This window comes from Lagopus muta, chromosome 3, assembly GCF_023343835.1.
Source record: "Lagopus muta isolate bLagMut1 chromosome 3, bLagMut1 primary, whole genome shotgun sequence".
In the NCBI taxonomy this organism is placed as follows: domain Eukaryota; kingdom Metazoa; phylum Chordata; class Aves; order Galliformes; family Phasianidae; genus Lagopus; species Lagopus muta.
Window position 1 is genome coordinate 27,879,284 of NC_064435.1, and position 70,352 is coordinate 27,949,635.

Consider the following 70,352-nt stretch of genomic DNA (forward strand, 5'->3'; position numbering starts at 1 on the left):
CTCACCCCGGTGAAGCAACAGTCATCACTGATGACTCCGCAGAGTCTTGTGATGTGAAGGCGCCGAGCCCACATTCCTCAGCAGCCAGAAATCCCACTGACTTCTGTGGAATTTCCGAATGGCCAAAGAAATGCAGCCTCACTCCTTCCTACACCTACTCACTGTGATGAAAAATACCCCATCCTCTTCGAAGGATTTGGGAGAGGACTCCTGCATGAACAACAGGGCCATAAGGAGAACTGACCTCAATATTGTTCTGGGGGCTGCTAACCTGTATGTCACAAGCTGTAAGGGGTAGTTGACTAAAACACAAAAAAACACACAAAAAAAGAACATTAAATGATTACATAGGAAAAAAAATCCATTTGTTTTTAAGAGGTACCTTGCTAAAGGTAGTACACTTTAAAAATAAATATTTATGATAAAAATAATTAAATAATAGAATATAAGCAGATGTTCTAACGCTCAATAAGATTGCTAAAGAAAAGAAAGTGTTCTGAGCAAGTGGAAGTTAGAATTTTCTTGTTTTCTAGCAGCTTCTTCTCTTCCACCGCTGTAAGTCAGAGGATATTTTCATCTTGGAGGGAAAAATTTTAAAGTACATAATAGTGAAATCCTGAGCGTATCAGGTTCAGCAATGCCGTTTCCAAAATGCAACTGATTAAATCTCCTTGGAGATATAATGCATTTCAAAAATTCCAATGTATTATCCCTGTTGAGTACTACATACTTAAGATAGAATTGGGAATATAAGTGGAAAATTAGTTCAAAAAATGTTCCTTGCAGCATGGCTTCTGCACCAGTCATTCACAAATGCTTTCCAAGTTTGTTAATTACATTCATGATTAATGCTAGCTAGCCTGCCAAATCTGAGGAAATTACTTGAAAGAACAACATTCATTAAAAGTTCAAAATAAATTCCAAACAGTCCAATATGCTGTTTAAACAATGACAAAAAAAAAAAAAAAAAAAAAAAAAAAAAAAAAACCTTTAAAAAAAAACACAAAATCTGTGGAATATAAATCCAGCAGAAGGATTACATGCCAATGGTAACGGTAGCTTCCAGACCAGTGTATGCTGAGGGAGTAATACAGCATGACTATGCAACATTTTGCAGTCACAGATCAGCTCATCTCACCAGCCAAGCTTTGCTACCCTAGCACTCTACAAATAAGCTGACCAGCTGTGCAGCATCTGACCAGAGATGCACAGCTTCCTAGAAGCCTTGGACCAGTTCTGAGGCCAGTTGTGCTTAATGTCTTCATTGATGATGTGGATGAGGGAACTGAGTGCACCCCTTAGTAAATTTGCAGATCACACTCAAGTTGAGAGGAAGTGTTGATCTGCCTGAGGGTAGGAAGGCCCTACAAGAGGGATCTGGATAGGTTTGATTAATGGGCTGAGGTTAGTTGTATGAGGTTCAACAAGACCAAGTCCAGGTCCTGCACTTTGGTCACAACAAACTCATGCAATGCTACAGGCTTGGGGCAGAGTGGCTAGACAGAGGAAAAGGATTTGGAGGTGTTAGTTTACAGCTGGCTGAACATGAGCCAGCAGTGTGTGCCCAGGTTGCCAAGAAGAGCAGTGGCATCCTAGCTTGTATCAGAAATAGTATAGGCAGCAGAAACAAGGATCATTCCTCTGTGCTTAGACTGGTGTGGCTGTACCTTGAATTGAAATTGAACTGTGTTCAATTTTGGGCCCCTCACTGCAAGAAAGACATTGAGGACCTGGAGCATGTTCAGAGAAGGGCAACAAAGCTGTCTTGAGCACAAGTCTTATGAGGATTGGCTGAGGGAGCTGGGATTATTCAGTCTGGAGTAGGCTTGGGTGATATTATCACTCTCTAGAACTCCCTGAAAGGAGCTTGTGGTAACATGGGGGTTGGCCTCTTCTCCCACATAACAGCAATAGGATAAGAGGGAATGGCCTGAAGTTGAACCAGGCTAGTTTCAGGTTGGACTGTAGGAAAATTTTCTTTTCTCAGAAAGAGTGGTCAGGCAGTGGCACAGGTTGCCCAGTGAAGCAATGGAGTCAGCGTCCCTGGAGTGTTGAAGAAGCATGGAGATGTAGCACTGAGGGACACAGTTAGTGGTATGGTGGGGATGGGTTGACAGTCAGACTAGATGATCTTTGAGGTCTATCCCAACCTTTATGATTCTGTGACAACATCCTGAGAGGTGAGGCAGACACCTGACAGCAGCCACAGCCATGGTGCCAGCAGGCTGCCCGCACTCACAGTCCACAAGGGTCCTCATATACCTTCCAAATGAAGGACTTGAAGGGGGGAAGGCAGTTCCAGAGAGCCAGGCACGTGGCAACCTTGTGATGAAAACTAAGAGGGGCTCAGAAATTCTACATGTCACATATTTATAACATGTAAAAATTATAAAGTATATGTAAAAAAAAAAAAAGCTTGTTTGTCTTTTTTGACACAAACTACGCTGTTTTCATTTTCTCCAAAATATCCCGCATGTCTCTTTTTAAGAACAGCGGCCCCGGCGGAACCACAGCCCCCAGCGGGCAGCGCGCCGACGGGGAACTACGGCTCCCGAGACGCCCCGCGGCAAGCGCTGCCGGAAGCGGCCCCGCGGTGCCTGCCGGAAGCGCAGGCCGCACCCGCTCGCGAAGCGTGCCGGTCCGTGTAGTCCTTCCCGCCGCGGAGCCGCAGGTAGCGCCCCGAGGCCCCGCCCCCAGCCCTGGGCGCAGCGCGCGCGGAGGGGCGGGGCGGGGCCGGTCTAGGGGGAGGGGCAGCCCCAGCTGCGGGGCCGCGGAGGGAAGCGGGCGCGGCGGCGAGCAGGTGAGCGGGGTCGGGAACGGCCGGCAGCGAGAGTTCGGGGCGGCCGTGCACAGCCGGGTCCCTCGGCCGTTCCGCGGAGCCGCGCAGGGCACGGCCGCCCCCGCGCACCTGAGCCGAGGCGGCTGCGCGCGCCCCGCCGGCGGGGGGCGCCGTGGGCGGTTGCGGCGCCTCGCGGCCGTGCGGCGCTACCGCTGCGCCGTGGGTTTGACGAACCGCGGCGCCGACTGGGCCCGCTTTCTGAAGGGTTAACGCGTGGCCTGGGGCCGCTTTCCCTCCGCAGCGAGTCCTCAATTACGTAAAGCCGCCCGGCAGAACTCCGGGGCGGGTCGCCCGCGAGCCGAACGGGGCGCGACCGAAGTCACTGCCTAGGGAACGCGTGGGTGCTGCGGTCCGTTCCCGAGCGCTTACGTCTCGAAGGTGGGCAGCCTGAGCGCTTCGCGTGCTGGGTTGGCGGACGAGGGCTGCCTGCGGTTGGCTTGCATGCAGCGGGGGGCTCCTCAGCGGTGCTGGGGAACTCCGGGGCTGTGATAACCGCGTGTGTATGGCAGGTGCTGCGCGTGGGGCTTTCAGCTTGTCAACAGCGTGCGGGCAGCTGAATAAAAGCGGGCACAAAATCGCTGTTGTTGTAGAAACAATTATGGGAACCTAATCCAGCGTTGTTTCTTCAGTGTTTCCATTGATTCTTAAGTAAGTGTTCCATTATAGCGTTTACACCCAAAGCACCGGAGGTCACATTGACTCTGTTGCCCAAGCAGAGGTGTTCTGAATGCGGCCAGCTCACAGGTAGTATTGCATAGCTGAAAGTCTTCTAAATCCAATTACAAGTGTTAAATAAGGATCATTCTGTTTATAATCTGTTATCCTTGAATCGAATGGCTTACATGTTTCTCCCTGAGCCTAAAAACCATTAGCATAAAAGGGTTTGGAATTGCTGTTGCTTCAAATTGGATGCAAACCCTTTGCAAAGTGTTTTTATTACAGCCTGTTTCCTATGTCTGCAAAAAGGGAGGTGCCTGTTGCAAATAGCCGGTAAGTTGGTGTCCTGCTGTCTTGCAGCATGTGACACTGTCATTCCTGGGACTCTGTCTTATCCTGTTTCAGGTTTAGCAATTCAGTCCAGCAAAAGTTGTCTTTATTTATTTGTTTCCTTCTTAAACTTAGAGTTGGGAATCAAACTGTGGGAACCAAGCATGGCTTCTGAGCAGGGAACAAATTTCTTATTCAGAAGTAAAGTGTTTGTACAAGAAAGAATTGCTGTGGTTGGTTTCAGGTGTCACTACTGATCTGTTTGTTCTGGAAGTTGGTGTGGTGCAATGTTTTTGCTGGTTTAATACAGTGACATGAGACCAGGCTGCTGTGATGCTTGAAAGTAGCAGTCTGCATCTAAATCTTCCCTTCATCCCCTCACCAATGTGAGGAAGGAGCACTTCTGGCTTGTGCAAAAGCATTTTATCAGATTGCTTTCTGTTCCTTTTATTACATGAATTGACAATGAACTTCTGGACACACAGAAAGACTGAAGTTCTAAGGTTGTGACCCTCATTTCAGCACTGTACTTTTTCTCTCAAAGATTTAGCCTTTCTGAAGAGCAAATTAAGGTGCTTTTTAATCCTGGTGAAACTCATAGCAAATAAAAATTTTATGTGTCTGGAGACCGATAACTCTGTAGTTTAAGGTGAATTTACATATACCTATGTATTAATCAGTATGGTAAGTTCTAATATCTTTGGTATGTTTCTTTCTCTGTTTTCTTGAAAAAATACATCAGTTTGAATGGCGTGGCATGCCCTTAGCTCACTTAACTTGATGCTACCATTGCTCAAAGAATACAGTTCTGTTACTCTTCAGAGATCAAGGAATATGAATGAGACACTGCTGGTATCACTTCTTTTACATATCTGTAGGTGTGTTTGCTATGTTAACTTTACTGTGTTAGCTTAAATGTCTTTTAGAAGCAAATACTGTGATCAACACCGTTTAATGTGCATTGACTTACAGTTTGGAATGGTCTTTAAGTGCACATGAGAAACTTAAAAAATGCATCCTGGGTGCAGACTCTAAATGTTCAGTCAGTGCTACCAAATTATAGCTACTCTGAGATAAAAGTTGCTGAAGCATATATAGTGTGGATGTTGGATTCTTTGCACCAGGTGCTTTGCACTACAGCTCCATTCATGTTAAGCCTCTCAGTAACAAATGTGCATTTAAGGGTAGTAGTAAGTTCCAAATTTCCAAAAAGCTCTTGGCTGGCATCCTGCTTTTAACAAGGGAGTCATTCTGGAAAAGGCACTGTTCACATGCATTGTAACTTGTGAAAATGTCTTTTAAAAAAGACAAAATGCTGAAAAGTGCAGGCTTTTTCCTTCACAAAATTCCAAAAACTCTTGACTGAATTTTATAGGTTCTCTGAAGCGTGGACTTGTTTTCCTTCTAGTTTAGATTCACAAAGTTATGCAGCAGAAGACTGTATAACTTTAGTATCATTATTTAGATATCATTGTTTAGTATCATTTAGTATCATTATTATTTTGATTTGTTGCAAACCTTCAACTCACCTGGCTGCTTCTGTTTGTAGAGATTTAACCCCACAACTCCTAGAAACATAACTGGATAGGAGATGCTTTCAGTCCTCATGCTGGTAACATGTACTGCAGCCAGGTATTACTTTGTTCAATATTTTATATGACCTAATAGCTCCAGAGAATGTAATCTACCTGAGAAGGTTTTGTGTTTTGATATTTATACATCACTTAAAAATCATTGTTGAGGCAGAAGTGAGATTTGTTTACTGAGATACACGTGGGCAGACCAGATTTGTGTCTTAGTTTAGCTGCAGGAGAACAACTTGTCTCCAAGACAGGTGTGAGTTGCTTCATCAGCTGTCTGGTATGAGGAGTGAAGTCACACGAAGCACAGAGCTGTGCTGCTGTAGAAGCTGCTGGATTGTTCAAATGAAGTACCTGGTCAGCAAAGCAAATCAGCAGAGTTTTATGACATTGACGTTTCTGCTCCTTCAGTTGCTGCTCAGTGTCCAGCTGCATCCGAGGGTGGGGCAGGGAGATGTCTGTGTGTTGCTCCCAGTTTGAAAATGCTCCCTTTCATCACGTTCCCTCAGCTTTCAGATACACAAAAGTTTTCAATGAGCATTTTTTTCAGTCTGTCTTGTTGATACCGATTCAGTTTGTATTCATTTATTTCTGATGTTCTCTAATACTTATGTAAAACAAGAATGAAAACATCACATCACCTAGCAATTAAAAAAACTCATTTGTTGTTTGCTTCAGTAGATGACTGATTGCATCTATGATGTGAACCAGGCTGACAGCTTCCCATTTCACAGCAGCCTGCAGCTTTGTGATTGGTGTGCTCCTGGGTGAAGTGGGTGGTGACTCAGCTGTTAAGCCAAAGAGATAGCATCTCATTTGCATCTTGCAAGGAAACTTTTTTTGGTATGAGATGATGATGCTTCTTTTGGCAGTTTGAGACTGCCGAAAAGGCTTATATAGAAATACTTAGGTGTATGTACACTATATATTAATTCTACTTTAAAATGTTTTTCTTGTGGACCAGTATAAAATCTTTGATTTAACTTCTTTGCTTGAACTCTTTTCTTCCATTTTAGTTTCCTGAAATAGAAAACTAATGTTACAACACTTTTTTTGAGGTATATGCTTGTAAAACTTAACTGCTGTAATTGAAGCTACAGAAAATGTACTTTGTTAATTGTTAAAAATGCCTGCGAGATTACATGCAACAGTTGCTTTAAAAATAAATACATCATATGTCAATGAATATACATAGAATGTGCAAATGTTTTTTTCAATGAAGTTTAGTGTGTTTTACTCTGATTCATGTCATGAATATTACATGCTTGCGTGGTTTGTGGGCGTCTTACAGAAGCAATTCTGTTTGTACTGAAAGTTTCTGACATCATAAAGATTTCTCTTTCGTAGTTGTACTTTCACTTTCTGCAATTTTAATAGCTGTGAAAGGCAGAAAACCCCTGAGTATCAGTCTCTTAAACAGATAAAGCAGTGTTTTATATAAAGCCTTTTGAGAACCTTTATCCATCAGTGCTGCTCCATCCCAGTACTGATACAGATTTTTTCAAAGCAGTATCTCACTGTTGCTTCCACTTAAAAAATAAGCTAAAATGATATCTCCTATCCTTTGCTGCAGATACTGTTCTTGAAAAGAAGAGACATCATGGACTATAGACTGAATGAACCTTAAACACTTGGACTGGAAACAAGGTGGTTTTTTTTCCATGAAGGATGGCAACACCATATGTTCCTGTTCCTATTCCTGTTGGAAGTTCATCATCCAGCTTTACAAACAGAAACCAAAGACGTTCTTCTTTTGGAAGCATCTCAACAAGTTCCAGTTCTTCAAAAGGACAGCCAGAGGATTCTACAGTTGGTAGTTTTAAAAATATGAGCATGCCTGACCAGACTGGTTCTACGTCATCTGCTTGTAGCAGTCCACTTGTTAGGACTAAGTTTACAGGTCTGGATACATCAATAGAGTACTGTACGCAGCCCATAGAAGAAATAGAGCAGAATACAGATTCCAGGAGCTGGGAAGATCGGCCATCCACACCTACTATCCTGGGTTATGAAGTGATGGAGGAAAGGGCAAAATTCACTGTAAGTTTTCGGAATCATATAGTTAGTTCTGTAATGATAAGATTTTGACTGTAGTTTGCGTTCTCTTTCACTAGTTAATCTGGCAGGGATGTTGGAGCACTATACCAAATACTAGTCTTGCTTCAAAGTGCCTCACCCTGACAGGAAAATATTGATCCCATTATACAGGTGGAAAAACGCACATCAGTACAGGTTAGGGGCTGACCTGTTGGAGATGAGTTCTGAGGAGAAGGACCTGGTTGTCCTGGTGGACAGCAGGTTGGCCATGAGTCAGCTGTGTGTCCTGGTGGCCAGGAAAGCCAATGGTATCCTGGGGTGCATTATAAAAGAGCTCTGCTCTGGTGAGGCCACACAGACTACTGTCCAGTTCTAGGCTCCCCGGTTCAAAAAACATGACCTTGTAGAGGAGTCCTACAGAGGGCCACAAAGATGATCAAGGGCCTGGAGCATCTCCTGTGTGAGGAAAGGCTGAGTAACTTGGGTCTGTTCAGCATGGGGAAAAGACAGCTGAGAGGGAATCTGATAAATGTTCATAAATAGCTATAGGAAGGTGGGAAGCAAATGGATGAGTCCTAGGCTCTTCTCAGTGGTGGATAGCAGTGGCCTAAAACTTGAACGTAGAAAGTTCCATAGAAACATGTGGAAGAACTTTACAGTAAGGGTAACAGAGCGCTGGAGCTGGTTGCCCAGAGAGAATATTTCCTGTGAAAATATTCAAGAACTATCTGGTTGCTTATCTGTGCAACCTACTGTAAGTTACATGCTTTAGCTAGGGGTTGGACTCGGTGATCTCTTAAGGTCTCTTCCAATTCCTGTGATTGTGATCTTCTTTAACTCTGTACTTGGAGTAGAAGCAGTTCATTCTACTCCAGTTATCAAGAATGTCTGCTGGAAAAGTCAGGAATCCTTGCAAAGTTGTAATTTCTTGTGAACTTGTGGATGTTCTGGGTAGTTAAATATATAAAAACTTAGTCTTGTGTTTGAAATGAATAACTTCATTTCATGATCTTCTTTGCATTCAAGCACAAATACATAGTTTCCGGCTTCTTGTTTTGCTAGGTTGTTAGTTTCTAACTAGCGGAGATTTTTTCTGTGCTGAAAACATCAGAGGGAGATATCCCATAGAATGTCTGATAACAGGACACCAGCTTGACTGATAGGATTGATTTTTCTCAAGATGTACAGTAGCTGTGTCAATTTAGGTTGTTGGGTTTTTTTTTGACAAGCCGTAAATACATTCAGGCACTTACTTTTGTGGATGCAGTTGAAACATCTCTTAGATGGTTAGACAAATCTTGGGGAACTGAAGGAAATTGTTACTTATTGTGTTGCTTCAAGAGAGCAACATTTGTCACAAAGAAGTGGAAAAAGAGAACAGCAGAGCCATTAGAAATGCGTGGAAGCTTGTAACTTTGATACCTTAAAATAGTAATAAAATCATCAAGTTATTTTGGCAAATAATTGAATAGCATGGCTTTTGTAATTATTTGAGGATGATAGCTTGGCTTGACATAAATTTTTCAGCTTCTAATCATCTAGCATAGGAGAAGAGCCAGATTTTTGCTATATATAGATTAAAAGATTTGTTTAAAACAGTGCCTTCGAAAATAAAACAATAGGTAGTATTGTTAAACTGACTATTAGACCTGAAAATATGCTGAGGCAGAGTCCAGTGTTCACACTGGATCAGGTGCACTTAAATTAAGTAGTCAAAGTTGTCACTGTTTCTAGAATCCCGAGCTACAGAACAAATGAAACATTCTTCAGGGTTAAATTCCTTGGATGTGTTTTTGCTCTTCCATAGTTCTCTAGCATTGCTGTGTTGTTATTTCTGAAAGCATGTAATTAACTTTGTTTTCAGTTGCGTGTTGAAAATAAGCTTGCTATTGTGTATTAAAACCAGTAAGTAATTAGTGCTAGAAATTTTGGTTGCTTCTGTAATGCTAAAATCAATGAAATGGAAGACAGTGGAGGAAATTTAAACCACAAGTGAGAGGAGATTGGTTTGTTAAAGTTTCTTGTTTTTATCGTGGCCTTTTTGGTTGGTTGTGTTCTCTATGGTTTTTCAATGTTGTTTTTTGTTGGGAGACTGGAGGACATCACTGCGTGTGAGCGGTTGGTCTCACATGTGCTGGCAGTCCTGAGATGTTCAAGTTACCCCCTTTTTTTAAGTCAGCTGGAAATGATCTGAGGTGCTGAATCAGCTGAAGAGTTATTGCTTAATGCTGGCATGTTTTCATTGAATATTTTGTATTTGCAGGGTATGGAATTCAGGATAGAAAGAACTGTGAAATAATTTGTAGTTTTTCTCAAAAACTTCACATGAAAGGGCAGCTGGTTTTGTGGTAGTGTTCTGTTTATTTATTAATCATGAGGCTTCAAAGAAGTGGTTTTTTTACTTTGGCAAACATTTTTCTTTCAACTCTTTTTTTAACGGGTGATCACGAGCTGACTTGTTATTTTTTTCAGTTGCCTATTATTTACTTGGAAGCCACCCAGGGCCAGACTGTTTGTTTGGTGTATTCCTTTCATTGTTGGGTTTTTTTAATGTATGAGTTTATAAGCAATATACTTGCTGAACTTTTAGTTGAACAACCTATAAATCAGAAAAGCTGTAGCAAAGCTGCTTGTTTTGCTGTGTACTAGCAGTAAGTCTTCACAATTCTATACAGTGGTTATGCTTCATCAAACTTCTATTTAATAAAAGTTTGTATCCTGCTAGGAAAGGAAAGCTGAAACATTTCGGTAAGCACAGAAAAAGGAAGAAGGAATTACATTTTAAGACTTGCTTTGAAGGCATGTCTTGCAAAATGCATTTAGAAGCCGGCAGCACTTTGGTCATGGACAAAATACTGCTTCTGCTGTAGGCGCAAATGTCCACAGGTGCTGCTGCTTGAAAGTAGAATTCCGTGTTTAAAAGTAGATAAGTACTTGCTTAGAAATTGCTTTTTTATTATTATTATTTTTTTTTACTGTAGTTGTCTGTAGCTTATGTAACTCTTTGCAGTTGAATATAATATTTTTTAAGAAGTGAAGCCTTTCTGCTGCACAGAAGTTGGGAAGTTTCGTGGTTATTACATGTTGGGACTGCAACAAGAAAAATACACTTATACAATGATTTAACAAAAGATTGTCCAGGGAAAGAAATCTTTATGATAAGAACCAACAGAATTAGAAACACAGAATTATGTAGGTTGGAAAAGACCTTCAAAATCCCATCAAAATCAACATCCAACCACCAACATGACCTACTGAGTCCTTTGACTAGGTCATGTCCCTTAGTGTCATATGCACACAACTCTTAAGTACCTGTGGGGATGGAGACTCAATCACTGTCTTGGCAGTCCATTCCAAGCCAGGACATTATTAGCCAGGGCATCCTTCTTAGGAGAAAAATAAAATATTTCATTATGTAACAGAGTAGAAAATGTTTAAGAAGTTAAATACCTGTGATTACAATTGCAAAATTATCTCTTTCCTACTTGTATTTCATCATTTTTAATTAGAGAACACTTAGCTAGGAATGCTATCCTATTACAACTGAAGTCTTTGTGTTGGGAAAAGTGAGGTTGTGACATGGGAACTTCTTTTTCTTAAATATTATTACTTAATGTTTTTCTGGTTAAAGTTCTGTTTGGTTTTATGGTGATTGACTTTTTTTTATTTGAGTATCTATCTCCCTTCTAAAAATTGATTAAAAGTTGATTAATTTTTTACTTTATTTTCTTAATCCATTTGCTTTTAAATGGAACAGTAATACTGCACTACTGTTTTGCTAAATCTAATTCTAAGGATTCATTTATTTAGTTCGACAGTGCTAGCATAATTATTTTGATGCTGTTACCTGGGGAAGTGGTCACATTCTACCTGGAAAAACAAAAGCTGATGTCTATGATAAGAAGACCAAAGCAGTGTTCTAATTTTATCCTACATTAATTTCCTTGTGAACCAAGTCACATGAGGCATTTTAAAGTAATGTAACATGCCGTAACTGATTATTACAGTCATCTTAAAGGCAGATTGGCCTCCAAGATTACTAACTACAACTATAATCCAGCAATAGTTAAAGCAGATGACTTTTGATAGGTGAGACTTGTTTTCTCCTGGAGTAGGATTGCGTATGCAATTTCAGAAACCCATTCTTACAGACAGAAGGTGGTTAAAAGTATTTGACAATTATGAAAACTCATTCCTTAAGTTCTGAATTTTATTTATGCTGTTCATAATGAACTATTTTTTTTTTTTTAATCCAGTAGTTCTACCTTTTTCATTAAGAAATGAAAGATAATCTCAGCCTTCCAGCCAGTAACTCACTTTTCAGTTCTGCATGTTTGTTTAATACTCCTGTTTTTCCACCCAGGTATACAAAATACTGGTAAAAAGAAGTCCAGAGGAAAGTTGGGTGGTTTTCAGACGGTACACTGACTTCTCCAGGCTCAATGACAAGGTGAGAAGTGTACACTGGGAAATACTCAGCTAACTTGCCTCAGTCTTACTCCTCATTTCATTCTCTTTGTGTCACTTTTTTCTTTGCTTCTTCAGAGCACATAATACATACTGTCTTAATGGAAAACAGTAGCATGCAAATATTACGTATACCAATTAGCTACATCTAGTGTGAAGATGATATTTTTTCATCTTAGGCTCTTAGACTACTTCGTGTTTTACTCCTAATCAATCTGATGAAGGAACTTAACTCTCAATAGTTGTGTCCTCTGTGTGGGAATGGAACTAGATACTCGCATACCTTTGCGGGAACAGTCCAGTAAATTATTTATTCTTCTTTTGTGCAACAATATCTACACAGACTGATAAAACTGAAGCTTTTTAAATACTGGAAGTCCCAATTATGCTGATCAATCTTCTGTTTCTAGCATATCAAAGGTTAACTGTAAAACAGTTACATCAGATATCTAAAGCTGAGGACAGGTCCTTGATAAATAGGAGTTCTGGGACATCAACAGTGTTTTTATAGTATTCAAAACCAAAATACATTTGCCTAAAAAGCACAAGATTTTTGAATTGGTAAATAATGTTTAGCAATTCCAGTTAGCCTTATTTCTTTACAGCACAAAATCAAAGAAAAATGACTAATTACTCTCATCTTTATTTTACTGTCAACTCCCAAGAATGAAATTTCATTGCAGGTTTAACACGTTTACTTCTGTTACGTTCTTTCATGTTAACACTTGTAACTATTATTTTGTTTGGCTCATACTGATGAATTTCTAGTTTACCATTTCTCTTACCTGGACCCACATGCACAATTACATTTGAAATTCTAAATATGGATTTGAACTTACATACTCTGCGTTCTTGGTTTTACTTATTTGAACATTCCAGGTTACTTTTAGAACATGAGTGGAAGCTGAAACTACCACATAGTGTTGAATGCAAATTAGTCCAGGCCTGGGGCCCCCAGTACAGAAAGGATGTGGAGCTCCTGGAGCAGGTCCAGAGAAGGGCTGCTAAGATGGTCAGAGGGCTGGAGCATCTCTCCTGTGAGGAAAGGTTGAGGGAACTGGGCTTGTTTAGCTTGGAGAAGAGAAGGCTCCAGGGAAACCTCATTGTGGCCTTCCAGTACTTGAAGGGAGCATATGAACAGGATGGGGAACAGGAGGGCTGCTTATGAAGGTGGACTGTGGTAGCACAAAGGGGAATGGTTTTAAACTAGGACGAGGAGGTTTAGGTTAGGTATTAAGAAGTTGTTTTTCACACAGAGGGTGGTAACACACTGGAACAGGCTGCCCAAGGAGGTTGTGGATGCCCCATCCCTGAAGGCATTTAAGGCCAGGCTGGATGTGGCTCTGGGCAGCCTGGTCTGGTGGTTGGTGACCTCCACATAGCAGGGGGTTGGAACTGGGTGATCATTGTGGTCCTTTTCAACCCAGGCCATTCTGTGATTCTCTATGACTTTTTCTGAAGAAACCTCTGTGTTTTAATTAATTCTGTATCATAAATTAAATGATTATTGGCAAATGCTTGAATCCCTTTAAGATGGTGGTGGTGTTCTGGAGGTTTCAAATTGAAGTCAAGTCACATCACAGTGTGTATTTTAGTGAGCTGTGTCACATATAGGCCAAGAACTGCCTTGTCTTTTAGCATGCCTATGAGATGGAAAAAGAAATTAAATCACCACGGATACTCATTTTAGGAGGATATTTAGATTTTACAAGTCAAGTCTTTGATCTTTGCAGTCAAATCTTTAAAAAGTGACTTCCTGCGTAATTTTGGGGTAGGATGATTTTTGTTTAAATGGAACTTCCTGATTTTTTCCTCTGTGTCACTGACTGAAATTTCTAAGTATACAAGTAGACAACTTTTGTTACTACTCTCTTCATTCTTTACAAGTTTCAGAACTATTGTATATACTAGATCTAGTATGTGAAAGCTACAATTTCTTAGGAACTGAAGAATAAATGGGGTGTCATTGTTTCAGAAGACATTTGCAATTGCTTGTTGATTGCGCTCTGAAGGCAAGTAGAAATGAAATTGCATTCATTTATACTTTCAGGATTTTCTATACTCTCTCTCCTGCAAATCAATGGGTAACATTAGGAATACATTATCTTATAAATCCTTTTTGCTAACATCTTTTTTGAGATTGATAGCAAATTTTTAATTCCCTGCAACCATATTAGAAGCATGGCATTAAATGTCAGCTGAATTTTGAGTAATTAGTCACTGTGAGTCATGGTTTGAACTGTTAACTGAGGGAAATGACTGTTCAGGAAGGCAAGGTAAAGAAAAGAGGGCGGTTCATCTTGTATGTGTCAGGCATGTGCTTATTCATGACTCCAAACTAAACTGAGGGGTGAATTTCAGTAGTGCCTAGAAATGGAGAAGAGGTAAGAATAGAGACGCACGTAGATAACGTTAAAGGCTGAATGAATGCAACGCAGCTGACTGAAAGAAGCAGCTAGTGAACTTTGAGAAGGCATTCTTTGCCCTGATCTCTCAGAGAAAAGGAAAGTAAAATAGTATTCTAGAAAATGTTTTGGCCATATCTTCTGCTAGTTTCTGAAATACTTTCAGTACACAGCAGCTAGTAAAACAGAGTGGAAGGTCAAAACCATGAAGTGTCCTTTTATGAGTGAAACAGATAAGTTTTAAAACTGCTGAGGTGCAGGATGAACTGTTGCAGGGTCCCATGAATGAGAGAGATAAACTTCTGTAAGTCATTAGAGTCAGCAAGAAGTAAAGAAAGGAGGCAGAAGAATACGTGACTTGAATCCGTGACTTGAGTGTAAACTATGTAAAGCAAGTAGTAAATGATACATCAAAGACAGAAATACTCTCTTGCTTTAGTATTAATGGGGGGGGGGGGGGGGGGAATCAATCTGTGTTGTATTTAATAGAATTTGAGAGATTAGGAGCAAATACTAAAATTTGGCTAGATGGGTATGTTTTTGTCTCTTAAGGATACCTAGTGGGTTAGAAAAGTATGGGGAAAGTACTCTCCCGTGCCAAAATTTAGTGGGGAAAAATTGCATCATTTATTACTCTGCCTGCAGAGCTGCTGAGCTAAGAATAGGCCAAGTTAACTAATTTTCCCTGAGATACTGCCTCATGTGATACATGAGCTATCACATGATGATGTGGGGGAAAGACATCTAAAAAAAATCGCTGAATATAAGCAAGCAATCGCATTCAGCAGAACTTGTCTGACCCATGGGTTTCCTGGTGCAGCCAAGTAGTGTTGAAGAAAGAATGCCTCAGGACAGTGCCTTTGGAAGTAGGTCTGCTGACAGGTGCTAGCTTTCCCATACTGTGTTCATTCACAGAAGGCGTAATTTGTGCATAGAAATAAAACTTCTTCCTTAGAAATAAATGATGTGATCTACATAACCAGACAAATGAAGTCAGTAAGCAGAAATCCACCTGCTTGAAAAATTTTCCCAGAAGTGAACGTTTATCTGCAACTGGGATAAGACAGGAAGTCCTTTTGTTATTGTTTTTGAGTTATGTTCAGTATTTTGTTAGGTAAGTGAGGTTATAGAGCTTAAAAGGTATGTATATGTGCAGTACTAATGGTAACTTGGTCAGAGATAAAGGAAGTTTAGATTACCAAAGGTAAACTTAAAGCTATAAATTCTGATAAAATTCGGTAAGCGGAGAGGTAAGCTTCAAGATTTAAATGCACAAATAAGAAATCAGTAGTTATCATGGGCTTCAAATTGAAAATGCAATATTTGTGATCAAGTCAAACCAAAAACATCCTTCTGGTGCTATGAGATGGTACTTACATGTGCAAATGTAACAAACGTGATTATTCCTTCAAACAGTAGAGAGAGGTTGAAGCTGGAATACAGTATGTCTTTCTAACTGAGCTACCTTGTAGCTTTTTCCAAGAGTTCCTGCAAATTAACTAAAAAATATAAAGCTTATTATCAGAAAGTTAAAAATTGTTTCCATGGAATGAATCAAGAGGCTCACTGAAGAATTATCTGGCAGCTACCGAAACATGAAGCGCTAAACTGTTTTCAAGGCAGATTCTGGAATTCCTATCACCAATACATCTGTATGAATGTATTTGATATATATACCTGCATATCTCTGGCAGAAGTGTTCTTGATCTTGTCTTTAAAAGATTAAATCCTTTCTTGCAATTGAAGGGAAGATATTTCTGTAAGAACCTGTTTGCTTTTTCTCTTGATGATGAATCCGATTTGTGTTTTTGTGCCTTAGGCATCTCTTCTAAGCAAAGACATCCTGAAATTGCTTTCAGTTAAAGCTGTAATGTTTCTGATCTGAATGTGTATCAGAAAAATGGATAAACTAGTGCCCTTGGGCAGGTCAATCATTATATAATTTTCAGCATCCGTTCATTTGTGCGTTTCATTTTTCAATTCACATTCTTTGTCTTTCTGACATTGAATGTACGTCATCAATATTTAAGCAAGCCAAAAATTTTGCGTGACGGTAATAAGATGTGAACCACATCCATGTATATTAAAATTCAGTATTTTTTATTAGATGTATCCCGTGTTTGCATCATCATTCTTCTAGCCTTGAAAAAGGATGAGTTGCAGTCATAGGTCTGTAGTGAGCTTTATATATTTATGTAGTAGTTACTATCCCTGTGTAGTTTAGAAGCACCGCTGAAATGCTTACTCGTCTGTTGCTTCTTTCTTGTACAGTTCTTGTGCATTCACCATTTCAAATACATCAAATAACAAAGCAATGTTTTTAATCCTATTCCTGTGTGGTAAATTTAAGAGGTCATTTGATTGCCAAAAGCAATGCAGCATGTGATAGAAATGTGTCCTCAACTTACACTACTTATAATTTGATTTTACTTACTGTTGTAAGATGTACCTAGTGCTTGAACATTTCAGAAGACAAAAAGAACCTGTAATTCTGAGCGAAGTCAATGCTGTCATCAGATTTGATATTTCATCAAGATGTTTTTTTCTTGGTTTTCTTCACTTGTCTTTCACTTCCATTTCAGCTAAAAGATATGTTTCCAGGCTTTCGGTTGGCCCTTCCACCAAAGCGGTGGTTCAAGGATAATTATAATCCTGATTTCTTGGAAGATAGACAGCTGGGACTACAGGCATTCCTCCAGAACCTCGTAGCTCACAAAGATATTGCAAACTGGTATGTGATTAGAATTTGCCTGTGGGTTTAGGGTTTTTTGCATTCAAATTTCTTGTGAATTCTAGCAGTATATCTTTGAGCAGCGAAGTAAAGGATTTTGTTGACTTTTTTTTTTTATTTGGCCATCATGTGAATTATTTGGTGCCCTATTAATCGCATTTTAACCATAAGCAGAAGAGGGGAATTGCACATGATTAACTAAGAACTAGATGTAGTAATATTTAAAATTAAAGATTCAGTAAAAGACCAAACTGAACTCCACCTACAGATTTTAATGTGTTGAAGAAAATACCGTATAAACCACAGAGTGGGAGAAAGAAGCTTAACCTGCTAAACAAAAGTATCATTAGGCTTTATAAGTGATATAGTTCATCTCTGCCTTAACCATGTAAGGAAGCTTGAAAGGGGAACTCAGCTGTAGAGTTCAATTTTATCATGGATCTCTTGTGCAGCACTGCCTTTTCTGTCCTTTTTCATAGTGGTGTGTGCTGGTGCATTGCTGCCTCTATTGAGAAAGATGTCAGCTGGCTAAGTGCCTTAGGAGGAAAGAAATAACAGCTATCTGTGTTACACGATGTAAAAGATTTCTTTGAAGTGTAGCTCTAAGGGCAGCATTTTCTTTTTGATAAATGAAGAAACACATAGAGGGGAAAGCGAGGTCAAAGCCCGCTGTCGGAGCGTAGCTAAGCTGTAAATGAGTATTCCATCAGATTGATATTTCATTAAAACAAGCAAAACATTTTCAGTGATCTTAAATTGTGTCCATTTCTGGCTTTAAGTTTCTTGACTTCCTTATATTAAATGAATCTACAGCTGTTTTCTAAACAATATAAAAAGACAGTGATCTGCCAGCAGCAGCAGGGAGAACAAAAAATGGATATGGCCTTTATCTAAGTAGGTTGTAAATTAAATGTTTTTGCAAACTTATTCTTCTGGATACTTCCTTTCTCACACACAAATATTACTGCGTGTTCTTTTATTTTACTATTACACTTCAAAATGAAATCACTAGTGAAAAGTAGAAACGAAATATTTTTAAGGGTCTGAACTGAATTATGTGATCAAGGATGAAGACGCTTGAGAGAAATAATGAGCAGAAGTGTTTCCATATAATGAATTCCTCTGCATTAGCCATATGTGAGTTCATTCAGCACAACTTTCATCTTTATGAAAAGAACAATTCAACCATTAAAAAATGGATTTGAACATCATGTTGAAAAAGAATCACTTCAGCCAGGCAGATTAAACTATTTGGACAGGGGGAAAAAAAAAATCTCTTCCTTGTAAAATTACTTTATATGGCTGAACAACTTCATTTGGTTTGCAGTTATTTTTCTAAACATTTAACAAATTTAATGAGTTGTTGCCATCTATCACTTCTTGAGCTAGTTGAAGTGATAACATTGGTTTAGGTAGACAGATACTTGTGTTATTTATATGGAAGAGGCAGTTATAATAGCACAAATTCAGGCTGTGCACATCATGGAATTATATAATATAGTGGAAAGGGCTCAGAAAAGGAAAATTTTACAACCTCTATCACACAGATTAGGTGGAGAAAGGAATGGATCGTTATCATAGGAGGAATTTTTCAGATTGGAATAAAGGCTGATGAGGTGAAAGTAAGTATGGAGACAGGAATTCTTAAATGAGAGGAAGAGTCAGGAAATTAGTTTGGATTTTTCTTTTTTTTTTTTTTTCTTTTTTGCACTCATTGCAACAGGAGATCATTTAAGGATTTGTAAGTAGTGAGTGCAGGCACAGAATTGCTGATAAACTGCTTGGTTATTAATCTGGGTGTAATATCATAAGGATATATGCTGAAGATTTGAAGGAAAAAGAGGTGATTCAAATGGAGCACTGCCTTTTTGTTTCAGAACTTGTGTACTTGTGCAGCTTCTTCAGTTTTGGTTTAGGTGATTTTCCTCAGTAACACATACAAGGGAGACATTCAAAATAATGTTAATGAACAGTTACTTCAGAGTAATGTAGGGATGCATGTTTGCATCCTTAAAGAAATACCACCCTTATATCTTTAAGTATATTTTGGACATTAAGTAATGCACTGTTTTATTTGGTTAAGCATTGCAGTGAGAGAATTTCTTTGTCTGGATGACCCTCCAGGTCCTTTTGACAGTCTAGAAGAGAGCAGGGTAAGTACTATATTATATTTTTTTAAAAAGGCAGCAAGCAGTAAAATATTGTAAAATCTGCTGGGGTGTTCCAAATGAAACATTTTCATTTCCATTCTTTCTCAAAAATTTGCCAATGAATGTATTTCTAAAACCTGAGTCTGTTGATCATTGATAGATGCTAATGCTGTGTGCTGCGCTCTGTTTGGGTTCCATGTACATTTCAGTGGCATGCTTAGCTGTATCAAGTGTGTCTAGAACTTATATATACTTTTTTTTCACTTGATAATGTAAAAATACAAAATCATAGAATCACTAAGGTTGGAAAAGACCTCCAGGACTATCTTATCTAACCATTTACCTGCCACCAGTGTTGCCCATGAAATTCCTTAGTGCAACACTTAAACATTTCTTGAACACCTCCAGGGATGGTGACTCCAGCACCTCCCTGGGCAACCCGTTCCAGCACCTGACCACTCTTTTGGAGTTTTTCCTGATATCCAACCTGTTCTGGAATTACATGTACATTATTGCAGAAATTAGTGTTAATGTGAGAGGACTGAGAGGGGATCTGATAAATGTTTTTAAATAGGGAGATGGGAGGCAAATGGATGAGGCCAGGCTCTTCTCAGTGGTGTGTAGCAATAGGACAAGGAGCAGTGACCTAAAATTTGAATGTAGGAAGTTCCATACAAGCATGCAGAAGAACTTCTTTACAGTAAGGTGACGGAGCACTGGAACTGGTTGGCCAGAGAGGTTGTGGAGTGTTCTTCTATGGAGATATTCAAGACCCACCTGTACACCTATCTGTATGACCAATTGCAGGGTACCTGCTGTTGCAGGGGGATTGGACTCAGTCTCTTGAGGTCCCTTCTAACCCTTGCAACTCTGTGATACAGTGTTTAAGTGTCAGGGATATTCTTCTACCATAGGAATTTTGGCAAACTATTAAAATAGGTGTGTTGTTGTGTTTTCGTTTGTGAAACATTTTAGTAAATTTATCAGATATATCTGTCATAAAATCCTGGTCTCTGTAGCATTAGCACATCTTATTACAGAATGGATGAAGTTGGAAGGAACGTCTTGAGATCATGTAGTCTGAGCAGGGCACCTCTCCCATTAGAACCTGACTAGGTCTTTTCAGGGGTATAGTACCACAATTCTAATAGCTATCCAGTAATTAACTGTACTGTATGCATTAATCACAAAACTTTAGGCAAAATATTTACTACAGCAATTTTTTTTTCTCATAACTTTGGAAGGAGTTTCCGCAAGTCCTTTCCCAGCTGTTATTTGTTTCACGGTCTAGAGAAGAAGAGATCTGTCTTTCAGCTGGCTTAGCCCTGTTGTCTTTGGAGAGGTTACAGAGCATACCCACCTGGTATTAAATCTGTACCAAGCTCCAGGTGTTCAGCTCTTGACAGAACGAGATACCTCACGCAGTTCCCCAATAGGTTTGTCTCAGTTTTAGCTCACCTTTCTGCTGTTATGGTATCCTTTGACATACACTGATGTTCACTTTATTCAGTTGTGAACAGTGATTTATTTTTTCCAGGGAGCTTACAAATAGATTGCAGCTAGAAATCAGTTTTTAAAAGCTGAGCTTTCTTTTTCATTCTCATGGAACAATGAAAGTGTTCACAACACCTATAGAATATTTTGAGTTTTTCTGGGATTAAGGAAATTTGCTTGTAAAGATAGATAGAATCAATATAACAAAATTCTTAAGGAAATAATTGCTGGCTTTCAGTTAGACTACAGCAGCCCTCAGCGGTTTTACAAAATACACTGTGACTTATTCAGTTGGCTCGATGGAAACAGGAGTACTGCTCAACTGTAATGATTGCCAGGGTTTTAGGTAAAATGCTGCATGAAGGATGAATGGTGAGTAACGTGTTTGCAGCTCTAGCAGATGTGAACAAAGCTGTGACTCAAGTGATGATTGGTCTTAAATATCTGTCATCCAAGAAAATCTGCTGTCTGTCAATAAAACAAATCAAAACTCATTGTAAAAAATCATTAGAAATGTTATCGTAATTGGATGGAATAACAATGCATGTGTTTGAATTGTGTAATTATTATGTGATTGGATAATTAAGAAGATCCTGTTCTTTAATGTTTGTAGCCTAATGTTTTAAAATTTTAGTAATGCAGTCTTAGCAGCGTTCTTAACTGAGCTCATATAAAATGTTTATACTCAATGAATCCCGTGAATTAGTGGTTAGTTGCATATAATGTAATCCAAGATAGCCTCCTAAGTCGGTCTTCTTATTTGGCAAGAATGTGTAAATTATTAGAAGAGAATTGCACATTACTGTTGGTAGGCTTGCTTTTACCAGTAATTGACCAACAGGCTCTGTGCCAGCACTTGGGTCGCTTCCTGCATTCAGTGATTATTGCACTAGATGTTAGCTCTTTGTGTTAAGTCTTGGGATTGCTCACTGTCAAATTTCTCAGGGTGTACCTTGTACACATATTCTCCTTGGCACAAGAAGTAACACAGCCTGTATTGTCAGAGGGTGTTTACTGCTCTTGGCATTTCCTTAGACTTCTTCAAAATTGTTTCTATTGGTCTTAGGATTTTCACAATTACTGTACTGGTAACAGCTATTTGGGATCTAACTATAACTGTCTGACTTGATCTTGGATATGGAAGAACCTGCACTTCTTGTGAATGTTCCTGCTCTCTTTGATACTTAGATCTAGGCAACCGAGTTCAAAGTCCTGTGAAAGCAGAGTTTATATGAAAGGCAAAGGGAATCAGGGATTTCACCTCGTGTTTCATGTAACCTCTTTCTAAACACTTCTATTTTGTGTCATGTAGGACACAGTGAAGCATGTATGTTGCAGTTCAATACAGCAAATTCACTGTTCAAAGCCAAGTGACATGTTTAATAGTAAACCAAAAACTAATTTTTTTTTTATATGTAGCTCTTTATGGTAATCAGTACAAAGAAAAGCAGATACAATTCTGTTACAGTTTGAGATTTCTAAAAGAAGAATCAATAAAGGCATTCCACTGAAGTTAAATTGATGTTCTTAAATCTCTTTTAGGCTTTCTGTGAAACTCTGGAGGAAACAAATTACCGTCTCCAAAAAGAACTGCTTGAAAAACAAAGGGAGGTGGAATCACTGAAGAAATTACTAAGTGAAAAACAACTTCATATAGATGCTATTGAAAGAAGAATTAGGTACGTAGAAATCATAGGATTGTTAGGTGTTTCTTCACATGAAAGCATTCTTGCTAGGTGGTTTGGAAGAACTGGCTTTAAATGTCTTCCTGAAAACAATTTTCCCACAACTGTACACAAGGCAGTATTCTCAGTAATATTTCTCTGGCTAAAGGCTGTTATTTCGTACAAATAACAGAGAGCATTGACCCGTATTGTCCTTTTGAAGTCGCTGGGTTTATGGTTCTTAATCCTTGAAATCTGGTAAAGATAAGGTAAGGTTCTCTTCTGCATTTGAAATGCTGGATACGTGAAATGCTGTAGTGGAGATGAGAGCAGTGGAAGAATTGCTTTGAGTTACAAAATTCCTCCTGTACTCAAAGCTTTAACAGAGCATCACAATCAAGCGATCGTGTCTACATTAATTTCTGACTTTGTTCTGAACTGCCTGGAATGTTGCTGCAGGTGGCTTTTCAGTGCCACTGAAGTTTGTCCCTTTAAATCTAAAGAAAAAAATTTGGTTGTGTTTCACAGTAAGCCTTTATGGTACTTGTCTGCTGAATTTTGCAACGGGAGAGAAGTATATTCATATAATATTCAGCATCCTGCTAGGCTTACTGAGTGTGTCTTTGTGGGGCTTCCTTTGGAAATAATACATCCCCACAGACCCGTAAGAAGTTACTTTAATACTGCTTGGTTTTGTTGATTCTAGTATATCCAAGCTGACTAACAAAATACATTTTTTAATATGTATTTTGTGGACTAGATTTAGAAAACTATTTGAGTGGACTTGCTGTGGTTTGTTGAGAATTCTGACCCAAATACTATATTCAGTTTGTAATACTACTCCTGGAGGCAATGAGCTATGTTTGAAAGATGTCTTTCCTGTTTTTCAAGAAAATTATGACTTACTACTGCCATAAGCACTGAAGTAACTATTGAAAATTAAATAGCTTGTATTTGGCTGAAACAGCATGGGAAGAAATTCTGTAAGACTAAAAATAAAACCAGAAGGCACAAGTAACGATTCTTCAGTGCTTTCCCTAAATATAGATTATGTTTTTATTTCATTTTTAATACAGACATACCCTGTCTGTTTTCAAGATCCTGTGTAAGGCTTTTGAAAGTCAGCCAAGTAGTAGCTGAAATCTTAATTGAAGGTAACTCCTGTGATTTTTGGTTGTGGAGTTACCAAGTAATGCGGTAACTTTAAGAAATACTGTTTGCCTGATGGGAATGTTGTGTGATGTTACTGATGTCTTGTGAAGTGGAATTTTGATTTAATAGACCAACAACAGTTAGGCATTTTCTATCCTTACCCTCTCAAAGTCAGGTACCTAAAACATTTGTGAAGTAGGAGGTGAACAATTGGATAAAATATTAGACTTGTAGATCGTTACTTACCATCCTGGATTTGGCTCAAGGTAGGCCAATAATTCATTAGATTCTATGAGCAATACTGAGGTGCTACTTAAAATTAATGTTAACACTATAGAAATAACAGTAATTAAAGGAACTTTAAAATGACATGAATATAGTAGAATTCTCTTCAGCCCAAAATCATTCACAAGCCTTTCTGATTCAAGTGACAGATTTCAACCCTAAATTTATGTATGTTTTCTGCACACAGAAATACTTTGGAAACAAATGTAGTTTCTTTAGGCAATTCCATATAACCACAGTTTGACTTTTAACCAGGCTAATTGGATCACCATCTTGCCTTGCTGTAAGGGGAAAAAATGACTACCTGTCTCTTTAATGGAGAATGTATTGCTCTGATCAACTTGCATCTAGCAATTTACAGTGATCCTCTGCCATTAAACAAGATGGATGTGGCCTGGATCATCTCCTTCTAATTTCATATCTAAAGTCACAATTGCTTCTCCAGGACTTAGATTATTTTATACAGCTACAAAATGATGATGCAACAAGAGGATTGAAATTAGTTTAACCTGTTTGAATAGCTATCCAGTGCCAAGTCCTGCATCTCTGTACTATGAAAGAATATGGAGCATGTTATGAGTCAGATTTATGTGTTCCCAGGAACCAGTAAGTTTAAAATGAAACAAACTGTTTTTCCCTGATTAATATTTATTATAAACAGGTTGATGATGCTTCATTCTTACTTGTAGGGATTTATCTTCAGGAAAAATGATTCGTCAGATGTCAGGAGAAGAAAGTGAGTGCAGTGGTGAGGTGGAGTCTTCTGCAGTTGAAGCAGACCAGGGTACCCTGGGTGAGGACAGCTGGTAAATACTATTATTTTACTTAAAATATGTTTTAAAATATATTTTTAATTTTCTTGAAGTATGTTTTCAAATGTTTGGTCTGACATCAACTCTGCACAGCTGAGAAATTCAGGGCCTTATTGCACCTCTATGTAGCTTTCCCATGTTTCATAAAGGCCCTCAGGATAGCTCATTTTAGATGTCTAACTTATCATTTACTCAACAAGCTTTGTAAGTGCTTGGTGGTTTGTGGGCATAACGTGACTACAGAGAATCATATTAGTTTCCATTTGACAAAGCTTATTGATCTGTTGTTGCAGCTCAGATAAACAGAACCATCACGCGGCGTGCTGGAGTGGCTCTTTGCCTGAAAATTCTGTACCAGAAATTGAAGTTGCTGAAGTAGCATATACTGCTGATGAAGAAGAATAGATCAGCAGCAGCTGCTGTTGTCTAGGAGAATTTCCTGTTTGGGACACGTTTTGTGGGTAGGGGCATACAGAAGTTGTAAGGAATTTACAGCCAAGAGCAAGAATGCACATATCGAATGTTTACATAAATCCTTACAAATTGTTAACATAAGAAATATATCCAGTGCTGCTTTCATTTCAGTTTTTATTTAGCCTTTATATATTTAATATATTTAAAGTCTAATAAGGGCTAAGATCAGCTAAAACTTAGATAGTACACATCGACAATTTGGCTGACTTTCCTAGCAGTGACAACAACTTTAAGTCACCAAAGGCATTCAGCTTCTTAAACGTGACACGGTTTACTGTGCCACATCGGAATGGTGCCACTGTCGTGACACATTTGATGTGTTCTTCAGTTTGGTATTTGTGTCTTCATGTTCTTATAGCCATAAATTGATGAACAACCAAATAAAAATGGACTCATCTTACGTTTAATAAGAGTGTAGCATATGTTGTTTTTAAATTCTGAAGTTGGAGAATATTTGTCTGGAAATTTTAATGCAATGCAATAGGAAAATGTACAGTACCAGGAGAAAAATACTTACGAAACACCATTGTAATGTAACATTTTTTAGGTAATGTTAAAGAAATGGTCATTTTTGCTGAAGGAACTAAGATGAGACCCCCGAAACACTGTGTATTTTCATTCCCAGATGGCATATTACGATACTTTTAGTTGGATAATGCTGCTTTTAAAACCTGGGATACTTTTGCTACGTTACCCATGTAACAATAAAATCAGCAACTTTGCCTTTTACTTGGAACACTACCTCTTATCATCTTGCTAATGCATTCATGTTTGCTTAAAAATATTTCAGATTATATGGAGATAACTGAAAGACTGTAAAGAAGCCATATTTTTTTCTGCACAATTCATAACTAGATTGAATCTAGTTGCAATGTATTTTTGTTTCAATGTATTGTACATGTGGGAATATTGCTACGTATGTTCTATAGCCTATTTTTCAAAACCTATTGAGACAGGAGATGCACTTTATAACTAAGACTCCATTGTGCCAAGTTCAGTTGGCTAATTGGTTGAGAAAGGAGTCACAGGGAGAGGATTATGTAGTGCCTTTTTGTATTTTACTTGTTCATTACTGCAGAATTTTGTTACAGTGCTCTGGGTCAGCTTTGTGGAATATTTGATACAGCTTGTTTCTTTTCTTCACTTATTTACTGAAAGTGCCTTGTTTTATTCTGCTTTTCCAATAGAAAGAATGCTGTTTTGTTTTAATTTCTTTTTTTCCCCTATACCACCCACATCGTTGTTTAACGTCGTTAACATGCAGTGTCTTTGTGCTGGAGTTTTCAAAGGGAGCTTTGTACTTCAGGCTGTGCATACAATGACCTTTATGCAGAACTGTATAAACCTTCCTGGTGGAATAAAACTATGGTCAAAACACCTGTCTTCTCTTTTCTGATGTAGAAAAAGTGTATAGTATCTTGTCTAGCAAAAGGATAAAAATGCTTCTAGAAAGAGACAAATTACTTACTACAGGTTTTCAGCTGTTGGTCTGACCTCTGCATAAAAACAAATGAGAATGTTGGAACAACACACCAGAAGACTTACAGAATCATAGAATCTTAGAATCTGTACAGTTGGAAGGGACCTTTAAAGGTCATGTAGTCCAACTCCCCTGCAATGAATAGGGACACCCAGCTAGATCAGGTTGCCCAGGGCCTTATCCAGCCTCACTTTGAAAGTCTCCAGGGATGAGGCATCAACCACACCTCTGAGCAACCTGTTCCAGTGCCTCAGCACCCTCACTGTAAAAGATTTTTTCCTTATATCTAATCCAAAATCTACCCTCTTTGAGCTTGAAGCCATTTCCCCTTGTTCTATCTGCTGAAGAGTCTGTTCCCTTCTTTCCTGTAGCTCCCCTTTAGATACTGAAGGGCCACTATCAGGTCACCTCAGCCTTTTTTTTCTCTAGGCTGAACAGCCCCAGCTCTCTGAGCCTGTTCTCAGAGGAGAGGTGTTCCATCTCTCAGATCAGTTTTGTGGCCCTTCTCTGGATGCTCCCCACCAGGTCCATGCCTCTCCTGTACTGAGAACTCCACATCTGGATGCAGTACTGCAGGTGAGGCCTCACCAGTGCAACTTAGGGCACTCCTTTTGAACATTAAAATGCAACAGGAGCTGATCTTTTCAGCAGTCCGCCTGAATCCTGGGAGACGCTCATTGTGTGTTTGAGAAGTTGATTGAACTGTGTATATTCAGTGTTAGCTTCTAACTATGAATATTTCAGAAGTCCTGAAAAGACTCTTGACGCATACGCACTAGGAAGTTCTGAAGTACTGCAAGTGGATCTGCACAGCTTGTCACTCTGAATAAAGCAGTATAAACATCTTAGAGTTTAGTCAGGAGAGGGCAAAGCACTGTGAATTTTGTTGCTTTCTCTTTGAAGCTTACAAGCTACTTTGCTGCCCCAAGACTTTTACTGTGAGCAGATGTTCCTGTCTAGTTTAAAAATCAAGCTGCTTCTAATCCCAGGTGAAGCTTTATTTTTATCTTCCATAGTTAAATTCTTCTGAAAGTAATTGTCTTGAAAGTTCAGCCAGTAATGTACAGTTTGTCTTTGTAGTTTGTTTGTTGTAGACTTGCTATATTGTACCCAGTTGAATCTTACTGGGATTTCATTTTCTTATATTGCTGCCTAAATGTAATAATCCTGTGGAATTTTTGTTCCTCTGAGGCCCTTACACGCTTCTCACGCTACTCCTGCTTTTGATTTCTATGCTTCTAAATTAGTTCATGTGCTGACTGTTGAATCAAGAATGAGTCCCTGTAAAACTCCCACTCCATACCTTTCCCACTGTTCCTATCAGCTACTGGTAATAATGGTCCCATTGAACCAGCTTAAGGAAGGAAGCACATCACAAACTCATAAAGCTGCACCGGACAGTTGTGGGAGGGAGCAGCCTACACAGCCTGTATTTCAGTACGCTGCTGTTCTCGTCTTCCTGTGTTAAGCATCTCTTTATTGCTTTGGGGTTTCATAGTTGCAGAGGGAAGGGATGTGGACAGCTACTGTTGGGTGTATATGCCTGCTCCAAACGCACGTGTTCATTAAACCACAGTTTGATTTTTCTATCCATGCCTCCAATTCCTTTGCTGAAAGGAATATAGCTATGAAGCAATAGTGGTTACTTTGCCAGATACCCACATTTCTAGTAGTACAACGGATAACAAAGGGAATTTCTACAGAAGTTTTACAGGTTTTTGTTTTCCCGTTTTTGCTCAGCAAAATAATAAACGGGGAAAAATTCTGAAGACTTCAGCTCTGAAGTTGCTGCTGTTTTAGTTGTGGGTTTTGTGGTGTGTAATTTTTGATTTTTGTGGTGTGGTGGTGGCTTATGTTGTTGCTTTATGAATGTCACAATAGAAATAAATAGTCCACAGCCATGAACCACCAAGGAAAGGAAGAATGCTGTAAGAGACACTCTCTTCATTGAATAGGAGGGGGGGTATCTTTCCTCCTAGCATTCTTTTCTGCATTTCAACTGAATCTTTGCCACGTTCAGAGTGCATTCAGATTTCTAGGCAGACCCAGCATTCACATCTAGATACGTATTTTTCCTGTAAAACAAAGAATATGCCTTAAGGTGTGCCTGGCTAGCTGACCTGTGCCATCACAGCCTTTTTCCTTAGTTTGAACTTTGAGAGCAGGTAACTCAATGATCCCTGTGGTTCCCTTCCAGTGTCAGAGAAGAGATTGACCCCTGCAGCACAGAGGCGATCAGCGTGGGTTTCACCTGTGCATGGGTGCTGTGCCTCATCTGATGAGACACTGACATAATAAATGGGATTCCGGGATCACAGAATCACAGAACTGTAGGGGCTGGAAGGGACCTTTAGCTATCATCTAGATATCCTACCAAAGCAGGCTCCCTAGAACAGGTTGCAGAGGTCAGCTCCCAACACTGGCCAAGTACCATCTAAGGAAAGTTGGTAGGTTCTGGACAACACTTTGTTAAGCCTTTGGCAGCAGTATTTTCGTCTGTTTTGTGGTGTTCAGCACAGTCCTCATGGAAACCTTTACCTCTTTTATCCTTTTTAAGAGCTCCATGGAGATTGTAAGTGCTTGCTGTGTTGTGCTGACTTCTCCTGTGTCTCAAGAGTCATCAAAGTACTCTCCAAAAAAGGAATTTGTCCCCACTTTTTCTCTGAGAGAGGTATTGCATTACTTCTGCTTGGAAAATGAGGAAGAAAGCGATTATATGATTCACCTTAATTGCACAGGAAGCTACTTGGTCTTGTCTTAATGTTACTGCTGATGCCACAGACTTGTCAGCAGGTTAAAATTGGATGTTTCTCTGATCCGGTGAGTCTCCTATCTGCGTACAGGAACTGTGTCTTGGGTTATCCTCATTGGGTTTCAAATGGATCTAAATATCCCCACTAATAAGTTAGCTTGTTCTAGATTTTATGATATTATTTTCCACTAGCTTCATCTGAAACTGAAAAGACATTTCCATTAATGCAGTGGAGACAAAAAGCCTCTGCTCTCTGACCCCCGCAGATTAGTGCTGTTCATCTAGAAGAAATCACAGCTGCTGCAGCTGTTGAGTGGAAGCGCTGAGGATGGCCATGACATGCTGCTAGTTGCTCGATCGCAATTAAAGCAGGCTCGTCAAGTATTGCTCATCCTGCAAGTGCCTAATGGGAGATGGTTGTGCACTGACCTTTCAAGATTGCATCACTGCTTTGTGTGCTTGAAAATAAGTAAAAGAAACCAAAATGCAGTTTAGAAAGCAGTTGTGATATGTGGCAAATGTCCTGCTGGGTCTCACCTCAGATTTCCTGTGACTTTCCTAGTTCTTAGTTACCAGCAAATAGGGGGCATAGTTCACAGTGCAAAGGGTTCCCTCTTTTCTTCTCATTCTGCAGTATGTACAGCTCGGAATCACAGGATGGCCTGGGTTGAAAATGACCACGATGATCATCTAGTCTCAACTCCCCTGCCATGGGCAGGGTAACCAACCACCAGACCAGGCTGCCCAGAGCCACATCCAGCCTGGCCTTGAATGCCTCCAGGGATGGGGCATCCCTTGTGCTGTAGGGATAAGCAGAGGCACCAGGTAATAAATCTGCCCCATTATGGCAGTTATTCTGTATGGTCAGGTAAAGTCTTGTGTTGAGTTTATCTTTTGTGTGTTAATGTAAATTGTTAAGGTAGAAAATTTACATTATAGCTTAGAGGAATAATGCAAGGCTAGTAACATCAATATGCAACTCTTTGAGTTGAGCACAGGGATAAGCAGAAGAGAAAACTCTTCCTGAGTGGAATCTTTAAAAATAAAATCCAACCCATCCATTCAGTGAGATGGTGATGTGCCTCCGCAGGTGTTGCTGCTGCTTATGTGTGCAAGTGGGGCCCAGGCGAGGCAGCCTCTCGTGCAAACCATAATGCTGATGTGTTACGAAGGAGTATTAATCAATGAAAAACTAAAGCTCAACCGTGCTAAAGAAAGATGACGTGCGCAAATGACTTCTTCTACCTTGTGCTCTTGGCATGCTGCTGAGCCCTACTGGCACCCCCTGTGCAATACAGGGATGTTGCAGTTCTGCATTTCTCAGGAGGAGGCCTTCACAGCCTTCACTGCCCAGATGACAAGAGATAGATAGAGGCATCTTGTGACATCTCAAAAGTCAGAGTGCGAGATCTCTCAACAAAAGGACTCTGTTCTGCGCTGGTGAAGCAGATGTTGGCTCAGATTTCAGTTTACCCAGACAAATATGTGCCCCAGACAGCAGACAGCTTATCCGTCTACATAAATACATGTCTTCATTAGTTATCATTTTCTCCCACCATTTTTTTCTTCTGTTCTCTCTGTGATAGAAAGCCCTTTGTGTATCTGGCGCAGCATAAGATCCACAGTCAGGTTAATGCTATTAGAAACCTTTTCTACAATGCCTCGGCCTGCAGTGGGGGATACTCTTCCCTAGGAAGCTCATTTAGTTAAGCACATTTTTTTTCTGGCAGAGCTTCCAAGGCACTGAAAGCTGAAGTTTTAACCCCTAACACGTGAGGTGATCTCTGCCCTGCACATTCAGCTGTTCCTTTAGAAAATTTCTATCTCAGCCATAGGGGAGGCCATTAGTAACAATCCACTTAACCAGTGCATCTGTACGTGGTCTTCTCTGTGTTTTGTTTTAGTTTTTTATTTCCCTGTGTGTTTGTTATAGGGGAAACGGCTGAGCCAAATGCAGCATTTCTTGCAGCACTGTTTCTCATTGCAGCTGTTGTAGCAATGCCAGTGAGGAAGGGCAGCTGGTGAACTCTACGAGGTATTCCCGCACACCTGAGTTAGGGTACCCGAGCTGCTCCAGAGCGCAGCACAGCAGACAGCCCCGCTTTCCGAGCAGGGCTTCCCGGCTGCCCGCCGCTACGAGCGGAAGGAATGACGGCACTGAGCCCGGCCTGCAGCCCGCCGCCGCCGGGCGCTGTGCGCAGAGCTCCGCCTGCAGGCCGTAACGCTCACTGCAGGCGCATTCTGCTCAGCTTCTCCACAAAACACAGCCGCGTTGCTTCATTCGTCTTCACCGCTCTTTCCCCCCATTTTCTTTTTATACCTTCGAGGATTTATTGAATTCGAAGCTGGTGCTGAAGGACCAATATGTCAAAAAATGTTCTCAAAAATGCTCACAATCGCTAAATAGAGTACTGTGTCCTGATGGCAGCGCAAGGAGCACAGGTAAGCTTTTCCCCACCAGGAAAACAATACCCAGCACAATCGTGGCACCAAAATATTTATTTACAAGACATGTATATATTAACTCTTCTTTTTCTTAATCAATATTTTTGTCAAGCTATCCGGGTTTAAAATGTCCACGCCTGTTAAGAAAACAACCTTAAAATAATTAACCAGAGTCACCACCTGCTTCCACAGTCCTCTGATAAAACACGTTCAAGGTAACAGAGAGTGTATTTACAGTAACACGGTGCCAGTACTCACTCTTGCCTGCTGATGTGCTAAACAGCATCTCACAGAGCACAGAGCCAGCTGTCCCAAGCGAAGCACAGGGCTGTGCTGGCACGGCCTGCATTCAGACATCCCAGATGCGTCCCCGAGCCTTGCAGGGCTATGAATCAGCATCCACCAGCACTTTCTGTACCTAAGGCAGAGACTTGCCAGCAGGGGGTTGAAACTAAATGATCATTGTGGTCCTTTTCAACCCAGGCCATTCTGTGATCCTATGAGTTCTGCTTTCGGATGGATGCAAACCAAAAGCAATTCCACTACAGATAATGAAGTACTGAAAAACAGAAATTTTACAAATGTTAGTAATCTTGGGTTTCATTCAAAGAACACAATTTGGAAGGTTCTGAGCACACCAGAATGCCACGTCCAGAAACGCACATTAGCTTGTGCCTAACCCAACATACCACAGTGTGCAGCCTACTGTAGGCTATTAAAGCAAATCACAGGCAAAAGCCCACAGGGTAACTGGTCAGCCTCCTGTTGCTATGGATCTATAGAAAGCAAGCCTCCCACTACTCTCCGAGTGGTTCAATCATCACCAAATTACATCGATTCGAAAAGAAGAAACAAACATCAATGTGACTCTGCTTCCACTTCCCTAGAAACTCCACAGTGTTTTACTACTTCCTTGTGAATTACAGCAAGCTCCTACCATTCAGTCTGATTAAATACAGTTTCTTTGTACAAGCCAGCATATTTAATTGTATTGTATTTTAACAGTGATGTCTCCATATATGTAGTGGGCTAACACTCAGTGGCATCTGTTCCTTACACCAAAAACAACATGTCAACTTTACAAGCAGTTCAGATCAGCAGAAAGGGTTAAAAAGGCATTTTGAATATCACACACTGATACTGCTGCCATTCAGGAACAGAATAAAAATTATCTAGAAATTGTAGAATTTCAACTTGTGAGGATGGGTATTTTCAACCAAAGTAAAGACTCGTCCCAGAAAGCCACGGTGGAAGGAAGGATGTCAGGAAGGCTAAGTCTCTTCTGGCTTTTTTAAAGGATCAGTTTTTAGCAGGGAGCTCCATAATCTTGGACATTGTTATTTTCTCCAGTCATAGGGGAGCTGCCATTTAGCTGAGCTGGAAACAGTTTAAAACACGACTCAAGTTGACCATACAGCTGTGCACAGTATAGTCTTGCTGTCACTTGCCACAGTTAAAACAAACAAACAAAATAGTGAATAGACTATTACAAGATCTACAGAAGAGTCTTCTCTTAATATCTAGAACACCACAAGGTGCCATGGTCCCATGCCCAAATGAATAGCTACTAGCTCTCGGGCTCAAACGAACTCACTGGTCCTGTGTACAAAGCTGTTTGGCTAACAGCCTGAACCACACCACCCCTAGGATGGGGCTTCCATTATTTATCTTTTTAATTGCAGTAATGCATCCGGCTGTGTGTGTGCACAGGTGAGGCATCGAGGTCTCGCAGAACAGCAGGATATAACCTAATAAAAACTGATACTAAAAACAAAACATCTCTGGCCCAGGCTGGAATAAATGTTGAGTTTGGAGGCTTTGGCAATTATTGTTTTCCGTCTGCTTGGTTTAAAACTCATTTTGTAATATGGAAATCAAATAATTCTTAGCAAGATTCACTATTTTTTAAAAGTGTATGAAATACAACCATGCTAAATTGGTAAGTTTATAACAGTATTGTAGCTCTTTACATCTGTACTCTAACATTCCATGTTGGGAAAAGACCGTGCTCTTAGGAAGCCCAGGCTGCTAGCTGCTTCATGTCATCTTCATCCTCCACTCTCTTCCTGGTTGAAACTGCACAAAGAGAAAGGTTAACAATAATCATTAACTAATAATAACAATCAGAAACAATTTAATTTGTGAACATCAGGCCTTGCATACTGCTTTTTAGTTTTAAGATCTTGGGTCACTTTACTGAGAAGAAAGGTAAACATAGGTAATGGTGATGAAGCTGATAGCCTTGGCTCTGTACAGCACTGCTTAGCAGCAGCTACAGACATCGGTGTGTTATCAACGCTGTTTTTCTCCAAACCACTGCATCATACCAGACACTGAAGAAAACAATTCCACCCCTGCTGAAACTAAGACACAGGTACAACTGATGCGTCACACCATTAGCTCACATACAACCCCACTGTTAACAATACAGGTCTCATTTACCTCCTGCTGAAAGTTTCCTACAGAAAACACATTTGACCCCAAAAAGCTCCTACAGTGAGTGAGCAAGCACTGCAACACTGTTTTCTCCCCTCCACTTAAGCAGAAGCAAATGACCTGTCCCTGGCTGGCCTGTGACTACCTTGGAAAGGTGGCTACCTTTCCAAATACTGCTGAAGGGTTCTGCATGCACACATCATGCATGTGTCCTGGCAGTGTTCAAGAGATGTCTGGATGAGGTGCTACATGACATGGTTTAGTAGGTTGTGGTAGAAATGGTGATGGGAGGATGGCTGGACTAGATCATCTTGTAGGTCCTTTCTAACCCGGTGATTCTATGTCCAGTTTCCAAATGGTATCACTACATTTTAATGGGAATTATCATCTATTGAAAGGAAAAAATTTCCTAAGCATGCTTTGCTCGAGTGGCTACTTGGTTAGCTGCTCTGCTCACAGCAGTTAGTAATGCTCAGCTCAGGTCCTACACTCACTTTCTTACTGTTTTTTTAAAGCCCAAACCTCCCATTCTGTTTTCACACCACCCGAATCATAACCTCATTCGGTGACCTTCAAACTGAACAAACAGCCTCCATTCAGTGACCTGCACACTGCATGCTCTACTGCCCAGGTTCAGCCTAGGCTCTCCCCAGCTCTGTGCTGTGTGTGCGTCAGGATTTGCATTACTGGGTGTGCACCAGCCCTGCGTGTTTGTTTTAGTGCAGCCAGTTAGTTCCTGCCTTACTGCTGGGAGCTACCATCACAGAAGAGATCCTGAGTACCACTTCTAAAGATTCAAGCTGGGAGAAGGACACAGAAGACCAACAGGTCAAACTCCTACTCTGCAGGTGCCACTGGCTTACTGTTCAGCAGGGGAAGGTCATAGTGTCTTGCTCCACCCCACTTCCTCTACCTCTAACATCATGCATGTCCAACTAGAAGCAGCATAGAACCATTAATTGCTTTGTTCTTATTTCTTTGTAAAAGTAAGCATACAGTTACAAAATAGATTAGCCAGTTTTGCAAAAGCGACTAATTTTTCCCAAAGCAGCCATTTAGAAAGATGAAGTAGCAAATCTGGGATAATGAGAATCACATGAAGACGGTGTGGGTTCAAATAAAACACTCAGTTGGCACAGCTGGATCTGGAAAAGGAGATATGAACAAGCCAGAAATGCCGAGACTACAATCTGCACTGACTTTGCCTAAATCCATTTTCTTCCTGGCTTTTCCTCCATTTAACATAAGGAGATGAGACCACGGTTCCAGCTGGAACATTTTCAATTGCTTTTCAGGGATTTAAGTGTCACTTGCCAAAACACACAAGTCTTCAGAATGAGCTGACCTAGGTACCCCATTCTGCAGAGAATGCACCACACAGCTGTGTCATGAGTGTTATTCTTGCCTCTGATTATCTATTTTCTTTTTACTAGCACCAATACACAGCAAGTCTTACAGCTCCTAGAGAACAGGGACACAGTGAAAGATACAGTTAACAGTTGTCTGTCCCAAGCTTAATTCAAAACAAACACAGCATAACTACAGAAAAACAAGAGTACTGCTTAATGTTCCAGAGAGAGAAACCAAAGGCATGACAATGTTTCTTTCAATTTGCACGCCTTGCTACCTCTTGCATTTCTAATTACAGTATCAGTGGCAAATACCAAACCACTAACCTGAAAAACTGAATTTTTGTGATGCAAATGTTTTGTATCTAGGTCAGACTCTAATTAAAAAAGATTGATTATTTCACTGCCATGAGAAAAAAAATAAATCTTCCCATTCTCTGGTGATTTCACTATATTTCAGCAGGAGATGCACCAGGAGACGTGAAAGGTCAAGTTCCCTGAATTTGCCTCTTCAGATCTATAGAGATTTTGGTCCTAAGTGCTCTCACAAATCAAACTAGAATTCCTTTTTCTAATAAACTATGCAAAAATAGGTAAGGAATTTACAATGCTTTAGAAAACGAAGCAGAGTTAAATACATATCTGTGATTTTCTCACACTCTTTGACACACAGCATGGCTTAATTATGAGAAACCTAAAATGGCAAGCAAGCAGTTTACCGGGGCGAGAAGGTAGCGATGTGGATGGAACACTTGGCAGCCTGACATCTCGCATTCTCTTGTTCATTTCTTCTTGCTCCAGTTCTTCTAATTCTGCCATCAACTCATCCTAAATTCAAGGAGAACATTAACAAATTCATTGTCCTGACAGTGATCTCAGACATGGGCACTTGTAACCACCGTAAAGCAAAGTATGACTGAAATAACAGTTTATGCTTGATAAAGAAAGATTATCAAGTAGTGTACTGCAAGTATCATTTTCATAACTGTGAATACAATAACCTTCACTGAAAGCTCAAATAAGGACGATGGAAGTTAGAAACAGGTCAAAGTATAAAACTAGAAACAAAAAAGGCCAGTGTACTATTCGTGACGAAAAGGCAAACGGAGAGAAAAAAGTCCAAATGCCTTCATCAGATTTGTTCCAAATCTACAGACTGCGCAGTTCTAACAGATTCTAATTTCAATGTGCATCTTCTCACATTTTAAAGACCAAACAGTTTCCATTGGTTATAAGACAGACTGTCATTAATTGTTGTGCTTCCATCCTTTTATGCTAGGCCCAGGATTATGTGTGATTTCAAAGCAGCACTGGGATGAGAGTTGTTCTCCTGGGTCTTGTTACTCACTCTTGAGGCACACCACACCTTTGGGCTGCAGAAGTTAATTTGGGCAGATAGTCTCATCTACAAGCATAATATTAAAAATAAAAAGGCTTCATGCTTTTTAAAAAGCTTATTCCTTGGATTCTACTCAGCTATGGTAGGACCTTGTTTTGCACTCTTCCTCATACATTCAGTGTCATGCCAGGGAGAAATAACCCTTATGTTTACGTGTCTATTTTGAGCATCACAAATTACATGTTTCAGTGGTATGCATGTGAAGAGGAAATCCAAGTGCGTGGTCAAAATGTCCTTCAAATGAAAAGAAAAAATGAAATCTCCTCCTCCAGCATAAATCCTTCAAAAACCTAGTGATTAAGCCACTGATTCTAGCACTCTTAAGCTGAAGTAGCATGCAAACCAGATTTCCCAACGACTGAACAAGTGCTGTAAATATTAGGCTCCTATGCAAAAGCAGTGCTGCTACAATGATGCCTCACGTGACTGACAGTGGCTTATTTTCCCAAAACAGGAAACACTCATTAACTCAGACCAGCATCTCAGGAAATTTTGGGTCAATCTGCACTACATCTAATGAGTCTAGACCCCTGAAAGTTAAGCACTGATGAAAACTGAGTGATCCTATACAGCTGCATGGGATGGCAGTATGTTTTCCAGTTGACTGGAGCCCAGTTTACGTCAGCCAAATCCCATTCTCTACACCAATATTAATGATTTAGATTCAAAGTGGAAAAACAGGAAATAAGATAATGGAGAGAGAAAAAAAATACAGAGAATCACTGCCATTTTCAAAAACTCATGGAAAAAAATAACTTCTGAATGAAAAAGCAAAAATAAATTAATTAAGCAAATACGATTTAGCACATGTATTTTTCTCTGCTGTCCATTTGGGTACGTAGGAATTAATTAACTGGAAGGGTGGGAGTTGCTTGATTCTTTAAGAGATTATTCAAATGATTCCGAGTGCTTGGCCATCTTAACACAAAGTAGCACAATTAGTTTGATTTTGTATTTTAACTCAGGCTGGTGTCCAGCTGTACATCCCACAGTTTGCACAAAGCACACTCAACCTCTCAGCAGTAAGGACCTCCTCACACACAACGGTCAAATCCAACCATTGGATGAAAGCTACTGCAACAAAGTTTCAGAAGTTAGAGTTTCCTGGAAGGTGCCTGGGAAGAGAGCTCCAGAGGAGAACCCTCACTGCCTGCAACAGGAATTACTTCTACATTTTTTTTCTACAATAGAAAATCCAGAAAATAATGGCAGGACCAGCATCTACGAGCACCAAAACAATACAGTATCTTAAAATGTGGCCCAGGTATGCAAAAATTGGGAGCAGTAGGCTGTTCATGGTGCAGTGACAGCAAAATGCATTTTGTTAAATGGATGCCTGTTTGGAGCACAACAAATTATACCTTCCAGTATCCATTTAGAGCAGTACAAATTACATGTTTAAGCATGCTTTAGTGACCTTCTCCTTCTATGGTGCAACTGAGAATGCTACAATTGAAAATAACAACTATGGCTCTGGGTTTGAAACTTTCTTTTTCTTAGTCCATATTTTCATTATTTCCATGTTTCTTATTTCTCCAAAGATCTAAGTAAACATAAGATGTCGTAGATAGGATAAGCTAAGAGCCACGGAACTTCATGTCCTCACCTTTTGAGAAATAAAACACTGGAACAAACCACTGTACCACAAAACAACTATGGAGTGATTTTACAGCCAAAACTCAGTTCTTAGTAGAATACTGACCTCATCAAACTCATCACCAAACGCAGCTCTGTTTGAGATAGCTTCTGAAATTTCCTGAGCAACATCTTGCTGCTCAGTGATATCTTGCATCAAGTCATCAATTTTGTTCAAGTCCCTGCAACGTAACAGAGAGCAGTTTTTAGAGACACATTATTCAAATTGTGCAGAAGGGACTCGGAAACACCTGAAGAGACCCCAGTTTACTTCTGTTTAAGCAGAAGAACTCACATGGAGTAATTTCCCTTACTTGAACCTTACTGTTTCCTGGCAAGTTTTAGTGTGTTTTACTCAGTCCAATTCCTTCCACTGTGGCATAACAACACAAGTCATTCTGCAGCAGCCTTTGCTTCCCCTCTCTCTGTTTCTCATACATCCATCAGCCAACAGCTACAATCACTGGGCAGAGCACATCTCCTTCCTGAGGTCAGCATCTTTATAGATGGATCTTTTTTGATGTTAAACATTCACCAGAACTGGAGGAAACTTAGAAGGACCGCACTTGGAAGTTTCCCTTTATTGTTAACTTCATTATTGTTTTGGTTCCTGTTTACTTTTGCCAGAACAACCTTTCTGATATAACTCTTTATTCAGGCAGGAAGACACCTCATGAAACAACATAGGCCATATAAAAGTATTACACACACAAAAAGAAAAAAATACTCTATCTTTTATTCAAGCCTAACTAGTACTTTGAACCACACAGTCCAGCTTAGAGACTTTGAGGAAGAGCATCCACTTAGTTGAAGAAATCCAGTTTTATTGTGGAAAACTTGAGGGCAGCAACAGGTCTCTGCTGCCAAGGCATGTTTACAAAAAAAAAGTGCCACCTGGGTCTCTTCAGTTAGCTGGACTTCCACTTAAACTTGCTGCTAAGAAAAGATATTTTTCTGCCAAATTTAACACAACAGCACCAACAGCATTCCTGACATTAAATGCTTCAACCAAAATGAAGTCAAAAACTGAATGACTGGATACAACAGACCATAGCAATGATATAGTTTAAAAGTTGTTACCAAGCTCCTTTTGAAAGCTAGTAGAAGTGACTTACATATTTTCATGCACTTTTTTCATAGCTTGTGCAGCATAACCCATATTCTTGAGCACTTCTGTGTTCGTGTGCGAATTTTCCAGTGCCTCTCTCTGGAACTCAATGGTTGAGAGCGTCCCATCAATTTGACTCAGCTGCTTCTCATACCTCTTTTTTCTCTTCAGTGCTTGTAAAGCAGCTGGAATGCAGAGAGGCACAGTACATTGTGTATTTTCACAGCAAAACACAAGGACAAGCAGTTCAGTAAGAGTTTGACCAGAAGAAGTCACAGTTCTCACCCTCCTACCTTACTAGCAGAGAGGCAAACTTTGACCACAGTAGATCAGCAGTCTGTTTATCACCAACATGCTGTTGCATGGACATGCTGGGAAGCCTCTTTTAGGTTAAATCCTTTTAGAACAGGCAAGAGCAGCATCCTCCTCTACTACAGAAGATCTTGAATTCCATCATGTGCATGTGGAGAAAATGGGGAAGATAGGGATGAAAGAGAAAAACATCGAAGAGAAATCAGAAAGTAGGAAATGAGAAAGAAGAGATTTCAAAACCTAAGGAAAAAACAAGGAAGACAGAGCAAGAAGATCTGGCATCACGGCCACCTCTGCATCAAAGGTTTGTCTCAGCAGCAGAAAGAGTCAAGTGTAATGGCAAGTCCAAATGACCTAACCTTAGCTCAGAGGGAGGATTCACACTTCTTGGCTTTCAGCTGTATCTTCTGTTCCTTGTAGTCAGCAAGGAACATACATTTAGCACTCAGAACTTGAAAATATATAGAAGATATAAGGCTTCTGTGGACAAGACCACACTTAAATCCAGCACCTAATTATCTCTTTAAATCAGGGAGATTACTGTTCTGTAAGCAGCGTACTTTGCCCAGAGTAAATCATTACCAGCATAAATGCACATGACAGAAGGAGAAAAGGGCTTTCACTCAGTTTCTGGGTGTGGAACACACAGTCTTGCCACAACCATTTCCTGACCGCTATTCTTTCCAAACTCTACATGTGCCAGGCAAGATAAAGCATACAAAAGAGACTGCATTGTGACTTTAAAAAAAAAGAGACAGACTATTGCTTTTTCAAAGCCAGTTAATAGCTGTGTCTTTTTTCCTGTTATATTTAATTTTTTAATCATGTTCAGAGCCAGCAAGCAACTGCAGTTCCCAGTCAGTGGAAAAAAGCAATTACTGTTGGTGTTCTGTTTAAGCGATTGCTTGTGTGAAAAACAATTAATCTAGACACTGGGGAATCCAGTTCTCCAAATAGAGCAAGCATACCCTAAAATATCTATTTACTGCTTTACTGACAAGTGCTGGAATCAACATGGTCAAAATTGCCATCATTAGCTGCACAAGGACAAGCATTCACACAGACTGTGAAATACACTGTCTTTGGAATCTACAGAAAAGTGTATGAGGACAGCAAACCACAATCAAAATAGATTAACTCAGTATTTAAATTCAGCATTTACCCAGCTTTTGGGACACAGTCTGAAGCTTTGCAGTCCCAAGCATGAATATAGGTTGGGCAACAAGTGGACTGAAAGCAGCCCTGCAAAGGAGGATGTGGGGGTATTGGTGGATGAAAAACTGAACAAGAGCCAGCAGAGTGTGCTTGCAGCTCAGAAAGACAACTGCTTTCTGGGCTACATCAGAAGAGGGGTGGCCAGCAGGGGAACAGAAGCATTGTCCCCTTCTACTCTATCCTTGTGAGGCCCCACCTGCAGTACTGCATTCAGGTCAGAGGCACCCATTCTAAAAAGGAGATGGAGCTTTTGGAGAGAATCCAGAGGAAGTCACAAGGATGATCAGAGGGCTGGAGCACCTGTCCTATGAAGACAGACTGAGAGAGTTGGGAGCTTTCAGTCTGGAGAAGAAAAGGCTTCAGGGAGACCTTAGAGTGGCTTGTCAATGACTTACAGAGCAAAGGTTATACTAGCAAATCAATTCACACTCTTTTCTTATCAACCCAGGTGTAACATATGCCCTTAATTGCAGGGTTCTGTAATTATAGCCCCTACAGATAAAACAGATAAAACGAGAATTTCATTGTTACCTGAAATCTGTTTTTTCTGTTTTACAGATTATAATTAAATTTACTTTTAAGTGATTTTCCACTGCACACACAAGCATTTTGCAATCTGTGTACCAATTCTTGCAAGCACAATATTTAAATGCTTCACAGAAATGCTACGCATAATAAACTGAAATGTAATTTCTATTAATAAAAAAAAAAAAAAAAAAGAAAAAGAAAAAGAAAAATTGAAGAGAACATCAACTTACTTTACTGAAGCTCTAAGAATGACACTGAAAGAGAGCGTTGCCCATTTCCAAGATTTCAGAAAAGGAAAGACAGCCAGGTAGGATGAGTCTAAGTAGGGGCAGAGTCTGAGGAAGAAGCGTAATACCAGTTTAACAAGGAACAAGTGGAGGTCTTCACCAGGACAAAGAGAAAGCAGTCTCAGATGCTCTGTTTTGCTCCAGTGAAGCAGATTCAACTCCTGCATTTCATAATGGAGTGCTTAGCAATTCCTTGTAGTTTACCAGCTGTGTTGTGCTCTACTTCAAGTCCAACAAGTAGGACACAGCTTAGTAGGATTAGGAACCACTGTTTTTAATTTGAGTTTTTATTCTATTTTCCAATTCAGTGATTGGAACAGCAACAGACTATTACATCAGTGTAGGTGTGCATGTTGAAGAACCACTGTTATTTACACACAGACGCTTTTCCAGCATCGTGCTAAGCTGATGCTTTAGTAAGGAAGAAGAAATGACCAAAATTGGCCATTTCTGGCAACAGTAATAGTAATTCTGACCACACTGAATATCCAGGTTTCTAAAGTAAAGAACACAAACAGTGGCACAGTCGTGGCACTTTCATCACAGTCTCATGATAGATCAGAATTCAAAATTATCACTGTGATTTCTCATTTCATCTACAAGCCCTCCACCAATCAGTACAGGAATTGGTAATCTCATATTCTGAAGTAAAATTGAGAACATCATTTAATAAGCTTTAAAATTCCCTGGGGAAAAGTGGTTATGTCTTCAGAAGACGTAACACCACTGTGAAAACACTGGATCTCATTCTTGGCTAAGGTTCACAAAAACTCCATGTCCCATAAGGGACTGATGGATTACAGAATCTGAGCTCAAACTAGGAACACAGAGATGAAATGCTGCTGAGGCCGTAAAAATCACACCACTTCAAGATTATTATCAGCACTCTTCATCTTTTAAATCCTATGAGGAAAGCCACAAACAGTTACAACTGAGGCAATAATTCGGTAACAATAAGGCACTTGACTCATTATAACCACTCCAGCTGACAGCAAGATACTTTGAATGTGACCAAAAAGAGCAGAGAACAATGGCTGTAAGTCACAAAACAAAGACACACTTAAAAGTTTCCTCTTCTCTCCCTGCCACAAACCTTCAGTCCCTACCTGTCACACACCCTGTCACACACTGCAGGGATGATGGCCCAGCCCCTGCCAGCATGCAACTGCCGCATTGCTCTCTAGTTTCAACAGCATTCTGGCTACAAGTAGCTCCTTGGAAAGGAATGCTACATGGCTACACGAACATTGCCCAAATGTACCACACAAGGTACTTAGCAGCATCCACTCATATAAGCCTACCTGTTATTCTGACCTTCTTCACAGGGTTTGTTCTCAGTAGTATATGGCTCTCTAGGTTAAGCTTTATTCCTATTCTGGATATAGAGAAAAAGAAAAAAAATGAAGAAGGAAAAAAAAAAAAAAAAAAAAAAAGAGGTATGGCTTCTTTCTATGTACTTCTAACTCATTTCTTTTCATTTATCTGTATTTTAGGATCTGTGGTAGACTTCAGGCTGAAACAAAGTTATTTTCACAGGCACTGACACACTTCAGAAAACCCTTTTCCTTCTAAATGGACTTCTCAGGAAGCAAAACAGAAATAAAAGACTTGCATGTCTGTGAAGCTATGAGACAGGAGAGGTGAAGGTCAGAGGCATAAGGATTACTATTAGAGCAAATAAGCAGTAACAATAAAGCAGCTTTTGAAGAACAGAACACAAACGTTTCCCAGGACTACCCTAGGGGAACATTTTCTTGTACTCTGTGCTTATTCATACATTCAGCATTGCTGATAAACTTGCTTTAAACACATAAACAAAGAGTCCTGGTCATCATTCCATCACTCAGTTAACAGTGGAGGCAGTAGCCCTCCACATGCTAAAAGAATACCCAATATGAAGGTGGGAAGTTTCAGGTGAAAAAGCTTCTCTGTGGTGAGCTGTATTGGATCCTAACCCACGATCATAAAGAAACTGGGTGTTGTCATGGCTAACCCGGACATGATGAGCCAAAGAAGCACACAGAAAACACATCTTGCACCTCTCCAGCACTACCCCAATTTCTCAACTTGAACCTCATGAATTCTGACACTTTGAATCATTTTCTGTCCTTTAAATTTTGCTGCGTGACCTTCAGAATATTGAAGATGAAGAGTCAGTGTGCTGCTGTGAGGAAGACTGTTGGGGAAGATTTTGGAGCTGTGTAATGATTGAAACATCAAGAGATACTCTAGAAAATAAAGCAAGAGAAATCAAAAAAATCCTAAGTTATGATCTGATAACACATCAGATGATATGATATCATCTGGTGGTGAGACATTTGAAGGCAATGCGAATTGTACGAATAAATACTGCTCATCATGACATAATCTCTCCAAGGGAAATTCTAGCACACACTGCTGTTCAGAGAACCCTGTGATAGTCTAGCTGCAGTAAAATGTTACCATTAGGTAACATGGCAAATGTATCATCCCCAAAGCACAGCTAATTTCAAATTCAATACAGGAACTGCAGAGATGTAGACTTCATAAAGGAGATGCCAAATATATTTAGCTGACACTTTGGATCTGTTTACATAGCTAACATGTTACAGCTTTAAGGCAAATTAAATCTTCTGATGTCAAATGAACCCATCCAAGACTCAGACTCATCTGAACTCGTGAAAAATTGCTGGCTCCTGAATATGATCTCACTTGTGTCAGTAAAACTGACTCACACTCATAAGCGTAAAAATCAAATGAGATCATACTAACTTGGAGCACTGTCCGTACCTGGATAAATCCTGCTTCATCCCAGACACTCCTGTTTTAAGCTCCACAGGTGCAATTACGAAAAGAACACATCAAGCTACCCACCAGCTCCTTTTGAAATATTTGCTTTAACAAGGCATTGTAGATTCCAACTTTTATTCTCTCGTTCACACTCTGTGTTTACACAGCCCTACTATAGGCGCAGTCTAGCACAGATTTCCTCCGTAATATAGCACAGGGAGCAGTTAGTGTTGTTATACACTAATGAACTGTGATAAAAACTAGCACAAACGTCACATCAAATGAGGGATATTCTTGGGGAACTAAGCTTACTCAGGCTGTCAAATTCAATCGTTGTGGCACAGTGAGGTGAGTTTCTCTTATTTCTCATGACTGCAGTTTCACCACCTCCTTTTGGCTTTAGAACCATTTTTTACACTAAAAAAATCCTTCTCTGTACTTCTTGCCCTACTTTCTCTTTAATGACCTTAACTGTGGGTTACTAAGGAAACCACAAGAAAGATCAAAGGGAGTTACTTCTGACCACAATTAGTTCAAAATCCAGTTTGCAATAAGACTTCACATACACCTGCATAGATAAAACCAGAAGGATTGCACGCTGAGTGCAGCAGAGGAAACAAACACCTGGGAGAGAAGCTTCACAAGCCTAATGCCACATGTGTTAAGCATAAGGCAATGGGTTGACTAACAGCCGGAACCCACATAAACCAGTCAGGTTGCAGAAGCAGATCCGCCTTCTCCCAGTAGTGAGTAATTGCCTCTGCACCATTCCCTCCTTTGCAGGTGCCCAAGCTCTTCTGCAGCTGTGGAGCCAGAGAAACTTAACCTAGCCTGGGCAAAAACAATCTAGCTGAAAAACTAAGACATTTTATAGCTGCTGTCTGGAACACACCCTTCAGGAAGCTCTAACAACAAAAGGATGGGAGAAGTGTGAGGCAGGACTGAGGCAGGAAACTGCAGTAATGGCAGCTTAAAGTGTAGGCATAGCACGAAGTTCTATAGCAACATGTCTAGGTCTTGGTAGGAATTGCTACAGGCATAGGAATGAGCCTGTTTCCTTGTGTCAGCCCCACTGCTCTTGCACAGTGACCTATTCCTGGGAGCTATCTGTTCACTGTGTCCCACAATGTGACTTTGCAGCCAGATTCCCTCCCTGAAGAGCCAGCTCCAGTTGAAGGCAGGGAAGTCTGTAAGAACGCTCTTAAGATATCTGGAACATGACAACCCTCAATGTGACATCCTTGAAAGCTCACATGCCACAGGCAGACAGATTCAGCTGCTGGGCTGGCGTTGGTCCCTTAAAATCTGACCAATTCCTACCAATGTTTTCTAATCCTAACTAAATACTTCCTGCTAACAACTATTAAGTGCTAAAGTATTACAAATACATTAAGGGGATAATCAAAACACTCCTCACAAGCTCTAAATTATATGCCATTAACTTTTTAAATTATCCAGCAACAGAAGGAGCAGGTGAAAGAACTACTCTTTTGTTACATTGTGAATCATTGATTCAGAACATTCTGCCTCTGTTTGGAAGCATTTAAGAAAAAATAAGTCTTGGAGTAGACAATCAGGAATCCAGGCAACTTCAAGAGGTAATTATCTCGTTTCTCAAAGGTCTGCGTGTCCCTGTGGTCCCAACCATTTGCTTCCCAGAGACGACAGCACTGATGTAAGCAGAATCCTGATCTTACTTATTACCGTCCACAGGACTACAGGCACAAAACTAGTTAAGAATGAAGCATCCTCTTATCGGTCCGCCATAATGACTCCACAATGCACCAAACACAAATGGATACCAAAGCCACCACAGCGGCCAACTGCAGGAACCTGGCCATTTAAAGACACACAACCCACTCAGGTCGCCACTTAAAGGTTCTCCCGAGCAGACACGGGGCTCACCTCGCTTGTTCTTGGTGCCGTGCTGCCGAGCCAGCGCCAGCTCCCGTTCAATCCTGGTCTCCAAGTACTCCTGCTTCTTGCTGAGCATCTCCTCCGTCTCCCGCAGCCGGGCCAGGGCCTCCTGCGGCGAGGGCCCCCCACGGCCCTTGGAGGCCGCGGAGCCGCCCCCCTTGAAGAACCTGGAGATCTTGCTCATCGTGGCGTCGGAAGGCTCTGCCCGGGCCGGGCCGCCTCAGAGGCGCGATGGCACTTCCCGGGCCGCGGTACGGCACCTGGCGGCGGGGCGGGCCGGGCCGGCCTCACCTCCCGCCCCCGGATCGCGCGTACCCCCCGAGCGGCGAGAGGGCGGCGAGCTCCGAGGGCAGCACCGGCGTTCACGGGCGGCGGGCGGGCGGCGCCGGGCGGGACAGAGGGCGGTGGGGAGGCGGGCAGCTGCCCTGCGGACGTGGGGCGGCGGCGGGAGCGGCGACGGGGAGGCTCCTACCGAAGGAACGCTCCTGGCGCGTTTCTCTGCCCTGCCCCACCTTCGGCTGAGCTCTCACGGCGTGCTTTGGTTGTAATGCAGGAAGCGCAGTCCTGTTTTGAGATGACCGGACATCGAAAGTTTAGGGATAGCTCTACAGCTTGCGTTTCCCTCCAGTTTCAGGATCATAAAGGCTGGAAAAGACCTCAAAGATCATCTAGTCCAACTGTCAACCCATCCCCACCATACCACTAAACTAAGTCCCCTCTGTGCCACATCTCCACATTTCCTAACACAGCCAGGGATGCTGACTCTATCTCCTCCCTGGGCAGCCTGTGCCAGTGCCTCTCCACTCCTTCTGAAAAGAAGTGTTTCCAAATATCCAACCTGAATCACCCCTCACATGACTTGAGGCCATTCCCCCTCATCCTATCACTGTTACCTGGGAGAAGAGGCCAACCCCCACCTCCCCACAACCTCCTTTAAGGCAGTTGTAGAGGGCAATATGATCTCACCCGAGCCTCTTCTTCTTCAGACCAAACAATCCTGTTCCCTCAGCTGCTCCCCATAGGACTTGTGCTCCAGACACACCATGACAGAATCACACAATTGTAGGGATTGGAAGAGACCTCTGGAGATCATCTAGTCCAACCAACCCCCCTCCCAAAGCATGTTCCCTACAGTAGGTCACAAAAGAAAGTGTTCAGACCAGTCTTGAATATCTCCAGGGAATACACCACAACATCTCTGGGCTGGCGTTCCAGTGCTGTCACACTGATACTAAAGAAGTTCTATATTCTGTTTGTACAGAACTTCCTGTGCTCCAGTTTCTGCCCATTGCCCCATGTTCCACAGCTGCTCTCCATCAAAATGAGTCCACTCTCATGGACTTGACTCTCACATATTTATGAAATGATGAGTTCCCCTCTCAGCATTCTCCAGACTGAAATGTCTCAGGTCTCTCAGCCTTTCCTTGTACAGAGGCTTTGTTGCCTTTCATAGGACACACTCCATGGCCTCAATGTCTTTCTTCTAGTAAGTCTCATACTGCAAGGAGTGTTTTCAGAGGAACAATCACCTCACTAACAATGCCAACCAGCCATGAATGTGCCAGCACCTGATGTGTGATGTCAGTGACAAACAGGTGACACAGACTCCTTGTAAATACTGGATGCAGAAGTCAGTGGTGACACAAGCTCTGTGGTGGCGAGTGGCAGCTGTGAGCCATGCTCTGCACCGTGCTGCAAGAGGACACTCGTGTGTAAGTGCCCTGAGGCTCTTGTATGGCCTCACCTCAAGCACTGCATGCAAATTTGAGTGCTACAATATAAAAAGGAAATGAAACTAAAACTATTAGCATCCAAAGCGGAGCTACAAATATGGTAAAGAATCCAGAGGGCCAAACGTGTGAGAAGCACCTGAGGTCCCTGTGTGTGCTCAACGCAGAGCAGAGGAGCTGAGGGGAGGCCTGACGGCGGCTGCAGCTCCTCACAGGGAGCGGAGGGGCAGCGCTGAGCTCTGCGGTGTGTGACAGCGACAAGGCCCGAGGGAACGGCATGGAGCTGCGTCAGGGGAGGGAGGGTGGGGGTCAGGGACAGGGTCTGCACCGGGGGGCGGTGGGCATGGAACGGGCTGCACAGGGCAGTGGGCAGCTGCCATAGTTCAGGGAATGTTCGGACAGTGCCTTCTGACATAGGGTTTGAACTCTGGTGGTGCTGCGCAGATCCAGAAGTTTGACTTGATAGGCCTTGTGGGTCCCCTTTAATCCGTGATGATTCTATCTTAAAAACATACATAGGACTGATAAAATAAAGAGTAAATTTTCACAGGAAAGAAATGCAGTTTTTCAGAAGCGTAGATGCATACCTACAGAAACCACAGCAGTGGTCAGTAATTAAAAGTGCAAGAAGGATCTCGGGAGCTTGTCTTCTCCCTTCCCTTTTCCTCTGTCTCCTGGACACGCACTGTTCTGCACCTGACACGACTCAAAAGAACCAAAAGCACGAGCCACTTTTTCCGCCAGCAGCAGCAGGCAGACGGCCCCGTGCAGCGAGGAGTCACCGCGACGGGTAACACGCCAGGTGCCACGAATCCCACCCTGGGGCAGGAAGAGCCGCATATCTGCATACGTACTCCCGCCCCTTCTCCTCCCCTTCCTCCCCTTCCCCCCCGTGCCCTCCCCCTGCCCTCCCCCTGCCCGGTCGGAGTCCTCCAGCAGCGCGATGGCGCTTGCGTGCCTCATTTGCTCAGCTCCCCACCCCTTCCGCCTGAGGCGGCGCGAGAGGAAAATGGCGGAGCTGTCGCTGGGGCAGCACTGCGGGGTGCCGGACTGCCGCCAGCTGGGTGAGCAGCGGGGCTGCGCGGCTCTATGGGCTCTATGGGCTCTATGGGCTCTATGGGCTCTATGGGCTCTATGGGCTCTATGGGCTCTATGGGCTCTATGGGCTCTATGGGCTCTATGGGCTCTATGGGCTCTATGGGCTCTATGGGCTCTATGGGCTCTATGGGCTCTATGGGCTCTATGGGCTCTATGGGCTCTATGGGCTCTATCACTACAGAACGTATATACATTTAATTTACCTTCTCAGATCAATTTTCTGTAATGCTAACTGGAGGAGTTAGCAGTGGAACTGAGTCACAAAAGCCACTTTGGGGTATTGTGTAACTGCGATTGTTAAATGTCCATAAAGATACCTACCCCGTGATAAAAATAAACAAAACTTAAACAGGTAAAAATTAAAATAAAAACTATTAGGAAATATATATTTAACTGAAAACAAATCTCCCTTTCTGGTTTTAAGTTGAAGGAGGGAAAATTTAGGTTGGATATCATGGGGACGCTTTTCACCAAGAGAATAGAGAGGTGCTGGAACAGGCTGCCCTGAGAGGCTGTGGATGCCCCGTTCCTGGAGGTGTTAAAGCCAGGTTGGATGGGGCCCTGGGCAGCCTGGTCTAGTATTAAATGGGGAGGTTGGTGGCCCTGCCTGTGGGAGGGGGTTGGACCTTGATGAATCTGGGGTCCCTTCCAACCCGGCCATTCTATGATTTCTTTCAGATTTCCTCCCCTTTGTATGTGATGGCTGTTCAGGTGTTTTTTGGTAAGTTTTCCTATAAAATCTCAGTGTAACAATTGTTGGAGACTCAAATGTTTTATGAATGTGAAGTAACTCAAGTTAGATACATTCAGTTAAAAAAAAATATATATATATATTTATTGCCTGTTCTCCCAAGCAGCTGTAGAGATTTGAAATCAAAGAGTGTCTTTAGAATGTGGTTAACTATTATAGCAGGCATGAGGGTTAGAGCTTGGTTTGTACTGATGTTGGTATTTGTTTTATGTGGAAAAAAATATATAAATTTCTTCCAGGGTCTCTTCTCAGAGCAGTGAAATGATTACCTGTCTCAAGATGAGAGCAGATCTAAAATTTCACTTTAAAATTGTAGATGCTTTCAAAGTGATCCAAAATTCATTAAAACAGACAAATTCCAGTTGCTTTGACCTGAATTCTTAAGCATGCTAATGACCTTACTGTCTTGGAATGCTTTATTAACTTTGGGCGTTAAGTCCCGAATGACGAATAACTGTGGTGGTGGAGTCACTGGCCCTGGAGGTGTTCAAGGAATGTTTGGATGTTATGTTGAGAGACATGGTTTAGTGAGAACTATTGGTGATGGGTGGATGGTTGGTCTGGGTGGTCTTGTGGGTCTTTTCCAACCTTGGTGATTCTGTGATTCTTTGCTTCTCAGGTAGCAAAGCACCACACAGTCATTCACTTGTTCGAATAAATTTTGTGAATTTAGTTAAAGTGTTGCTATGATAAAACTTGTCAGATTGCACTTAAAACACTTAAATGTTTTTATGTGCACTTTTTTTTTCTCTTGAAATGATGATAATGCTGTGATATTTTCTTCTTTTGCCACTGAGTCTTCAGCACAGGAGCCGGGATGCTCATGGGTGTTCTGAGGTAATCTAATAATATAGGGCTACCTTTAAAATTCTGTGCAACTGAACTAGCTATTTTCAGGTTAAGCATATATGCATAGTAAATAACTATGAATTATTAAACTGAGAGTGATTGACAAGCTTAAAAAATGAATGTACCCTTTCTCTGTGTTACAAAATTAAGTTTGTTTAGGGGGATGGTTCTTTTTCTAACAGCTGTATTGATGAGAAGTAAGAGAAATTGCTAAACTAGTTTTACCTAAAGAATCAAGTGCAGGCACAGTCCTTTTCAGTAACCAGGCTGGTGGCTTGTCTGTGGTATATTTATTTACACAGAATATTTTGTATTGATGCTTAGGTGAATATAAGCAACAATTCTGTGAAACCAGATCAGCACAGATCTTACCTGTGCTCATATAAGGACTGCCACGCAAAGGAACTTCTGCCAGTTTTATGTCCCTACTGTGAAAAACATTTTTGCCTGAGGTGAGTGGAACAGTGTTTAAAGATAAATGCTTGTTCGTTAGTGCATGGGGCACAAATTAATGCAAGTTTTTGTCTCTGTTATTTATAGACATCGGCATCAATCGGATCATGAGTGTGAGAAACTGGACACACCACAACCTCGAATGGCTGCCACTCAGAAGCTAGTTAAAGATATTATAGGCAAGTACAATGAAAGACAGATATACACTACAGTTCTCTTCAGAAGATTTGTGGCCTTTAATGGGCTAGGCTTGAGCAAAAGAAAGACAAGGATGGGATTTCCTTGTTTGAATAGCCTTAAACTCACCTGTCAGCATGTAATTGTGTTCACTGAGTCTGCAACAAGAAAAGAGTAGCATATACCTAGAAATAAAATCTTTGAAAATTGCAAGGACACTCAAGTTTCTTTCAGAATTATTGCATTGTTTTGATTCAAGTACTATCATGTAATTAATCTTAGCCACTTATCTTTGCATCTTAGTTTATACACAGATAATGCTTGTATTCTGTGCACATGCCTGCCTGCTGGGATTATACCTATGCAATCAAGGTGGGAAAAAAAAAAAAAAAAAACAAGTCCACAATACAATTTTTGTAGCTTTTAGGCAGTGATTTTATTCTTTCCTGCATAACTGGCTCATGAGTGTTACATGTAGAAAGGAGAACCTACACCTGTTGCCGTATGAATGCTGTGGTCACCACAGCTACAGAAGCATAGCAATTTGTATTTCTTCAGCTTTTGCAAGTTGCTTAGCTGGTTCTTTTGCTGATCTATCTTTCCATATAATTCCAGAGTTCTGTTACATCATAAATATCCTTGAATAGGGGTACGTAATATCTTGCCTTCAGGAGGACAGGTAGGGAGTTGACAACATAAGAGATACAATAAGCCTTATAGCATAGAGATATAAGCTTGTTCCAAGATATGTTCATGAGAAATTTGACTCATACTAACAGGAATAATATTGTTCTCAGATTCTAAAAAAAGTGAAGAAATAAAAAGCAAAAAACGCAAAGGAGCAAGAAACAGTGAAACAGCAGCAAAAGTGGCATTAATGAAACTGAAAATGCATGCATGTGGTGACAAGTCCTTGCCTCAGGTCAGTCATGCTTGGTTTCCATAATTTGCTTCTCAAAGGAAAGGACACATTTTCTAACTTACTTTTTCTTCTAGTTCTCTCAGTTTGTTTTTGGATTTAATTCTCCAAGGCCTCAGTCATTTACACATAGATTTCAACTTGCCATCCAAAAGCTGTCTCACTGATCCCATGTCTTTTGTAAGGTGTTTGTGTAGAGTTTAGAACAGTCAGGTCCTTTAAAACAAAGTTGTGTTAGCACGCCAAGTTTGGGCCTCTGAGATTGCATTTATAATAGTGAAAACATTCTGTGTGATAATTAGGTGTTTAATTATTTTTTTAAAACAAATGCAGCTATTCTATTACTGAGTCCTCTTATGAATTTATTTTTTTCTGTACTCATTGTGCTTTAAATTGGATAGGTCTTCTGCTATGAGCAGGATTATTACAAAGACCTGCTTGTAACACTCCTCACAGTGCCACTGTAAGAAATATTTCCTGAAGAGAGAGTGATCAATTTCAAATATTATGGAACATAGTTTTTAGAAGTCTGTCATCAGAACTTACAAGAAAACTTAAAAAGTGGCATCTTATTCCAAAGCTAATAAAGTCTAACTAGTCTAACACAAATTACTGTATGTTAGTTTCTCTCTCATTAATTTTCTTATTTGGATATTAATTCTCCAACCATCTAGAGAAGCAAAATGTCAAGACTGATAAATAAACTCTTGCATCTCTCTCTATTGCCTCCTAAACTCTTTATAGATAGTCATTTTTTACTCTACTGCCCAGCAAGTTCCAGTTTGACAGATTTTTTTTTAATATGAAGTTTCTCAAATGCTTCTTAGGCATATTAATTCTCTCATCGCTGAACACTGAAGTTGTAGATGTTCAAAACTTGACTGAATCTGACTTGCTGCTACCTGAGGAGTCCTGGTAGTTAGGCTCAGCTTTAATTTTGCCTTGCTTTGAGCATGATCTGCACTGTGTGACCCCAGCAGTCCTTTCTAACAAAGATCAGGAAAAAAAAGACTATCTTAGAAATGTCTTTTCTCTCTTGATAGGCCAGGGATCAGTTTTCTGCAGGTAACTGCTTCTTATGGGTACTCTTTTCAATACTGACCAGCTCAAAACAGGAGGGCCATGTGGCAATATAGTGTTAGCCATTCTGTCCTTGACTGATATTCTCGTGTATATGGCATAGAAATTCTAGGAGACACATTCCAGAGTTGGAGATGCAGCAGTAGAATGAGCAGTTTTGTGAATTGTGTTGCAGTGAGCTGTGGGAGACTGCTTCGTCATCTTTAGAACTGGAGGAGGAACTGGAGGAAGGTGCTAGGACACTGTTAGAAGCTAAGTTACTTAGCATGTGTTTGGAATAACATGGCTGCGTTAGCTGTTTCACAACTTCATTTACATTTTAGAAAGATTCAAGTCCTGCTTCCCTTTCCCTTTTGTAGTATGCCTTGGTGTTACAAATTTTTGTGTGGGGAAAGTGCACAGGTTGAATATCATCCTCAGTTTTATGAACAAGCTGGGAGGAGGACAGATCCGTGGTTTTGTTTTGTTTTTTTTTCCTTGGGAAGGCTTAAATAAATCCTTGAGAAAGAAGACCTCTGTCTTGTTTGACAGTGTCTGGCTTGGATTCATAAAGCACAGACTCAACTGATGAATGTACCAATGCATATGTGTGGAATTACATTTTGCTTTTCTGATTTTATTTTCTTTTCATTTTTATCTTTTATAAATGTAACTTGTTTTTATGTTTTTCTAGACAGAAAGAATTTACTTTCAAGTACTTTTACCAAAGGGAAACAAAGAGAAAAGCAAGCCTATGTTCTTTTGCAGTAAGTGGAGTATTGGCAAAATAGTAGATTATGCAGCTTCCTTAGCAAGCCTTAAAAATGACAACAACAAATCAACAGCCCAGGTAAATCAGTAATAATATTTACACATCCCTCCCTCTCCTTGTCATCCCTCTGCCCCCTTCTCCTTTTTTGCATCTTGGGCAAATTTTGACATTAATTTCTGTGTTAATTTTCTTGTAGAAATTGAGGTTATGCCATACTGCCTCTGGAGAAGCCTTGCCATTTGAGCACACGTTGGAAAAATGGCTATCTGATGAAGATTATCCATTATTCAATGGTGGAAATATAATTCTGGAGTATCTTGATAATGATGTTTTATTTATAGAAGATACAGAGTCATACTTAAGTTAGTAAAATATTGCAAACTAAACAGCAGAAGAAAATTTTCTAGAAATGTGGTGTTCAAACCAAGACCAGTTTCCTCTTCATAGAATCATAGAATGGCTTGAGTTGGAAAGGACCTTAAAGATCATCTAGTTCCCAGCCTCCAGCCATAGGCAGGGTTGCCACCCTTAAATTACTGGATGCAGAATCTGTTCTCACCTCTGGAAGACACAGTTTCTGTGAATTCTTCAGCTGCATAATTGGCAAAACTATGTCCTGAAAGGACTGCTAGTTATTACAATAACTCACTAGCTAAAATAAACTCTTGCTTTAGTTTAGACATTTTACAGCTAAATTTTATATGTGTTTATTTTTGTTTAAATGATGTCTAAATTATGTATTGATAAACACTGAAAATGCGCAGTCGCAGTGTGTCAGTTCTGTGAAGGAAAGGAGCACATTACACTCTTGCAGCATTTTTTCTATGTCTACAGGGACAGATTTCACATGTTCGGAATGCAGCACCGGAGCTTCAGATCCACATTTTCTTAGTGCATTGATTTTTTTTTTTTTTTTTTTTAGAGAAGAAGCTTTATAAAGCAAAAGTAATTCTCACGTCTCTTCCGTGTTTCAGAATTTCAATATCAAGTTGGTGTTTTTTTTTAATATTCTAATTTATTATCCAGTGAAATCATCCTCTCTTACATAAGTTTTCAAAAAGGAAGAAATATGGTTAAACCAGCAGCACAGTTTTTAATACCTTGTGGTTTCATCCTGTCCTGGTTTAGACAGTGTGTTTTAGGTAAATCTCTGTTGCATCATCTTCAGCAGTCTGCAAGATAGAGTCCCCAAGTTTTAAAGGGTTTGTTGATGGTGCTTCGACATAATGAATTACACCTCGAGTTGCTTGTAGTGGCTTTCTCTGATGTCAGTCTTGTAATTCGGTTTGGAGGTCATTAAAAAGATTGTTTGAAGTATAAGTAGATGTACTCCAATTTTTGTGAAGATGCTGCAAAAAGGAGGTGCTTTCCACAAAGGAAAGAGCTGATGAGCCAGACTGTAAGAAAGCACTGAAGTGCTGTTGTCATTTTGCTGTCTGGTGCGTCCCCAAACTTCTTTCCACTTTCCCTCGAAGTGACACACAGGCATGCTAAGCAGGAGTTAAGGTTTTCCAGCAATGTAGGTAAAGCATACTTCTGCAAGGAGAGCAGAACTGGTGATCATAGAATGGTTTGAGTTGGAAGGGACATTTAAGATCATCTAGTTCCAACCCCCTGCAATAGGCAGAGACAAGATGTAATTCACGGAATGGGGGGAGAATGGCTAGAAGTAAGGATGGCAAACTTTGGAGCAAAGATGTGTTGGAGGCTTTGAGAAATCAGTGGGATTGTCTTTACAGGAAAAAGCAGTTTTGTTTAGTTCATGATAGTGAAATGTTATGCGTGCATTTCTCCATTTCCCCCTATCTCTCTCTGCAGCTGTGTGTCATGTCTTTCTGGCATTTCTGGCATCTTTCTCTTGCCATTTCTTCTCTTTCTTTTCACATCCCTTCATGTGCCACCTGCAGGTGAAGCATATGACTTACATGACTGTTCTACCACCTCCTCATCATCAACATATTTGGATAAGAAGGCTGAGCAGGGATACGTGCCAGAACTGCCTGCATACAGCCTCTTCAGAAGTTTTATTTACTTCATAATACAGGTTTTCTTTGTGCATATAACTGCAGGCAAAATGACTATAATAGAATTTACTGGAGCTGGGGAGAATGCAGACTAGGGGAAGTGGAAGTAAATCTTTGGAGAGAACTTGAAGGTTTCATAAGGAAGTTTGCTTTTCCCAATCGCCAGTTAATGCTAAGAGCTAGCAGCCTGTAAATGACAGTACAAATACAGCAAGTCACAGGTTGTTAAAACTCCAAAAATTTTTGACATTCACTTTCATCTTATTCCAAGGCTGTGTCTCAGATAATATGCAGAAGCTCATCCCACTTAGTTTTGAGAAACCGAGAAGCAAAAACAAATGAAGGCAGGCTGACAGACAAATAGCTATCCTAAGCATGGCATTCTTACACAGACTCTAGAAGTAAAAGCAGAAGCGTTTGTTGAGCTGCAGCATCTTGTTTGAGATAGAATTGCTCAGGTGTTAGCTGTTTGACTTCAGCTTCTTGTTTGTTATTTCTCTGTGTGACAGTTTTAGAAAATGGATGAGGCTAAGCCTCTGCAAATGTTTTACCTCTTAGGGTGCTGCAGGTTCCAGTTCCTGGCCTTGTGTTGTTTCACACACAGAATCTCCTTCTGTGTACTGGTATGGAGGTACAGAGCAAACTTTGGGAAACCCTAGATTTGCATCGAAGGCTCAACTTTGCTTTTGTAAGTGACTTGTGAACCAGCTGGGCAGTGCCAAAGTGAACAAGCAATACTATGTTGTGCTGAGAAAGCAGACAGCCATCTCTCAAGCAGTTTCTCTTTGTGTGTCTTTTAGGAAGAGAGAAAAGTATGTGCCCTGTGGTGTGTGACCTGTGTGGCCTGAAGGTGTTTCTGTTTTCTTGCTTACCAGGTGTCACAACAAAAGCTAAACCACAGCCCGTGTGCCTCTCTCAGTTGGTGCTACAGTTTTTAGCTTGCAATGAAGTGCAAAATAATCATGCAGGAAAACATTTGCACAGACCTGTAAAGACTGACAAATACTGCTTAAGGTCTCTATGATTCTGCCTGTTTGAAAATGAGAAAGATGAAGCGTGGGAAGGTGCAGTGACTAGGCACTGGCACTGCTGGGAATGGACACCACATCTCTGAGGTATAAAGTAAAAGGTGAAAGCTGCCCTGCAGAAGCACACAGCTGTGGGTTGGGTTGCCACTGGGAGCAGCAGACAAGTCATGGTCATTCTGAACCATAAAGTATGTTATACAGCCCTTGTCCTCCTTGCTGTTCGCTGTAGATCAACATCTTACATATGAGAGTAAACTAGATTAACTGCCAGTTGTAAACACAAGATGCATCAGTGTTTTATCCTGATGAAAGATGCAGGGCCAGAATTCAGAGAACAAGGCTCTGTTCAGGCAACCTTACCAAGGAAAGCAATGACTTTTGTTTCCCTCTATGTCTCTTTAACGATATTAACCTAAAAAATGCAGCTTTTTTTTGTTTCCAAAAATTCTGTCTGGATTGTATGGGCTTTTCTGGAAATTTACTGCATGTTTAACATCAAAACCAGTGGTCTGTCAGGTTGCAGGTTTGGTATTATCTCAACTACCAGCCCTAACGGGGGTGGAGGGAGAAGGGGAAGGGTGGGGGGAGTAAGGAGGCAGAGGAGGCATTGCACAGCTGCTGAAAGCTTCTACAGAAAAAATCTTGAACAGACAGAACACCGCAGCCGCTGTGGGGCGGGCACGGGACAGCCGGCGAAAGGCGCCGCTCCCCGCTGCGCATGCGCGCTGTAACCCGGCGGCGTAGGGGCGTGGCTTGGGGCCTGCGGGGCATGCGTAGTGCCGCCGAGGGTGAAGGCTCACTTGGAGCAGCGGCGGCGGTTAACGGAGTTGGGAGCCGTGAGGCCAGGTGAGGCGGCCTTCTCCTCGGTCTCCATTCCGGCATGCGGTGCTGCCCTCGCGGCCCTTTTCTCGCGTGAAGCAGGGGCTGCTCGCGACTGGGGCCACCTTTCGACCTGACGGGACCTTTGGAGCCCCGGTTGCCCCGTATGACGGCTGGGTGCCGGTGACCTGTGCTCTGCCGGGACCGGCGGGTCTGGGCTCCGCCAGCCTCACCTCCGCTCTCAGTGCGGGGCTGAGCCTGTGGGGCTGGCCGGCGGCGGGGCGGGAGGGAAAAAACAGCTCCGTCCCGTAAACGCGGCTGCTGCTGTTTAACTAGAATTCATGCAGGTTTACTGTCGGGATGGAATTCTGGTCGTAACTGGTTGCTTTTCCTTTGCTGTGCCGTTGTGCTGGGTGTCTGTGTGCTTAGCGGGACGTTGCTCAGTGCCTCTGATGCGCAGCCACACGGTGCCCGGCACCTTACTGGTGTTATCTGACTGGCCCTGTGTGCACAGGTATCTGTGCTGAGTAGGGTATGAACACAATTGGGCCATCGCCTCCTTGTGTTTTACAAAAGTAGAGTTTCTTTTGGCAATTTTCAGCTGTTAGGAACTGGACTAGACAAGGGCCGTTAAATCAGGATATTTGGGCTGGGGATGGGTCATGGTGATTGTATAAGGTTTTGTTAATGAATGCTTGTCCTTATAAATTGACAAGCATTTCAGGTCTCTTGTCCTGTTCATCATGTCTCAAGGAGAACTGCTTGCATAGGAACTACCTGGGGAAAGATCTCCTTGAGAGCAGCCCTGCAGAGAAGGACTTGGGGGTACTGCTGGAAAAGAAGCTGCACATGAGCCAGCAGTGTGCACTTGAAGCCCAGAAGGCCAACTGTGTTCTGGGCTGCATTAAAAAAGGGGTGGCCAGCAGGGAGAGGGAGGTGATTGTCCTCCTCTACTCAGCTTTTGTGAGGCCCCATCTGCAATATTGAGTCCAGGCCTGGGTCCCCCAGTACAGGAAGGACGTGGAGCTCTTGGAGCGGGTCCAGAGAAGGACCACTAAGATGATCAGAGGGCTGGAGCACCTCTGCTATGAGGAAAGGTTGAGGGAACTGGGCTTGTTTAGCTTGGAGAAAAGAAGGCTCTGGGGAGACTCATTGTGGACTTCCAGTACTTGAAGGGAGCATATAAACAGGAGGGGGAATGACTGTTTACGAGGGTAGATAGTGATAGGACAAGGCAGAATGGTTTTAAACTGAGACAGGGAGGTTTAGGTTAGATATTAAGAAGAAGTTTTTCACACAGAGGGTGTTGACGCACTGGAACAGGTTGCCCAAGGAGGTTGTGGTATTGGTAGGTGGTATTGTTTCTTAATAAATGTCTATAGAAGATGTTTTTAGGTGACTATGGGATCTTTCCATGTAGAATCAATACCATTTTATGTTCATCTTTGGAACACACCCCTAGAGCAAAGAGTGACAGAATAAACAACGAAGTATAGGTTTGGGGTTTGTTCCTTTCTAATTTAAGACATTCACACTCATTTAAACCATACTTAAAACTAGATTGAGCTTTATGTCATCAGTCTTCTGCAGTAAATTATAGTGATGATTCTGCGGCTTTTAAGCAAACAGGCCCTGAGCTGTGCACTGCTTATTTGTAACCACGCTATTGCTTTTCAAAGCTTTTCTGTACTTTGAGGTCAGTGTCTAATGTGTCTAAATGTAGAATTGCATATATGCTTGTGTCTTTCAGCACTGAGGATTTGTACTTATTAATGTTTTTATGTTGTGCCTTATTGATCATCACAAAATGTGCAAATAATCTGGTAACCTCTACTAGACATTTAATAAATTTGAAGTTCTTCTTTCCTGAGTAAAAGATAATACAGCCTTCTGTATTTCAGAGAGGAGAGAACACTGCAGGCTGATCAGGAAGAGTGAAAAATTATAATTTATTAAAATAGTAACCGTAATCATTTCTTGTGTTAACATATCCCTTTGGTAGGTTGTACGTCAAGAAAACATGGCAGATCCTTGGCAAGAATGTATGGATTATGCAGTTACATTGGCAAAGAAAGCTGGGGAAGTAAGTATAAACCATTTATAACTAATAACATTATTTATTGAGGCTGGTATATGTGTAGCTTTTGAATGAGCTTTGGTGTTTTATATTCTTCAGAGGAGTATTTAAAAAAAAATTAGCACAGTAATTAAATAAGTGTTTCAAGATTGGAGTACCTTTCAGCTTGGTTAGTGTAATAGAGAATTTTGCATCTTTCTTGGAATGAGGATCTAATAAAAATCAAGGAGTATCTTTTGTTCCTTAGATTTCATTTTTAAATTATTTTGGAATAATGGTAAACAGTGGGTATTTGTTTTTTCCCTTAAATTTGTTTCCCTTATTTTTTTGTATACCTGAAAACTGTTGACTGTCTTTCTTTGGAACACTGTTAGTCAACCTTACACAGTGACTTGGTGGCGTATCGTACCATGCTGTTTTCTCTTTCTGAAGAATGCTTTACATCTACAAATAAGAAATATTTCTCACAGTTTCTGTACTTCAAAGTATTGTGATCTAAGATCTCTTTAAAGAGCTTTTCTGTCTTAGCAAAGGCTTGTCATAGGAGCTGTTAATGGAAGTTCATTTATTCACTGTAGTTCTGCTTTGTACAGCTGTCTGTAGCTTGAGAAGATGGCACGTGTGCTAATGCTGTACTTGGAGCTGCAAAATGGCAGAACGTTGTCCCTGCTATAACCTCGTTACAGTCTTCCCTGAAAAAACTTCCTGAGTAAACCAATAATCTGGCTTGCAGCATGCGTTCTTATTCAAGCTGATTCTGCTAATTTTAAGATCATAAATGTAAGATCTGGCTAAAAATGCATCACATACGCTCAGTCTAAGTATTTCTGTTTGTTTATTAATTTATAAATTTAGCCCTTGTAACAAACAGAGCTCGGTGTCATGTACCATTGTGAAGGTCATGTAGAAGTTTGTGCTGAGTAGGGACTGCAGAAAGATGTAGGGATGAGCCCCTGTAATTAAATGGAGATTTGCCACTGTTTGTCTTTCTGTTATGTATGTGCACTGTAGAAGATCGCAGTAAAAATAATGCTGGGTGATGCTCAGATTCCTGAGAGAGCTAATTTTTTCCGTGCTGTTAATGAAGAAAGCTTTTTTTTTTTTCCCCCTCTTTTGTTAACAGATAATCCGTGGAGCACTCAAGGAAGAAAAATCCATTATGATTAAAAGTTCACCAGTAGATCTAGTGACTGAAACTGATCAAAAAGTAGAAAACTTCATTATCTCATTGATAAAAGAAAAGTATCCTTTTCACAGGTACAGTTCCTAATGTATCATAGAATCATGGAATCACAAGGTTGAAAAGGACCTACAAGATCATCCGGTCCATCTGTCCTCCCATTACCACTGCTGATACAAGCCTCTAACCCATATCTTGTAGCTCATCATCCAGATGCCTCTTGAACACTGCCAGGGACCACAACTCCACCACCTCCCTGGGCAGCCATTCCAGTACCTGACCACTCTCTGAGAGAAAAAGTCTGAACTTCCTCTGGTACAACTTGTGGCCATTTCCTCAAGTCCTGTTTTCTTGCATGGAAGAAGAGGCCAAACGCCTCCTCACTTCTGAGGGGGCTCTGGGCAGTCTGCTCTAGTGGTTGGTGACCCTGCACATAGCAGGGGGGTTGAAACCAGATAATCATCATGGTCCTTTTCAACCAGGACATTCTATGGTTCTAATCAGTTCAATTTTGATAAAAGGGAAGGGATAATGAAATGACAAGTTTGATTTTGCTTGGTAAAATTCTGTTATGACTGTCTGTTGGAAAGCTACAGAAATCTCTCATAGCTTTAGGATATTGTTTCATAGCGCTAATTTTTCCCAAATGCTTTGAAATTCATTGCTTGCTAATTTTGGTATCAACTTAAGAGAGGTATAGTAACAAAATGTAGCATCCATGGAGTTAGTGACATAGAGTTACCATGGGTCAAGGCTCATACTGAAGATCACTTCAGTTTGAACCAGCTGTATGTCATTAAGTTCTTGGTCTTTTGTGTTGGAGCATCATGAGCAGCCCCAAGGTAACTGGATCCAAATGTCTTGTATACTTTTGGTTGTATGAACTTGCATATCTTCACTGCCTAAGCTGGATGGCTACTGTGGTAGTGAGTGTGCCTATGGTAAATCTCATACTGTGTAAGAGCCTTGAAAGCAGACTGACTTTTCTGCTTCTGCGTTACTGAGTTTGTTATACAGAGTACTGTGTACTACAAAATACTCTTTGTTTTATGTATTTGTATAAAAAGAAATTTCTTCTTGAAGGGCATGTTGTGTTAACTTGCTGTCTTTCTGATTTTGACATAAGGCTGAAGTTTAGTACAGTTTTCTAAAGGAGATTTGCTAAATTTTCATGCCTTTTCTTGGAGATTTTCTTATCATAGCAATATATGTAAAAATAAATAAGCACAAAGTTAGTAGGACTCAAGTGATGTAATCTCAGTCACCTAACCAAATCAGTGTAAGCGTCCAGGTGTAAGTAACAACCTCAGAAGAAAGAAGTTTCTGGTATTGACAAACAGGTTAGACTATTTTAACATCTTTTTATATTAGGTAATTTATACTTTCTTGGACACATTTCTATTGAATTTATTTCTGATAAATTTCTCATTTACCTGAAATAACTCTTCAGTCTTTCTCTTCTTGAAGATCTGCATTTTGGAAACGTGCTGTTTCTTTCTGAGCAGTTATCTTCACTTCTCCAGTTGATCATAAGAGCAGGCACTTGATGCATGCTTTTCATTGGTTGAGTAATATGTGATAAAATAAATGTGTGAAAAGCACGGAAGAGAATTCTGCCTGCTAACATTGATCCTAATCATTTTGCAGTTCAAAACAAATACTTCCAAAAAACATTCTGAAATCTGGGTTTTTGTGGTACTGCCACATGTGTCCCTTGGTTTAGTAGCATGCCTGATCACACACGCTTTGCCCTGTCTTCTGGGGAGGCTCTGATTTGGTTTTCATCCCTTAACCAAGTTCCATTTTTTCAGAATGCTCATAAAATGCAGTTCTGAGTTGTAACCATTTTGCCGTATCTGAGTTAAGTGTTAATGACCAGTTACTGTAGTGATCGAAGCACGTGAGTGTGACCATAAAAGCTTTCTGCAGTTAAAATACAGGCAAGCAATGCTTTATAGTACAAATAAACTGAAAGTACTCTAGCCAAAGCTTGGTGATGGTGTTACTGTTTAGAATGAAAACTTCAGTGTTTAGAATGCTAAATTCCAGTGAGGGATATGAAAAAAGCATTTTTTTCCCCCACCATTTGTGCTGTTTTCTGACATCATAAATTTCAGTACAAGCTTGGTCAGGTGCAGTTGGTGCTTTCCAGCTTTTCTCCTCTTTTCACATATGATTTGTGATGGCATGAAAACCTGCATCTTGCTTCAAGAATTTAAGTTTCAAGGACAGTGTTGTAATTCAGAACTTCTAAACAATTTCTTTGTATCTTTTAAATATGTTTCCTACTGCAGCTTTATTGGAGAAGAATCGGTTGCAGCTGGAGAGGGCAGCATTTTGACAGATAGCCCCACATGGATTATAGACCCTATTGATGGAACTACCAACTTCGTGCACAGGTTCACCTTTCACTTTTTGTGTTAGCAACTTCAACTGATTAACATTTTTCTTTCTGCAATTCCTGGAAAGTACAGCTTTTTCTCTTCTAAATTGCTTTAAAAGGGATATTGTTGATAGTTACGAACTGTTGAAATTTAATGAGACACTGGATAATTTTAATTGTTATTTTAGTATTTCTGTAACTTTTATAGTAGTGTTGCCATTACCGTGAGCATATATTCCTTCAAAGCTTTTCACTATGTGTGGTCAGCAGCCTTGAAAAGCATCAGGAGTCAGAATTAGGAGCTGCACCCTCAGAGAGGCCTTGGTGAAAGGCAGTAACAGCTCTAAGCACTAATTTCCAGCAGCTTTCAAATCTGATCTGGGAGCTCCTACAATGAAAGAAAATGAAATTATCACTAGTGGTTGCTTATGGGTGTTCTGTATGTTGAGAAGGGGGCTTTCAAGGTAGTGATGACTGTTCCCTCATCTTTGAAACAGAGTTAGACCTTGGTGAGTTTTGTTTTTTTTTAATGTTCTTGAATACCATTTTCAAATGACTGTTTCTGTGTGGGCCGCAGCTTTAAATAGGTGCTGTACCCTGATAATTAACATGTATAAAAAAGCCAGAAGAAAATAACATGTTCTGCTGAATTTAACGACTTAAATCTGTAAGGAAGGCAGGGGAGATGAGTAACTGCTTCTGATGAGGCTGTTTTGGCCAGACAGTTTGTTCCTCCTGAGAAAGGTTAGTGGTACAGAGGCCTGCTTGTATTCTTTAGCTATAAAAATGGCAGTCTCCAAGCCTAAATGTAACACTCATAGCTTCACTGGGTAGAAAAGTTTGTATTTGCAATGATAAATGGTGTTGTTGGGTATATTTTCATAATAAACTCCGCAAATTCCAGAAAAAGTATTATTTCCTATATATTCCACATTTCTTTCTTTATTGCATATGAGTGAACATTGTTTTTGTTAAGCATAAGCATGGTAACAAAAGAAGTTTGGTGTCTTCACTTTAGTGAAATGTTTTGTTTTGTAGGTTTCCATTTGTGGCAGTTTCAATTGGCTTTGTTGTAAACAAAAAGGTATACTTTTCATTACTTAATATCTAATCAAGCAAAACCAATCAATTTCTTGTTGCTAGTTATTATTAAGATTTGTATTTTCACAGTAAATAGGAAGAAAGGGAACAGAAACAGAAACGTCAAGGTATCTTTACTTTTCCTTGCAGATAGAGTTTGGAATTGTGTATAGCTGTGTTGAAGACAAGATGTACACTGCCAGAAGAGGAAAAGGGGCATTTTGCAATGGTCAGAAACTTAAAGTGTCAGGCCAACAAGGTAAGTGGAACAACACAGCTTTTTAAAATAAGTTCATTTCTTTTACAAGTGGTGCATCAATGCTTTTGGACTTGGATGTATTCCAGTTTGTTAGCATGCTGTTTTGCTTACAAACACAGGCTTTTTGGCCATGAATTATTCAGATCTGAGAAACAGTTACATTCTCTTTGATCCATATAACATGCTTGTGATCTTTGCATGATCAACACTCAGCAGTTGAATTTCTTATTCCTTGTCTGTGTTGGTTTTTTTAAGTGTATTTCCTGTAAGCCTGCAATCCCTCTGTTTGTTCTATAGGAACCATAACAAATCTATTAAACAATTCAACGTTGTCCAGCTGTGAACTTTGTTCAGGTTTTAAATCACTGTCACTCTTTTGTACTTGCCTATCCTGTATAAAATAAAATCCTCACTTAAAGTGGAAGGCCTTTAAAGTTCTGAGAATTCATTAGTTTTTCAAGCAATGCTTTTTCTTAGTAATGACATCAATTAATGTGTACATAAAATTGAACCATCTTATGCTATATTGACTTTATTTCATATTGTCCTGCCATTACACTTCTAAGGATTGTTATACATCCATGTACATGTAGTATTAATATTTAAATGACTTTTATTCTTTTGTGTAAGAAATCAATGGTGTAATCTCTGCTTGAATTTATCTTAAGTTTAATAACAGTAATTAGGTATCTAAGTTGTACTGTTGGAAAAGTGAGGTTTTATTATTCTTATTATTTTTTTTTTCCAGACATTACAAAATCCCTTATAGTGACAGAATTGGGATCAAATCGTGATCCAGAGACTATAAAAGTTGTTCTTTCTAACATGGAAAGACTCCTCAGTATTCCTATTCACGGGTAAGATACTGTTAATTTTTGATATTTAGGACAGATCACTTGCATATTTTGCAATGCAATGGGATATAAATGCTCCTGTGTAGTAGCTCTCTGCAGAGAAACTGTATTTTCACTTTTTGAGACTGAGATATAATGAACAAAACAGTAACAAATCAGATAGAATTGAAAATTAAAGCATGGTTTGTAGGACTAGGAAGTACTGTTTTCCTAGGCTTTTGTTTTGTTTTTTAAGGAAATGTGATTGGATATGCTATGCTGTATTAAAGCAGCTGTTAGATGTCTTATTTCTGTGTAGCAACAGAAGTCATTTTTATTTGCTAATATAGAAGACAAAAGTAGATCTTCCTTTCCTCTTTTAATTCTGCACAAATACTTTTAATTTTCCAAATAATTGACATTACCAGCAAACTGCTCCTAGCTTAATGTGTTCCTTGTTTCTTCTCATCTAGGTGACCCAAAACCTACATTTCCACAAACCATTTTCTTTAAATGAAGGTGGTTCCAGTAGACAGATTTCTCTTGTTCAGTCTGCTCCTGTTTCTAATCTAAAAGTAGTTCTAGTTTTATGCTGAGATTCTCAAGGTTCTTGTTTTGACATTAAACACTTAGTTTGTGTTTTCAAAAATCCTTCCAGTGTCATTGAGGATTATATGTTAAGTTATAAGGAAGGAAAGCGTGAAGTGTTTCCTCACTTCAACTTTGGTATTTTATGTGTAAAAAGTAAATCGAGCTTGAAGTTGATTTAAGTTGCTTCTTGCTGTAACTTAGCTGCTATCAATTACGATGTAATGCAAATTCTGCTGATAATTGAAATAAGTCCTTAAACAATTTCCTTAATTAATTGCATCAATATTTCTGAAAGGAGATGGAATTTGTAACACAAAGAGGATTTTGATTAAGTTACCCAGACTGGTTTTACACTGTGTGATTTATTTTTTTATGATTGCTATTGGGTTTTTTTGCAAGCCAGAGATGTTTACTGAGCTTCCCTTGAGAAAGGGAAGTAATTGTCTTTTCAGTATTGATAAGTGTGCACTGTATTTGAAGTCTTGTATAGGAAAAGCAGAGTAGAGTATCTGTTACTGTTTCATGGGTAAATCAAAAAATTGTAGGGCTTGGAACGGACCTCTGGAGAACATCTAGTCTAACCCCCTGCTAAAGCAAGTTCCATACAGATGGTTGCCCAGGAAAGCGTCTGGGCAGGTTTTGAGTATTACCAGTGAAGGAGACTCCACAGCCTCTCTGGACAGCCTGTTCCAGTGCTGTCACCCTCAAAATAAAGAATTTTTTCTCATATTCATGGGGAACTCTGTTTCAACTTGGGCCTGTTGCTTCTTGTCGTGTTACTAGGCACCACTGAAAGGAGCCTGGCCTCATCCACTTGACTCTTGCCTATCAGATATTTATAAGCACTGGTAGGATCCCTTGCCAGTTTTCTCCAAGCTGAACAGTCCCAGGTCTCTCGGCCTCTCCTCATAAGGGACATGTTCTAGGACTCTAATCATCTTTGTGGCCCTCTGCTGGACTGTCTATGGACGTTGCTCATCTTTCTTAAACTGCAGAGCCCAGAACTGGATGCAGTACTCCAGTCGTGGCCTTACCAGGGTAGGGGAGAGGGGGAGGATCACCTCTCTCGACCTGCTGGCCATGCTCTTTAATGCACCCCAGGATACCACTGGCCTTCTTGGCCACAAAGGTGCACTGCTGGCTCACGGTCAACTTGTTGTCCACCACGACACTCATGTCTTTCTTTAAGAGCTCCTTCTCCAGCAGATCAGTCCCGAACCTATACTAGTGCTGTTATTCCTCCCAAGGTGTAAGAGTCTGTTCTTGTTGAACCTCGTCAGGTTCCTCTCTGCCCAACTCTTCTGCCTATCTAAGTCTCACAGTCTGCGGGTCTGTCAGCCATTCCTCCCAGCTATCTTCCATAATAGTTGTCGGGTTTTTTTTAGGCTAAGAGGTTATTCAATATTTATTTTCTTTCTAAAGCCAGGTTTTAAATTGGAATTCATAAATATTATTTCTGGGAATTTGCTATGCACACAGCTTTGAGCTACTTAGACAAAGTAATTGCGAATGAAGTTATGCATATTTGCAGCATTCCATCCTGTTTGCTCTAGCTCAGCTCATTTTGCACATGATGCTTTTGTGTTCTTTGCCATGTGCACATACCTTGTGACTTCCTTACAAATTGTTCTTTACTGAAAAACAACTGTCTTCTTTAGGATTAGAGCCGTTGGTACAGCAGCTGTGAACATGTGCCTTGTGGCAGCGGGTGGAGCTGATGCCTATTATGAAATGGGGATTCACTGCTGGGATATGGCAGGGGCTGGAATCATTATTACTGAAGCAGGAGGTGTACTCCTGGATGCGACAGGTAAGCATAGCAGAATGCACAACATTCCTTTGTCACTTTAAACAGCTGAAAAGAGAATGCAGAGAGGTTATTGCTACTAAGCAGAATTAACATCGTTAATATACAGAGACAATTGTCTTACAGCTTAAGAGCATATCACTTTCTAACCCATTTGGCTGAGCACAAAAAAAGACAGAAATTTAAAAAAAGAAAAATTAAGAAAAAATTAAAAAAAAAAAAGCAGTAAACGTGTTCAGAAGAATTTAAATGTAGTTCATATGCTGCATAAACTGGTTGAGTTAAATGTGTTTTTATCCAGTGGCAGGATGTGGTCCAGAATCATAATATATCCTTTTTTTTGTTAAGAAAATGAGCATTAACAACTTTTAATATTTTTTTTCCAGCAAAAAGCTACTTAACTTGCTTGCTTTTATTTCTAGGTGGACCATTTGATTTGATGTCTCGGAGAATAATTGCAGCAAGCAGTCGACCTATTGCAGAGAGAATAGCCAAAGCACTTCAGATAATTCCTCTGAAAAGAGATGATGCAACTAACTGAATACCAAAGCTGCACCTTTAAACATACAGTTGTACAACGGTTCTCTCTCTCATGTGGTGGTTGTTCCACACCTGGCACCTGATTTAAAAAAAAAATAGATTGTGTTCTTTCAGTACTGGATAGCTTATGGTGTGACTGTGAAGTAGTGTTTTGAGATTGGACCAAGATCTACGTAAGCTTTTATTGTCAAGTATTCTATTTAGCATTAAAAACACATATTTGCTTCCTTTTATAGATCCACAACTGCTGTTTTGAAGCTTTATACTACACTGGAAAGCATAGCTAAGACCCTTTAGTTACATAATAACAAAACAGATTCACTATCTCAGCGCCACACAGAAGCTTAAGGCAGTACTGTTTATCCATTCTCTAACCTTTTCTCTCCTGACTGTTGTTTCTTTTTCAGTATCATCAACGTATCAATTTCCTTAACTTGTTAGGGTTTTTCTAGAAGTAGTTTATGTATTTCTGAATGTTTTTTTAGTTGCTTGTAGTTTGGGATCTCATTTAAAGCCCATTTTAGTTACCTGTCTTTGTTTTTGTAGTCCTACCTTTTTTGTAGTCCTGTAGTTCTACCTTTTTTACATTAGATAAACACAGTCTCCTCTTTTGCTTTTTATGTGGCCAATATTCTTGCATATTTATTACAGTTGCAGAAATAATAACTACTGTGCCAGGAAAACATGTTTTTCCCAAGAATAAGTTCTGAGCACACTTCCTATTGACAGATGGACTTGTTCCAGATTAAGGTTGAAGTATGACTTAAATTTGTCCTGTCACTTGGAATTATCAGCTTGTATGTACTAGGTTCTGACTCTTATTATTTGAACCACAATACCCATTAATCTTGTTTGAGTTTCTCCATGATTAATTAATTTCAGAACCTAAGGAATAATTGAAGTCTGAACTGGCAAAAAATAAGCCAGTAGTCCAGGCTTCTTACATCGTTCTCTCTGAGTTATAAAAGCGGGGACTGACCAAGTTCAGGTTTCCATTGTGTTATGTTGTGGATAGGCACAAAAGAAAAAATGTTTCTAACCCTAAGTGTTTTCAAATCTAAGAAATACCAGTGATCTAACGCTTTACAGTTCTAAACTTCTAAAACTATACAGTTCTTTGCATTTTTGTACTTAAAAGTATCAGTCTACTGACCAAACAGTGAATGCACTTTAAGAAAAAACCTTAATTTAGATCACTTTTTAACCTGATTTTT

At 40.5% G+C, this 70,352-nt stretch overlaps 4 protein-coding genes across 7 annotated transcripts in view; 3 read left to right on the forward strand and 1 right to left on the reverse strand.

Moving 5' to 3' along the window:
* The first annotated feature begins 2,740 nt into the window (after positions 1–2,740).
* On the forward strand, positions 2,741–26,737 carry SNX16 (sorting nexin 16). 4 transcript variants are annotated; one of them, XM_048938701.1, is made up of 9 exons: positions 2,751–2,800; positions 3,081–3,217; positions 6,980–7,446; positions 11,807–11,893; positions 16,898–17,046; positions 19,130–19,199; positions 22,233–22,369; positions 24,481–24,597; positions 24,897–26,737. In XM_048938701.1, the coding sequence occupies exons 3-9, from the start codon at positions 7,075–7,077 to the stop codon at positions 25,006–25,008; spliced, it is 1,044 nt and encodes a 347-aa protein (XP_048794658.1). In that variant the 5' UTR covers positions 2,751–2,800; positions 3,081–3,217; positions 6,980–7,074; the 3' UTR covers positions 25,009–26,737. The 4 variants fall into 4 exon arrangements, with proteins under 4 accessions (XP_048794659.1, XP_048794658.1, XP_048794656.1 ...); XM_048938702.1 differs by lacking the exon at positions 3,081–3,217 and having other exon boundaries at positions 2,741–2,800; XM_048938699.1 differs by lacking the exon at positions 2,751–2,800 and having other exon boundaries at positions 3,001–3,217.
* Positions 26,738–31,579: 4,842 nt separating this feature from the next.
* CHMP4C (charged multivesicular body protein 4C) lies at positions 31,580–47,097 on the reverse strand. Its single transcript, XM_048938727.1, has 5 exons — positions 46,698–47,097; positions 39,689–39,866; positions 38,641–38,755; positions 36,259–36,367; positions 31,580–33,830 (listed from the first exon to the last, which is right to left on the reverse strand). Exons 1-5 carry the CDS (start codon positions 46,891–46,893, stop codon positions 33,766–33,768), a joined length of 663 nt encoding a protein of 220 aa, XP_048794684.1. The 5' UTR covers positions 46,894–47,097; the 3' UTR covers positions 31,580–33,765.
* Positions 47,098–49,337: 2,240 nt separating this feature from the next.
* On the forward strand, positions 49,338–55,837 carry ZFAND1 (zinc finger AN1-type containing 1). Its single transcript, XM_048938718.1, has 8 exons — positions 49,338–49,503; positions 50,216–50,258; positions 51,086–51,125; positions 51,462–51,589; positions 51,678–51,769; positions 52,565–52,689; positions 54,440–54,595; positions 54,714–55,837. Exons 1-8 carry the CDS (start codon positions 49,383–49,385, stop codon positions 54,882–54,884), a joined length of 876 nt encoding a protein of 291 aa, XP_048794675.1. The 5' UTR covers positions 49,338–49,382; the 3' UTR covers positions 54,885–55,837.
* A 2,453-nt stretch (positions 55,838–58,290) lies between these two features.
* IMPA1 (inositol monophosphatase 1) overlaps positions 58,291–70,352 on the forward strand; it is a 13,638-nt gene continuing 1,576 nt past the window's right edge. Inside the window, exons 1-9 of the mRNA XM_048938719.1 lie at positions 58,291–58,415; positions 60,391–60,471; positions 61,589–61,722; positions 63,940–64,044; positions 65,067–65,112; positions 65,259–65,367; positions 66,116–66,224; positions 68,450–68,601; positions 69,021–70,352. The exon at positions 69,021–70,352 is cut by the window's right edge and continues 1,576 nt beyond it. Coding sequence (XP_048794676.1) covers positions 60,409–60,471; positions 61,589–61,722; positions 63,940–64,044; positions 65,067–65,112; positions 65,259–65,367; positions 66,116–66,224; positions 68,450–68,601; positions 69,021–69,139 — 837 coding nt within the window. The 5' untranslated portion in view covers positions 58,291–58,415; positions 60,391–60,408 and the 3' untranslated portion in view covers positions 69,140–70,352. The remainder of the gene's footprint in view (positions 58,416–60,390; positions 60,472–61,588; positions 61,723–63,939; positions 64,045–65,066; positions 65,113–65,258; positions 65,368–66,115; positions 66,225–68,449; positions 68,602–69,020) is intronic.

Bases quoted from the DNA above. Each gene is read 5' to 3' on its own strand.
- SNX16 (XM_048938702.1), top strand. From the start codon at position 7,075: ATGGCAACACCATATGTTCCTGTTCCTATTCCTGTTGGAAGTTCATCA. The intron at 22,370-24,480 runs GTACGTAGAAAT...TCTTACTTGTAG, and splicing joins GCTATTGAAAGAAGAATTAG to GGATTTATCTTCAGGAAAAA. The intron at 24,598-24,896 runs GTAAATACTATT...CTGTTGTTGCAG, and splicing joins ACCCTGGGTGAGGACAGCTG to CTCAGATAAACAGAACCATC.
- CHMP4C (XM_048938727.1), bottom strand. From the start codon at position 46,893: ATGAGCAAGATCTCCAGGTTCTTCAAGGGGGGCGGCTCCGCGGCCTCC. The intron at 39,867-46,697 runs GTGAGCCCCGTG...TCTGCATTCCAG, and splicing joins CGGCACCAAGAACAAGCGAG to CTGCTTTACAAGCACTGAAG. The intron at 38,756-39,688 runs GTAAGTCACTTC...GTTACGTTGCAG, and splicing joins AAAAAAGTGCATGAAAATAT to GGACTTGAACAAAATTGATG.
- ZFAND1 (XM_048938718.1), top strand. From the start codon at position 49,383: ATGGCGCTTGCGTGCCTCATTTGCTCAGCTCCCCACCCCTTCCGCCTG. The intron at 49,504-50,215 runs GTGAGCAGCGGG...GATTTCTTTCAG, and splicing joins GCCGGACTGCCGCCAGCTGG to ATTTCCTCCCCTTTGTATGT. The intron at 51,126-51,461 runs GTAATCTAATAA...ATTGATGCTTAG, and splicing joins ATGCTCATGGGTGTTCTGAG to GTGAATATAAGCAACAATTC.